The 72,089-nt window shown below is 45.4% G+C and overlaps 1 protein-coding gene across 1 annotated transcript; it reads left to right on the top strand.

Moving 5' to 3' along the window:
- Positions 1 to 30,299: 30,299 nt before the first annotated feature.
- Positions 30,300 to 59,959, top strand: IGFBP3 (insulin like growth factor binding protein 3). Its single transcript, XM_044294370.1, has 5 exons — positions 30,300 to 30,515; positions 30,603 to 31,006; positions 51,243 to 51,457; positions 55,116 to 55,235; positions 58,935 to 59,959. The coding sequence occupies exons 2-5, from the start codon at positions 30,652 to 30,654 to the stop codon at positions 59,058 to 59,060; spliced, it is 816 nt and encodes a 271-aa protein (XP_044150305.1). The 5' UTR covers positions 30,300 to 30,515; positions 30,603 to 30,651; the 3' UTR covers positions 59,061 to 59,959.
- The last annotated feature ends 12,130 nt before the right edge of the window (positions 59,960 to 72,089 follow it).

Raw genomic sequence — 72,089 nt, forward strand, 5'->3', positions numbered from 1 at the left:
GCTGAGGAGGAATATGGCTTCTCCTGGGTCTCTGGACTATACTCACAGTTATCCTCACAGGGTATGGTTTCTTCCTGGAATTCTGGAGTTGTCTGCTTGCTTCTTCCAGCTGAGGAGGCAAGGCTCAGGCTGGGGATGATGATCAATTGTCTCAGCCAAGACAAGATCCTGGCTTTGGATCCCTATATCTGGGAGTTCCTACACGCACACCCTACCCCTAGCAGGGGGTGGGTTACACTAACACTAACTTCCTTCCCTCCCCATGAGGCAGGATGTGGGCACAACCACTCTGCTCACAGAGGGGCGGGGCTGAACTGGAATGAACTATTCCAGTTCAGGAACACTAAACTGACTTAAGTCCCTGCTAACACATTGGAAATTACAGCAAAATACATGTAACAAGGCTTTCAATGCACATTTGTGAGAATATTATGTGAAATTACACAAGATGACAAGGTAAATGCTCTTAACAGGTTGTAGCGGGGTAAAAGAGTTTTGGAACACAACTCTGGGGTGTTACACATGCTGTGCTGCAGCTTTTGTGCTGGAAGCCTAGAGCCACACCGGTCCTGCACTCCTTTCAGCTTTGCGGTCACAGGCCAATCAGTGGCTAACCCTGCTCGATTTGAAAGTTGGTAAAGTGGTGTGCGACAACGGTGCCAATCTGCTAAGTGCGCTGAAACAGGACAAAATGACACACGTGCCGTGCATGGCACACGTCCTGAACTTAGTCATGCAGCGATTTGTTGGCCCCAGCGTCCAGGACGTCTTGCGGCAGGCCAGGAAAACCACCTGCCCATCTGATTTGTGACTGCCCAACGCACTGGAACTCCACCTTGTATATGCTTGATAGGCTGCTCCAGCAGAAAAGTGCAGTTAACTACTACCTGTACAAACTCTACTGCAGGACAGGTTTTGGGGAGCTTGTTTTTTTTTTCACCGTGCCAGTGGCTGCTCATGCGCGATGCATGCAGACTTCTGCGGCCAGTTAATGAGATCACCAGCAGCCAGGGCACCATTTTGCGGCCATTTAATGAGGTCAGTTGCAGCCAGGGCACCATCAGTGACATTGTACCTTACGCCTTCTTTCTGAAGCGCGCATTGCGTCGTGTCATTGATCAAGCTGTAGGAGCAGGAAGATGAGGAAGTCGCAATGTTGGATGAATTCCCAGGGGGGCTACTCCATCTGAGACAAGTCAACAGGAGTCTGAAGAGGAGTCAAAGGAGGATGGTGCCGAGGTGAAGGAGGAAGAAGAGCATGCTTTAAACTTTTCTGGGATCCCTGGTGTTGTCCGTGGCTGGGGGGAGCAGACCGAGGATGACATTATCCTGGATGATGAGCAGGAGCTAGGCCACTCTACCACTTCAAGTTTAGTGCAAATGGGGGCCTTCATGCTCCAGTGTTTGAAGAGGGATCCCCGTATAAAAAGCATAAAGAGCAAGGACCAGTACTGGGTGGCAATGTACTTAGACCCCCGATACAAACACAAAATGGCCAAAATGTTACCACCATCACAGAGGGCTGTCAGAATGCAGCACTTCCAGGCCTTGCTTCGAGAAATGCTGCATTCTGCTTTTGCGGGCGCTGGCAGAGGAATTTCCACTCACAGAGAAACAGTTGTGGGTAACAATCCAACAGCGCATGCAAGAAGAGGGCGGTTTGAAAATGTGTTGGTCACTTCGATATGAGATCATTCTTGCAGCCAACCCATAGAGAGACGCCCTCCGGATCCAGCCTCAGGGAACGCCTAGACCGTCAGGTTTCCGACTACATCGGGTTAACTGCCGATGTCGAAGCTATGAGACGCGAGGAGCCCCTGGAATACTGGGTGTGCAGGCTTGACCTGTGGCCAGAGCTGGCACAATTTGCAATGGAACTCTTGGCATGCTTCTCGTCGAGTGTCCTGTCCGAAAGGACATTCAGCGCAGCAGGGGGATCGTGACTGATAGGCGCACTCGCCTAGCTCACGACAGTTTGGACTACCTCACATTTCCAAAAATGAATGAGGCATGGATCTCGGAGGAATTTAACACTTGTGACGACCACGTTTAATTGAATTTCCTCATGGCAGCCCACACATATCCTACAACACCAAGAGCAAGGAATGGTCCCTGTGATAAATGAACTGGGCACTCTCAGGATATAGGGATCAAACAGATATTTATTGATGTATAAGACAATAAAAACTACAATAAAAGAGAGAATGTGCCCTCCTGTTGGAAATCTATGTATAAAACAGCACATGCTCACTGTAGCTGGCACTCTGAATCTAGATGGGTATTATAAACTACACATGGCATATTCCTGCAATAAAACGACAATAAAAAGGTACATCACAAATTATTCACACAATAAAAAAAATCAAACAATAAAAATGCATACATATCACAGATGCTGAATGTTCACTGGGAAAACTACAAATGCGAGTTGTTCCCCAACTCACTGACAAAGTTCTGAAGCTCCAAGGTAACAGTTAGAGGCACCGTGACGTGGTAGTCCCACAACAAACAGGTATAGCGGCGTCCCGCTCTATATTCAACCAGTAGCGTCCCACTGGGCTAATAGCATTTAAGTCTTGTTAAATCTCCTGTCAGCAAATATTTGATGAAAAAGATAGTCTTACCAGAAAGGTTCTCCTCACCACTTCGTTGCCCACCGTCGCTCTGCTGGATCGTGTTTTTAATTACCTCCAGACTTTTTTGAACGGTCAGGTTATTGAAATCCTACGTAGGTAAAAAAAAAAAAATTTTCACTGGTATTGACCGTTAGGTTTTAGGATAGTTTAGGCCCCTTGGTTAGGTAGTTTAGCGATCGGTTAGCGCCCAGCCCACCGCACCGCAGTCACTTATTCGCTGATTAGCGTATCGCTAATCAGCATTTGTACTTTTATAGTATCTGTAAGTGATCAAAACTGATCACAGTCAGATCTATAATAGTATTAGTGTCACCTTAGTTCGCCCTCCACCCAAAACACTGTGTTTGCCCGATCAGGCCTGATCTGTCGCCCACACGTGCGTTCACCCACGCCCGCCCCGCCGCAGTGACAATTTTTTATTTATTTTTTATCACTGCACATTCACTTCACAAGCGCTGCGGCAATAAAAAAATCTGTTTTGATATTTTTTATCAACCGCAGTGGCCTCCGGTACTTCGCTAGCCTCCCATTTGTAAGACAGGGTTGCTTTTTTCCTTGGGTAGTCTCAGGGAATACCCCTAAATTTAGTTACCCAAATGTCAAACAGGGGGTATTCTTCTGAAGAGGCCTACAGGCTTCTGAACCAGTCGGATGAGGAATGGGAACCCTCATCTGATGAATCTAGCGGGTCAGAATATGAACCTGTAGAAAGCAGTGGCAGTCTGACTCAAAGTTCGGACAAGGAGGTTGAGGTCCCTGATAGCACCAGGCGTAACCGGCCCCATGTCGCTAAACCACAGGTTGCGCAGGATCCGCTTCAAGGGCAGCAGAGTGGGGCTGGCGCTGTCGGATTACGTGGTGAGGCATACACCAGCAGTGCAGCCCATCCTGAACCTAGTACCAGCACTGAAGCTGGTACGGTGGCACGTGCATTAGTTACCCCGTCGCAGCCACCGCACATACAGGCCAGTAGAGCCCCTAGAATCCCTGAGGTGCTGGCAAACCCTGATTGGCAGTCCCCAACTTCAGCCGCACCTGTAGTTCCCCCTTTCACCGCCCAGTCTGGAGTTCGGGTTGAGACAGCTCAGATCGGTTCGGCCCTGGGATTATTTTGAGCTGTTCTCGACTGCAGAGCTCTTGGACTTAGTTGTGGCAGAAACAAATCGGTATGCCACACAGTTTATAACCGCCAACCCGGGAAGCTTTTATGCCCAGCCTTTCCAGTGGAAACCAGTCCAAGTTTCCGAAATTAAAATTTTTCTGGGCCTTCTCCTCAACATGGGTCTAACTAAAAAGCATGAATTGCGGTCATATTGGTCCACGAACCCAATTAATCACATGCCCATGTTCTCTGCTGCTATGTCCAGGACACGATTTGAGACCATCCTGCGTTTCCTGCACTTTAGCGACAACACCACCTCCCATCCCAGAGGCCACCCAGCTTTTGCCGGCTCCACAAAATTCGGCCCCTCATAGACCACTTCAACCAGAAGGATTTATGTACCCCAGAGCAAAACATCTGCGTAGACGAGTCCCTAATACATTTTACCGGGCGCCTTGGCTTCAAACAAGCGTGCTCAGTATGGGGTCAAATTGTATAAGCTCTGTGAAAGGGCCACAGGCTATACCCACAAATTTCATGTCTATGAGGGAAAAGATCAGACCCTGGAGCCGGTCGCTTGCCCTGACTACCTGGGGAGCAGTGGGAAGACAGTCTGGGACTTGGTGTCACCCTTATTCGGCAAGGGGTACCATCTTTATGTGGACAATTTCTACACAAGTGTGGCCCTCTTCAGGCATTTGTTTCTAGAACAGATTGGCTGCTGTGGCACCGCGCAAACTAGTCGCGCGGGCTTCCCCCAATGGCTCATTACCACCTGTCTTGCAAGGGGGGAGAGGGCTGCCTTGTGTAACGAATAACTGCTTGCGGTGAAATGGAGAGACAAGCGTGACGTTTACATGCTCTCCTCCATTCACGCAGACACGACAATCCAAATTGAACGAGCAACCCGTGTCATTGAAAAGCCCCTCTCAGTCCACGACTATAACCTTCACATGGGAGGGGTGGACTTCAATGACCAGATGTTGTCTCCGTATTTAGTTTCCTGCAGAAACTGATGCTGGTATAAGAAGGTGTCTGTATATTTAATTCAATTGGCTCTGTATAATAGTTTTGTTCTTTACAGTAAGGCTGGGAGAACACGATCCTTCCTCAAATTTCAGGAAGAGATCATCGAGAACCTCCTGTACCCAGGAGGTTCCGTGGCCCCATCCACCATTGTAGTTAGCCGTCGACACGAGCGACATTTCCCCAATGTCGTTGCCGGTACCTCAACCCAACCGTCACCCCGAAAAAGATGTTGTGTCTGTAGCAGGAGTGGAATAAGGCGTGACACCCGCTATTTCTGTCCTGACTGCCCTGACCACCCTCCCCTATGCTTAGGGGAGTGTTTCCGGAAGTACCACACACAGGTACACCTAGCATAGGGATCACATCTCACCAGGACAGGCACACAGGGCTATTAGGGCCCATTCACACAGAGCTGCTGTAAACCTCTCCTTTCTCCTGGGACAAAGTGCATAACGCACTTCGCCACATCTTTGGGCGATTTGCGCTTTGCACATTGTCCCATGGGGACCTGTATCTGTACTGGCCTTCAGTAAAATTGATATCCATTGACTGTCTAATATACCTTCAGCCACATAATCACTTAATCTTTTCAGTACGGTGAATGCATAATTTTTGGGGCCTGTAGTCCACTGGCCTGCTGTAAAATTTATATCCAATGACCGTGTAATCTACCTTCAGCCACATACTTACTTGTTCTTTTCTGTACACTGACCTGCTGTAAAATTGATATCCAATGACCGTGTAATCTACCTGCAGCCACATACTTACTTGTTCTTTTCTTATGCTGAATGCATAATTTTTGGGAATATAACAAAATAACGGATACCGCGCTAGTAATCTAAGGCGATCTATAGAGATAGATATTATTAAGAACCTAAAAACCAACTGAATAATCTGCTACAAAAGTGGATGTCACAAGTCCATATTAAGCATGCGAAAAATCAGATGCGAATGAATCGAATGCGAAAAAACAGATGTTATGAGTCTATGTTTCTCACATGAATTAGCAACCACTTCACTTTACTGCGCATAGACCAAAAAGTAGTTGTCTCGCATCTATATTCAGCATGCAGTTGACCCGCTATCCGCCTCTAACATATAGTTAGATCACGTTGATAGCACCAGCGACTCGTTCTTAGAAGTCAGAGTTATGTAATGCACAATAGTATGCCTCTCCGACAGATGGTTAGATCTTACTGTAAAGCTCCAGTCGTTCGTTCCATACAGGTCGGGATTACCGTGCGATGAACCAGCTATCCGCCACCAGCATATAGTCAGATCTCGCTAATAGCACCAGACACTCGTTCTCAAACAAGTCGGGATTATCCTGCAATGGACAATGCTTTCCGTCTCCAACAGGTGATTGAATCTTGCTGCAAGGAACCAGGTGTTCGTTCCAAACAAATCAGGATTACCTGATTGTAACTTCTCAGTGTCAGGCGGTGCTCAGGGTCAACTGCATGCTGAATATAGATGCGAGACAACTACTTTTTGGTCTATGCGCAGTAAAGTGAAGTGGTTGCTAATTCATGTGAGAAACATAGACTCATAACATCTGTTTTTTCGCATTCGATTCATTCGCATCTGATTTTTCGCATGCTTAATATGGACTTGTGACATCCACTTTTGTAGCAGATTATTCAGTTGGTTTTTAGGTTCTTAATAATATCTATCTCTATAGATCGCCTTAGATTACTAGCGCGGTATCCGTTATTTTGTTATATTTTCTATTTAGAAGTGTTTGAACCTACTTCATTAAGGTTACCGCAGCTCTAAAAGTCCATTAACCCACACCTACCAAATTTTGCATAATTTTTGGGGCCTGTAGTCCACTGGCCTGCTGTAAAATTGATATCCAATAACCCTGTAATCTACTTCTAGCTACATACTTACTTGTTCTTTTCTGCACGGTGAATGAATCATTGTTGGGGCCTCGGAGGAATTCAACACCAGTGACAAACACGTGTTACCGAATTTCAACTATTATCATTAGAGGTTTTTTCAAGAGGGGGAGCCATGTTTTTAATCCAATTTAATATTTTTAGTTCTTTTAAACATATGTATTTGACCTGTATTTGTACTGGCCTGCAGTAAAACTGAGGTCCATTGACCGTGTAATATACCTCTGGCCACATAATCACTTGATATTTTCTGTCCGGTAACGGTAAATGCCTAATGTTTGGAACTTGTAGTCCAGTGGCCTAAAGTAAATTTTGTCTCCGCATAATGTACCTTGAGCCACATAATCTGAATTTCTTTTTATGTCACATGAATGCCCGTACTCCCATTGCCCAAAATAAAAAATTTCTAGCTCCAACAGGGCACATTTCAGAGAAATTCCCTTTAAGATGCATAAAAATGTAGCCTGATTAAGATACATATTTTTTGTGCACTTCTACTAAGTATTTGGTGGCTGCAAATATGAGCTGAAGGTTTTTCAGGTTCGCCTGCAATTAACGTGAATGGGGCCCGCCACGAACTTGTGGTTCGCAAACATTTGATCGCGTTCGCGAACTGTCCCGGACGATGTTCGGCCATCACTAATTGTTCATAATATCACTTGCAATACTGAAGCAGTGATATATTTGATTACATGTCCGTGTGACTTAATTTATATCGGAATGACCACAAGAGCTTTGAAAGTTTGTATATTGGAACATGCTAATAAAATTCAAGCAGCATCAGGGGTCCCTGAAAGAGACTTAGATGGGCTACAATCGGTTCCACGACATTTCCGTAAGTACCATGCTTGTGACTCAAGAGGCCTAAAAGTAAGAGGAATAGATAGAGTTAGATTAGGGTCCAGAGGTGGAGATACCAAACAAGCTTTACTGCGTAGGGAAACTAAATGGATAGTGGTTTTGGACACCATGGTTCCTTGTGGTTTGAACAAATTTAATAGCTTTAAATCCTTACTGTAATTTGGTACGAATTTTTATTTCAGGGTAAATATTTTTATTAGTATTTTTTCCAATATTGTTTGTTATTTTTTGGAGGTATAGCGTTCTGACTTTTTTTGGATGTGGTGCTGGGAAGAGAAATCATGCGAAGGACAATACCCTTTTAAAAGAAAGGATAATACCCTTTAAAAACACCATGCAACAAAAAAAACCTTTTCATCTGCTACAGGGCAAAAAACATTTGTCCTATATTAAATCGTGCGGATTACAAATCTGAATTCAGAATTGTTGTAACACGTCACGGAATTTTGCTATGCATAAGTATACCTAAATGAATGAAGCACTTGGAAAGCATTGAATAATTTTGAACAGAACGAGTTTTACTGCAACAATTACCTGATCTACATAAACAGTGTATGAAAATGGAATAACAAAGCTTCAAAAAGTCTAGTTTTTCAGTTTTAAAGTCTTAATTGTACAAGGCCCAGTACTGTTAAAAGTGCTTCAGGCATCTGCTATTGCGTTTGTGAATGGTCATATTTTCCCATTGCAAAAACCAGCAGTAGTCCCCCATCATGTTTGGATTCCAGCAGCCTTGATACCTGTTCTCCATTGTATAAATATCTTTATGGAACCGCTCTCCATGTTCGTCACCTACGTGTCCCAAATTGGGTGGGAAAAAGTCAAGATGGGAATGTAAGAGGTGCACTTTCAATGACATTCGGCAGCCAAGTTGTTCATATGCTGTAAGCATGTTGTCTAGTGATGATCGAGCATGCTCGGCCGAACACCAGTCGAGTCTCCGCTACGCAGCCAATAAACTTGCTGCTAGGTACTGCCCTCACTGTAACGCCGTAGCCATGTTGGCTGCTGGCATTACAGTGATTGGCTGGCCGGAATGCGTTGGGTGCTATACGCATGTTCTGCTCATTCTTTGTCAGGGAGAACTGTGCTGAGGAAGGGATAGACAGTGTAGGGACTGATTTAAGAATATTTTTCCACAAAAACTTTTCAAAGACCCAAAATTCCTTTTAAGGACTATTGCGTGTGGCAGCAGCAATCTATATTTTTTGCTCAACCTGCGCTAAATTGCTAAAACTTTACAGACCCAAAAGTCTTTCTAGGGACTATTGTGTGTGGCAGCAATATCTATTTTTAGTGCATCCTGCGCTAAATAGCGTACAATAGTTAGGCCGCTGCAGACAGCGACATTAGCTGCGCCACATCTCTAGTGTTAAATTTGCACATCCCAAAAATATCTAAAATCCAGTGTACTTTTTCCGTAGACGGTGTCCACTGTGGACAGTGACATTAGCTGAGCCACATCTCCTTTGTTAAGTGTGCGCATCCAAAAAATATCTGACATACAGTGTACTTTTTCCATAGACGGTGTCGGCTGCGAACAGTGACATTAGTTGCACCACATCTCCTGTGCAAAGTGTGTGCATCCAAAAAATATCTGTGACATACAGTGTCCTTTTTCCATAGACGGTGTCCGCTGCAGACAGTAACATTAGCTGCGTCACATCTCCTATGTAAAGTGTGCACATCCCAAAAATATCTGTGACATCCAGTGAACTTTTTCTATAGATGGTGTCCGCTGCTGACAGTGACATTAGCTGCGCCACATCTGCAGTGTAACGCGTACGCTTCAAAAATGTATGACATACAGTGTACTTTTTTGCGTGGACACTGCGGACAGTGACATTAACGGTGGTACCTCTCCTGTATAACGTTTCCTCATCCCAAATACCTGTGATATTCCCTGTCATTTTTCATTAGTAGCTGGTGACAGCATTGACATTACCTGCGGGATATCTCCTGTGTGACGTTTCCGCATCCCAAATATCTTTTTAAATGTGTTTAAATTTGTTTTCGCATACACTTCCAAATTCTATGTTACTCAATCCAATCCTCACCCTGATCCTCCTTCCTCCCACCATTAAGAGTCTGGGCAAACAAGTGATCCCACACTCGGATATTCCGAGGAGCTCTTTTCAGCACCATTCCTTGATTTGGAAGAGGAGATGGTGGATGATGAAGTCACTGACTCAACCTGGGAAGGTGGAAAGCCAAGCGAGGACAGCAGTACAGAGGGGGAGGGATCTGATGCACCGAAACAGGCTGGAAGAGGCAGTGGGGTGGCAAAAAGGAAGAATGCATGCCACACCAAACAGGCCCGCAACTGTTCCATGGAGCACCCCCTTGCGGAAATCTCCCTTGCCAAGGGGTAGGTGTTCCGCAGTATGGTGCTTTTTGGAGGAAAGTGTGGCTGACAAAAGAATAGTAGTTTTCAACCTGTGCCGTACCAAAATGAGCCGGGGCGTGAACACTAGCAACCTCACCCCCACCAGCATGATCCGCCACATGGCATCCAAGCACCGTAATAAGTGGGACGAACACCTGGGTCCACAATCTGTGTCTGCGGGTCAAACCACTGCCTCCGTCCTGCATTAATGTCATGGAACCATGAACCAGACGTACAACAAGAGATGAGTGGAAATAAGAAGGCTTTATTGAAAATAAAGCTGTAAGGCAAAAGTCCAAATGGATGGCTAAACCGAAGCAGGGTCTTGCGAAACCAGAGATCAGGAACCAGAAGGGTAGTCAGATGAAGCCAGGATCAGGAACCAACAGGGTAGTCAGACGAAGCCAGGATCAGGAACCAACAGGGTAGTCAATCGAAGCCAGGATCAGGAAACAGCAGGGTAGTCAGACGAAGCCAGGATCAGGAACCAGAAGCAGCAGCAGTCTTAGAAGCATGTGAGCACAGGAGGACCAAGCAGGGAACTGAAGCCACAGACCTCCTATATATATGAGCTAGGCATCCAGCTCCTCCCAGTGGGAAGGAGGAGCCGCAGGGTGGGAGGCTACAAGAAACCCAGAAACCAAGATGGCCGCCAGCACATGTCAAACGAAGGAGAACAGCAAGGAGGTAAGACCATGACAGTACCTCCCCCTCAAGGGCCCCTCCTCCGCGGAGTAAGGAACGATTTCTGAGGGAAGCGTGCGTGGAAGGCTCGGAGCAAGGCAGGAGCATGGACATCTGCGGAGGGAACCCAGGAACGCTCCTCTGGACCATAACCACGCCAATGGACCAAAAACTGCACCCGGCCGCGGACCAGGCGTGAGTCCAGGATATTGCTCACCTCATACTCCTCACGATTGCCCACTTGGACCGGACGAGGCCGAGGAATCGAGGAAGTGAAACGATTACACACCAGTGGCTTCAAGAGGGAGACATGAAACACGTTGGAGATCCGCATGCCAGGAGGAAGCGCAAGGGCATAGGCTACCGGGTTTACCCTGCGAAGCACTCGGAAGGGACCAACAAAGCGAGGCGCCAGCTTGGGAGTGGGCACTCGAAGGTTGAGGTTGCGGGTGGACAACCATACGCGGTCTCCGACCTGGTAGGAAGGAGCGGGCGCTCGTCTGCGATCAGCCTGGAGTCTCTGGCGCTGCGCAGAGACCTCAAGGGACCTCTGGATCTGTACCCAAGAAGCACGTAGGACGGAAAGGTGATCCTCCACAGCCGGAATATCCTGGGGAGAGAATACCTCCGGTAACACGGCAGGTTGGAACCCATAATTGGCCATGAAGGGAGACGTCCCAGAGGAAGAGTTCACCGCCATGTTCCTGGCAAACTCAGCCCAAGGCAGGAGGTCAACCCAATTGTCTTGGTGATCGGAGACATAGCAACGAAGGAATTGCTCCAAGGCCTGATTGGATCGTTCTGCGGCCCCATTGGACTGAGGGTGGTAGGCCGATGAGAAAGAGAGATGAATCCCCAACTGGGAGCAAAAGGCGCGCCAGAACCTGGACACAAACTGACTCCCCCGATCCGACACAATCTCCTTGGGCAAACCGTGCAACCGGAAGACCTCCCTGGCAAAAATCGAGGCCAACTCTTGTGCAGAGGGTAACTTCTTGAGAGGTACACAGTGGCACATTTTGGAAAACCGATCCACTATCATGAGAATGACCGTATGGCCTCGGGATGCAGGGAGGTCCACAATGAAATCCATCCCCAGGTGTGACCATGGACGCTCCCCGGTGGCTATGGGTTGCAAAAGGCCCAACGGAAGGTGCCGAGGGGACTTACTCTGGGCACAAACGGAGCATGCCGCTACATATGCGGCGATGTCGGAACGTAGAGAAGGCCACCAGAACAGACGTGAAACAGCCCAGGACAGCTGATTCTTTCCAGGATGCCCCGCGGCCTTGGAGTTATGGTAGGTTCGCAACAACCGAGTGCGCAACTCCTCAGGCACAAAACACCTGCCGTTGGGTCTCCCAGAGGGAGCACCAGATTGAGCCGCCAAAATCTGCTCACCCAGGGGAGAGGTCAGGCTGGTGCGAATGGCGGCCAGGATCTGATTCGGAGGTATGACCGAAGTCGGAATCGACTCCTCCCCGGACAGCTCGGAGTACTGCCGTGATAAGGCATCCGCTCTGATGTTCTTGGAACCGGGTAGGTAGGAGACCACGTAATTAAAACTTGACAAGAACAGAGCCCATCTGGCCTGACGTGGTGTCAATCTCTTGGCCTCAGAGAGGTAGGTCAGATTCTTGTGGTCCGTCAGGATGAGAACCGGAACCACCGAGCCCTCGAGCAAGTGCCTCCATTCTTTAAGGGCCTGCACGATGGCCAATAACTCCCTGTCACCAATCTGATAGTTGCACTCCGCGGAAGACAGTTTCCGGGAGTAAAACCCACAAGGAAGCAGAGGTGGTGTTCTACGCTGAGACAGGAGGGCGCCTACTCCCGTCTCAGACGCGTCCACCTCGAGGACAAACGGCAACCCAGGGTTGGGATGCGACAGAATCGGAGCCGACACAAAGGCGGACTTTAGAGCCTCAAAAGCTCGGATGGCCTCGGGCGGCCAGACCTGGGGATTACTGCCCTTCCTGGTCAGATCCGTGAGAGGCTTGGCTAGCATGGAAAAGTCCCTGATGAACTTCCGATAATAATTGGCGAAGCCCAAAAAGCGCTGCAGGGCACAAAGACCACTGGGCTGGGGCCACTGTAAGACAGCCGAAACCTTCTCAGGATCCATGGAGAACCCCTCAGCGGAAATGATGTAACCTAAGAAGGTTACCTGGGATCGGTGAAATTCGCATTTCTCAAGCTTACCGAACAGCTTGTTCTCTCGTAACCGTTGCAACACTCGTCTGACATCCAGAATGTGGGCCTCCATGGATTCAGAATATACCAAGATGTCATCCAAATAGACCACCACACACTGCTGCAACAGGTCACGGAAAACATTGTTGATGAATTCCTGGAAGACTGCGGGCGCATTGCACAACCCAAAGGGCATAACCAAGGATTCATAATGACCGGTCCTGGTGTTAAACGCGGTCTTCCACTCATCGCCCGCCTTGATCCTTACCAGGTTATATGCCGCCCTCAGGTCGAGTTTGGTAAAGACCGTGGCCCCTTTGAGGCGATCGAACAGCTCGGAAATCAAGGGTATCGGGTAAGCGTTCTTGATCGTGATGCGATTGAGACCCCTGTAATCGATGCAAGGCCTCAACTCACCACCCTTCTTTTTCACAAAGAAAAATCCAGCCCCTGCCGGGGACGAGGATTTGCGAATGTGTCCGCGTGAAAGCGCCTCCCTCACGTACTCCTCCATGGCCTCATTCTCCGCTACCGACAGTGGATAGACTTTGCCACGAGGAGGAACGGCACCAGATTGTAACTCTATGGCACAATCGTATGGGCGGTGCGGAGGTAGGGCAACCGCACGCACCTTATCGAATACATCCCGGTACTCCTCGTATTCAGGAGGCAACAGAGAGTCCGAGGAAGTACACAGCAACTTGACAGGCCCATGGATGCAACTAGCCCCACACTGCGGTGACCACGAGAGGATCTCGGCCGATTTCCAATCGAAAGTCGGATTATGCTTCTGGAGCCAGGGGTACCCCAAGACCACCGAGTAGTGTGGAGACGAAATAACCTGGAGACAGACCGACTCTCTGTGAACAGCACCAATGGCCATCCCCACTGGAAGGGTCTCATGAGTCACGTGTGGCGGCAGAAGGGGTCTGCCGTCTATCGCCTCAAGAGCCAGTGGGGAACCTCGAGGCTGCAGAGGAATGGAATTGGCGGCAGCGAACACACTATCAATGAACAAACCACCAGCACCAGAGTCCACCAACGCCTGGGTCGTCACCGAGCCCCCGACCCAGGAGAGGACAACAGTAATCAGTGGTTTGTCAACACGGGAAACCGGGGACGAGGAGACTCCACCCAAGATCTGCCCCCGACAGGATCTCAGGTGCGAGCGTTTCCCGGACGGTTCGGGCATGCCAACCGAAAATGCCCACCGAGACCACAGTACATGCATCGGCCCTCGCGTCTCCGGAGTACCCTCTCCCCCTCGGACAGGCGAGCAAACCCCAGCTGCATGGGTTCACCCCCAGACAAGTCATCCCCAGGAGGCGTGGGAGGAGAGGGAGGCACGGGTGGGACAGCAAACGTAGGAGCCAATCTGTTAGAAGGCCTCCGCAGGCTCTCCTGAAAGGAAGGTCTCTCCCTGAGTCTGGTGTCAATCAAAATCAGGAAAGAAATAAGAGACTCGAGCTCCACAGGTAGGTCCTTAGCTGCAACCTCATCCTTCAAGGCATCCGAGAGACCATGAGAGAAAGCAGCGACCAGAGCCTCATTATTCCAGCCCACCTCTGCTGCCAGGGTACGAAACTCAATGGCATATTCAGCTACGGATCGTGAACCCTGTCTGATGGACATAAGGAGCTTCGCAGCAGAGGCAGCACGAGCCGGCACATCGAATACCTTCCGAAGAGAAGCAACAAAACCGGAAAACTCGGCAACCACCGGATTGTTGTTCTCCCATAAAGGGCTGGCCCAGGCCAAGGCCTTGTCCGAGAGCAGCGAGATCAAGAAGCCCACCTTTGATCTCTCAGTAGGAAAGGCATGTGGCAGCAACTCAAAGTAAATGCCCACCTGGTTAAGGAAACCTCGGCACTGAGTTGGCTCTCCCCCAAAGCGCTGTGGAAGGGGGGCAGAACCGGTCATACCCCGAAACACCGCAGGCGCAGCAACAGGTGTCGTGGTAGACTCTGGCACAACAACCGGAGCGGCAGTAGGAGCGGGCCCAGGAGCGACAACCGACCCATCGGCAACGGAAGCTAAATGAGCCGTGCGTTCAAGCAGGGTTTGCAACGCCACAGCGAACCGACCCAACAGGTGATCCTGCTGATCAAGTCTGGCAACCAGCGTAGGTAGCGAGGATGGCCCTGTACCGTCAGAATTCATGGCTTGGTCCTAATGTCATGGAACCATGAACCAGACGTACAACAAGAGATGAGTGGAAATAAGAAGGCTTTATTGAAAATAAAGCTGTAAGGCAAAAGTCCAAACGGATGGCTAAACCGAAGCAGGGTCTTGCGAAACCAGAGATCAGGAACCAGAAGGGTAGTCAGATGAAGCCAGGATCAGGAACCAACAGGGTAGTCAGACGAAGCCAGGATCAGGAATCAGCAGGGTAGTCAGACGAAGCCAGGATCAGGAACCAGAAGCAGCAGCAGTCTTAGAAGCATGTGAGCACAGGAGGACCAAGCAGGGAACTGAAGCCACAGACCTCCTATATATATGAGCTAGGCATCCAGCTCCTCCCAGTGGGAAGGAGGAGCCGCAGGGTGGGAGGCTACAAGAAACCCAGAAACCAAGATGGCCGCCAGCACATGTCAAACGAAGGAGAACAGCAAGGAGGTAAGACCATGACAATTAAACAGTCCCTAGCCGCCACTATTTTTCAAGGTGTGCCGTGCCTGCCTTACACCAACATGTGTCCAGTAACATCACACATGCCCTGACCGACGCAGTTACTGGGAAGGTCCACTTAACCATGGACACATGGACAAGTGCATTCGGTCAGGGACGCTACATTTCCCTGACAGCACACTAGGTGAATGTTGTGGAGACCGGGAGCGAGTCGTACCCTGGGATGGCACAGGTACTACCGATGCCAAGGATTGTGGGACCTAATTCTATCAGAGTTTCCGCCACCATCTATGTTAGTGGCTCCAACCCCCACTTCTCTTCCTCCACTTCCACCTCCGAACTATCTGTGTGCAGCACCAGTCAGTCATCAGTCAGTAGCTGGAAGCAGTGTAGCACTGTGGTGGGGAAGAGGCAACAGGCCGTGCTAAAGCTGATATGCTTAGGGGACAAACAGTACACCACCGCAGAGCAGTGGCAGGGGATAAGAGACCAGACTGAGCTGTGGCTCTTGCCACTCAACCAAGAACCAGGCATGGTTTTGTCTGACAATGGCCGTAACTTGGTGGCGGAATTGGAGCTCACACACATCCCATGCCTAGCCCACGTCTTAAACTTAGTGGTTCAGCGGTTTCCCAAAACCTACCCCAATTTGCCTGAGCTACTGGTGAAGGTGCACAGCGTGTGTGCACATTTCCAAAAGTCATCGACAGCTTAAGCCGGTCTGTCAACGCTGCAGCAGCGCTTGAAATTGCCACCTCACCGGATGTTGTGTGACATGAGCACGCGCTGGAACTATACATTCCACATGTTGGCCAAGCTTTGTGAGCAGCAGAGGGCAGTAGTGGAATACCAGCTGCAACATGGTCGTCGCCTTTCCGGTCAGCTTCCACTCTTTACAAGCAAGGAGTGGGCATGGATGTCTGACCTCTGTGAGGTTTTAAGAAACTTTGAGGAATCAACACAGATGGTGAGCGGCGATAACTCTATTATCAGCGTAACCATCCCACTTATGTGCCTACTCAAACGCTCACTGCTCACAATTAAGGACGGCGCTTTGCATGTGGAAGAGGTGGAAATGGGGGAAGACATTAAACAGGGCGATAGCCAGACCACCCTCAATTCGTCTTCTCAGCGCGAATTGGATGATGAAGAGGAGGAGCAGGAGAAGGTTGCCTCCACTATAGAGCGTAGTACCCATGGAAGTTTAATTCCACCTGTTCTGCATGGGTGGGCAGAAAAGGATGAGGAGATTGAGAGTGATCCTCCTGATGACAACAGCGAAGTCTTGCCTGTTGGTACTATGGCATACATGGCTGACTTCATGTTTGGCTGCCTTTCCAGTGACCCGCGCGTTATACGCATTTTAGACAACACGGATTACTGGTTGTTCTCCCTTCTCGACCCCCGTTACAAAGAGAACTTCTCATCTCTCATTCCCCTGGCACCTGGCCTCCCATCACTGAGCCCAGTGGAAGCAACACCGTCAGAACCCACAAAGCCACACTCCCAGCGCTCACCGTCCTGCCTCTTCTCCTTCAACTCTCTCCTCCCAGTTGTTCTCCATTCCACATTCCATCGTGACGGCGTTGCGTTCATCTGGCAAAAGGCAGGCTTCCTTGCCCCAAATGTTCGAGCTAATAAAGATGATCACGCCAGATAACCCTCTTGCCCAATGGCTGACCGCTGGCTTGTCAGAACCGCTAGCCCGCCAACTACTGCCATATAAACTGGTGGACTCAGAGGCCTTTAGAAAATGTGTGGCCATTGGAACACCACAATGGAAGGTCCCCGGAAGGAAATATTTCTCCCAAAAGGGCATCCCGAAGCTATATGGCCATGTTCAGCTGCAAGTGAATGTATCTCTGGCACACAGTGTCAGTGCCAAGATACATCTGACCACAAACACGTGGTCTAGTAAACACAGGCAGGGAAGGTACATAACTTTTACTGCCCACTTGGTAAACCTTCTGACGGCAGTCAAGCATGAAACCCATGGCACCCATGTAGATTTGGTATTACTGCCATGGATTGCATGCAGGCCTGCCTCTTCTTCTCCTCCTCCTACTCCATCCTATCTCTCCTCCTCGGCTGACTCCTCCTTTTCTGCTGCTACCGTCTCTTCCGCTGCGCCCCTCAGAACCTATTTGACGTGCCAGGTGAGCTGTTGCCATGCTGTGCTGTGTCTGTTGTGACTGGAAGCCAAGAGCCACACCGGTCCTGCACTCCTTCTAGCTTTGCGGTCACAGGCCAATCAGTGGCTAACCCCGCTCAATTTTACAGTTGGTAAAGTGGTGTGCGACAACGGTGCCAATCTGCCGAGCACGCTGATACAGGGCAAAATGACACACATGCCGTGCATGGCACACGTCCTGAACTTAGTCGTGCAGCGATTCGTTGCCAAGTACCCCGGGGTCCAGGACGTCTTGCGACAGGCCAGGAAAATCTCTGCCATCTTACACGGCCATGGCTCGCCTTGCTGACATTCAGCGGCGACACCACCTGCCCGTCAGACATCTTATTCGTGACTGCCCGACGCAATGGAACTCCACCTTGTTTATGCTTGATTTGCTGCTCCAGCAGAAACGTGCAGTTAAACGACTACCTGTACGAACTCTGCGGCAGGACAGGTTCTGGGAGCTTGTTTTTTTTTTCACCTCGCCAGTGGCTGCTCATGCGTGACACATGCAGACTTCTGCGGCCATTTGATGAGATCACCAAACTGGTCAGTCGCAGTCAGGGCACTATCGGTGACATTGTACCTTATGCCTTCTTTCTGGAGCATGCATTGTGTCGTGTCATTGATCAAGCCGTCAAAGAGCAGGAAGATGAAGTCGCAATGCTGGATGAATTCCCGGGGGGGGGGGGGGGGGGACACTCCATCTGAGTCAACAACAGGAGTCTGAAGAGGAGTCAGAGGAGGAGAGTGCCGGGGCGGAGGAGGATCAAGAATAGCATGCTTTAAACTTTTCTGGGATCCCTGGTGTTGTCCGAGGCTGGGGGGAGGAGAATGAGGACGACATTATCCTGGATGATGAGCAGGAGCCAGGCCACTCCACCGCTTCCAGTTTAGTGCAAATGGGGGCCTTCATGCTCCAGTGCTTGAAGAGGGACCACCGTATAAAAAGCATAAAGGGCAAGGACCAGTACTGGGTGGCAACGTACTTAGACCCCCGGTACAAACAAAAAATGGCCAAAATGTTACCACCATCACAGAGGGCTGTCAGAATGCAGCACTTCCAGGCCTTGCTTCGAGAAATGCTGCACAATGCTTTTGCGGGCACTGGCAGAGGAATATCCACTCACAGAGAAACTGTTGCGGGTAGCAATCCAACATAGCATGCAAGAAGAGGGTGGTTTGAAGATGTGTTGGTGACTTTGGATATGCGATCATTCTTGCAGCCAACCCATCGACGGCTGTCCTCCGGATCCAGCCTCAGGGAACGCCTAGACCTACAGGTATCCGACTACATTGGGTTAACGGCCGATGTGGACGCTCTGAGAAGCGATGAACCCCTGGACTACTGGGTGTGCAGGCTTGACCTGTGGCCAGAGCTGGCACAATTTGCCATGGAACTGTTTGCTTGCCCCTCGTCCAGTGTCCTGTCTGAAAGGACGTTCAGCGCAGCAGGGGGATCGTGACCGATAAGTGCACTCACCTAGCTCACGACAGTGTGGAATACCTCACATTTCTAAAAATTAATGAGGCATGGATCTCGGAGGAATTCAACACATGTGACGAGTCGACCACGTTTGATTGAATTTCCTCAAGACAGCCCACAAATATCCACCACCACTCAGAACAAAACATGGTCCCTGTCTTAGGTAAATACAGAGGCATAAAAGGCCTTTTATGTCCGTTGAATGCCTAATTTTTGGGGCCTGTACTGGCCGACAGTTAAATCTTATCCTGTGACCGCCTAATGTACCTCCAGTCACAGAATCCAAAGTTCTATGCTGTCAGGTGAATGTCTACTGGCTAATTTTTGGGGCCTGTACTGGCCAACAGTTACATTTTTATCCTTTGACCGCCTAATGTACCTCCAGCCACAGAATCCAAAGTTCTGTGCTGTCTGATGAATGCCTATTGCCTAATTTTTGGGGCCTGTACTGGTCAACAGTTACATTTTTATCCTGTGACTGCCTAATGTACCTCCAACCACAGAATCCAAAGTTCTGTGCTGTCAGGTGAATGTCTACTGGCTAATTTTTGGGGTCTGTACTGACCGACAGTTAAATTTTTTATCTCTAGCCACATAATCGCACCTTTGTCTCACTCCTCTGCCTCTCAACTGCATTCACCATAAGGACCTTTTAATGTCACAGGGTCATGTGACTGTGCCCCCCACCCCGTACTGTGCCCCTTTATGCCCTGCATTGTGCCCTCTTACCACACCCTGTGCAGTGCCCCTAGTTATTCCCTGTACTGTGTCCTCTTATACTCTTTTATCAGGTCACAGTATGGCGGTGTTATCCGGTCAATGTATGGCAGTGGTATCCAATATCTGGATGGCCATAACTGTATCCTTTTCCCTGCCCATGCCATCCTTTTTTAGACCTGGCATGAGCGGGAAAATATGCAGATTGCGGTTCTAAGGACCTTTGCGCCACAATCTGTCAAAAATATGCCTAACATAGACGTATTATATATATAATAAATTGTATTATCATTCGGGGGTAGGGCTTATATCTTTATATTATATACACTCACCTAAAGAATTATTAGGAACACCTGTTCTATTTCGCATTAATGTGATTATCTAGTCAACCAATCACATGGCAGTTGCTTCAATGCATGTAGGGTTGTGGTCCTGGTCAAGACAATCTCTAAGCAATTTTGAGCGTGGCATGGTTGTTGGTGCCAGACGAGCCGGTCTGAGTATTTCACAATCTGCTCAGTTACTGGGATTTTCACGCACAACCATTTCTAGGGTTTACAAAGAATGGTGTGAAAAGGGAAAAACATCCAGTATGCGGCAGTCCTGTGGGCGAAAATGCCTTGTTGATGCTAGAGGTCAGAGGAGAATGGGCTGACTGATTTAAGCTGATAGAAGAACAACGTTGACTGAAATAACCACTCGTTACAACCGAGGTATGCAGCAAAGCATTTGTGAAGCCACAACATGCACAATCTTGAGGCGGATGGGCTACAACAGCAGAGTCTGATGCATCCACTTCGACTGTAAATGGGAGCTCGGGGTTCGGGTGGATTAGGATTGGGGCAGAAGTGAAGAGGAGTTTCAACTTGGTGAAGGCCTCCTGGGCCTCGGGTGTCCAGGAGAAGGGGACTGCCTTCTTGGTGAGTTGGGTGATTGGTGCTATGACCTTGGAGAAGTTCCAGATAAACTTCCGATAGAAGTTGGCGAAGCCAATGAATCTTTGTATCTCCTTCTCGTTTTTCGGAACGGGCCAGTTCATCACAGCTTGGACCTTCCCCGGGTCCATACTTAGGCCCTCTGGGGAGATGATGTATCCGAGGAACTGAGTGGTGGTTCGCTCAAACTCGCATTTCTCTAGCTTGATATAGAGAGAGTTCTGTCTGAGCCTCTGCAGTACCCTGCGGACGTGTTTGCGGTGCTGCTCGAGGTCTTCAGAGAAGATCAAGATGTCGTCCAGGTAAACGACTACAAACAGATCCAGCATGTCCCTGAGGACGTCGTTAATGAAGTGCTGGAAGGTGGCGGGAGCATTGCAGAGTCCGAAAGGCATGACCAGGTACTCGAAATGACCATAACGTGTCCGGAAGGCGGTCTTCCATTCGTCCCCAGGGCGGATTCAGACGAGGTTGTAGGCCCCTCGAAGGTCGAGTTTGGTGAAGATCTTCGCTTCCCGGAGTCTCTCAAGGAGTTCGGAAATCAGTGGGAGCGGGTACCGTTTTTTTACGGTTATGTCATTAAGCTTTCTGTAGTCTATGCAGGGACGCAGGGAGGAGTCTTTTTTCTCTACGAAGAAAAAGGGGGCTCCCGCGGGAGAGGTGGGGGGCCGGATGAACCCCTTCCTCAGGTCCTTGTCCAGGTACTCTTTCAGAGCCTTGAGTTCAGGCTCTGAGAGGGAGTAGATACTGCCAAAGGGTATTTCGGCCCCGGGCAACAGTTCTATAGGGCAGTCGTAGGGTCGGTGTGGTGGCAGCTTGTCTGCGTTTTTCTTGTCGCAGACATCCTGGAACTCGCTGTATTGAGGGGGTAGCAGATCCTTGACAGATAGTTTTGAGATGGTGGTGTCTTCGGGTGGAAGGACGGGTTTGTGGTAGCGTGCAGAACTCGGACGGGAATCGTATGCAGCGGGTTTCCCAGTCCACCGAGGGGTTGTGGGTGGCCAACCATGGGATGCCCAAGATCACTGGGAACTTCGGGGAGGCGATCAGAGAGAAGTGGATCTTTTCACGGTGATCTGGTTCTATGAGGAGTTGTAGTTCGGTGGTCTCGTGAGTGGCCGGCCCCGAGGAGAGTGGGGATCCGTCGACGGTTTCCAGGTCAACGGGGGCTGCCTTGATTGTCAGTGGAATATTCTTTTCGCGGGCGAAGGTTAGGTCCATGAAGTTGCCTCCCGCCCCAGAGTCTAACATCGCTGAACAGGGGAGTTGTCGCCCCTCAATCTCGATAAGGATGGGGACGATGAAGTGGGATCCATGAGCCGCCGTGTTGTTATTTTCAGGGGCTGCTGGTGGGGTTGGAGTCTGTGGTTGCTCCTTTAGTTCCGTGACGGCAATAGTCTTTCGGATCTTATGAGGACATTTGATGGCAAAATGACCCGGCTCCCCACAGTAGAGGCAGAGGTTTTCGGCCAGCCGTCTCTCCTTCTCAGCTGTGGATAGAGACCTACGTAGAGCGTCGACCTGCATAGGTTCAGTTGCTGACCGGGGGTCGCGCTGGGCGGTGGAAGAGAAGGAATAAGTGGGTCTGTGGTCCAAGGACCAGAGTCTTTCTTTCTTCCTCTCGGAGAGTCTTTGATCTATCCGGATGCATAACTGAATGAAGTCATCCAGATCGTCCGGGGCCTCAACTCTGGCGAGTTCGTCCTTTATTAATTCGGACAGGCCTCGCCGGAATTGGCTCCTCTGTGCCGCTGGGTTCCAGGTGGTGTCCGTGACCCAACGGCGAAACTCAGCGGTGTATTCGGCGACGGAGCGTCTCCCTTGCTGCAGACTATGTAGTCGCGCCTCGGCTGTCGCACAGCGGTTGGGGTCGTCGAAGACTTGGCTCATTGCGGTGATGAAGTTGTTTAGGTTGTTCAGGAGCTGACTGTTAGTCTCCACGTATGGTGATGCCCATGCTAATGCTTCATCCGTCAGGAGATTGACCATGAATAGCACCTTCTTCTTCTCGGTGGTGAAGGGGGCCGGGTACATCTGAAAATAGATGCAGCATTGGTTTAGAAACCCCCGATACTGACGTCTATCACCGCCGAATCTTGATGGGAGTGGCATGCGGGTGTCTGCAGCCGTGCCATGGACGTCCAGGAGTTGCCTCTGTAGTTCAATAATCTCGCTCTGTTGGCTTTGGACTACGACTTGGAGCTGGGCAAATTTCTCCTGATATGTAGTACCAAATTCTTGAAATTATGAAAACCTGCTTACGCAGAGTGGCCATTGCGGACTCCATAGTGTGGCTGATTATTCTGTAACAGTCCTACAGGCTCACCTGTGTCAGAGGACCGCTCGCTGGAGGTAGGAGTGGAGCCCAGTGGCAAGGACCGCAGGCAGGTAGTAAGCGTGGTCAGACAATCCGGATGGCAACGGTGGTAGCAGTTCAGTAGGTAGGGATAAGGCAGAAGAGTAGTCGGTAGGCAGGTGGTGGGTCAGGGCAGGCGGCAGTAAGCGTGGTCAGACAATCCGGATGGCAACGGTTGTAGCAGTTCAGTAGGTAGGGATAAGGCAGAAAAGTAGTCGGTAGGCAATTCCTGGTCAGCAGTGGACTTCCAGCAGTAGCAAGAGCAACAGCTGAGGAGAAGCTTGATCAAGGCTCAGGAGCTCAATAATCAGCAAGCTAGAGTGCAAGGGGCTGGACTTATATAGGGAAGTACCAGGTGTGGGGAATCAAGAGTGATGAGCAAGGCTTGGCAAGACTGAGGTTAACTAATAGGTTTCAGGGAGGAATGTCCAGAGAGGATGGTAGCCTAGTAAGCAGGGCTACTGCCTGGGATGTGGCTGGTCACGGGTTCGAATCCCGACAAGTGTATTATAGAAACAATCATAAAATCACCTGTGAAAGTTCCTATTTGTTTTAATAGAGAATGGTATAACTTGCAAAATTCTACATCACTTCATTAAAAGAATATGCCTGCATCCACTTGAAAAAAAAAAAAAGCTGTAAAGTCATGGCCACTAGGGAATTGCACTTCCACTTAATTTCTAGTCCACTCCCTGTTGCCACGCAAGATTCATGCCTACTAAAAGACACATAAGATGGCTCACAGGAAATGGCTGAGATAGAGATAGCTGAGATCCTGATCTCGATAAAAGAGATTTAAGTGTCATTTCCCCCTCCTTATCTGTTCTGTAAGCCCCAGAGCCAAAAACTGTGGGAAATAAGGGAAAACACATCACAGCAGTACAGTGCTGGCAAATTTCACAGAAGGGAGATGCCCCTTGCTTCCGAGTGAAATGCATCTAGCTGTGCAGATGAAATTGTAAATAATATGCCTGAAAAGAGACTTTAGAGAAACCCCAAAAAGTCCTGTTCCTTCCTAGTTACGATTGCACAAAGAAGCACAGCCATTTTACAAAACTTTGTTTGAAAACTCAGGGACTCTTTAAATGAAGTTTTATGAAATAAGAACCCCACTTTTACAAACAACTCTTTACTTTGAAAAAAAAAGATGCAAAAATTAAATCCCCACCACATATTTGGTATCACTATGTCCATAATAACACTATACACTATACAATTATGATGTCATTTATCCCTCATGGTGAATGATGTTTAAAAAAAGCTAGAATTGCTATTTTTTACTTATTTGCCACAAAGAAATTGAACGATTGAAAAATGTCAAGTACCCCAAATGAAACCATTGAAAAGTATAAGTCATTCCTCAATAAGGCAATGCAAAATAAATAACTGTATAGCTCTTGGATTGTAACAAAGAATAAAAAAAAAAATAATACTTAGTCACTGAGACCTAAAACAGGTTGGTCACTAATGTGTTAAATTTTCTTACTAGTCGGACAATGCCTTTAGCAGTAGGGGACATAGTATACCATATAAGATATATCCCAAAGGGGTTCTGCACTTTGTTTAAACTGATGATCTATCCTCTGGATAGATCATCAGCATCTGATCGGTGGGGGTCCGACCCCCGGGACCCCCGCCAGTCAGCTGTTTGAGAAGGCAGCGGCGTTCCAGCAGCGCCGAGGCCTTCTCATTGTTTACCTCTGGCTCAGTGACGTCACGACTTGTATCAACTTGCCTGGGCGCGGTTAAGCTCTGTTCACTTGAATGGAGCTCAGCCCCGCCCAGGCAAGTTGATACTAGTCGTGACGTCACTGGACCATTGGTAAACAGTGAGAAAGCCGCTGCCTTCTCAAACAGCTGATCGGCGGGGGTCCCGGTTCTCGGAACCCTGCCGATCAGATGCTGATCATCTATCCAGAAAATAGATCATTAGTTTAAACAAAGTGCAGAACCCCTTTAATATTTATTTCAATATATTGCCATTACTTGAAAAGGAACAGAAAACCAGAAACTGACAAAGAACAAAAAGCAGGAATTCCACATATGAGTAGAAGCATTTAAAAGGCGAAATTTCTTTTGTGTGCACAATTTTATTTGTCTTATCCAGTATCGTATAATACACATACATTATGCAACAGTTGTCATATACAAAACCCCATAGTATAGTTAGGGTGCATTCACACGACCGTATGAACAGGTCTGCATCCGTTCAGCAATTTTGGGTGTGGATCTATTAATTTCAATGGGGCCGCAAAAGAGGCAGACAGCACACCGTGTGCTGTCTGCATCCGTAGGTCTGTTCGGCGGCCCCGCAAAAAAGATAGAGCATGTTCTATTCTTGTCTGCAATCGGACAAAAATAGGCATTTCTATCATAGGACAGGCCATGTGCGGTCCGCAATGTGCGGACCGCAAAACACATACAGTCATCTGAATGTAACCTTATACCGTAAAGATAGAAAGTCGCAAGTTTGTGTGGTAGGCAATGGCAAACTCTCATACTTCAGGAGTTAAGGGTGAGGTCCACAAATGGCAGATCCGCAAAACACGGATATCGGCCGTGTGCGTTCCGCATTTTGCAGACCATACATGGCCGGCACTGTGATTGTGGACAAGAATAGGGCATGCACTATCTTTTTAGCGGGGCCACAGAATGGAACAATGAATGCGGACAGCACATGGTGTGCTGTCCATATCTTTTGCAATTGCGGAACATATGCGGACCCATTCATATAGTCGTGTGAATGAGCCCTAAGTCCAAATGGTGCTTTATTTTTCATCCAGTACAACACAATACTTAGATGAAGCCACAGCACATTTCTATCTATAGTATATATTTACTCCTAATCATTGAAATTGCAACATCAGGGGGGGCAAGTAAGGTTTTGCAAAGCAAGGAAGTAGGAGGTGTCACTTAGATCTGCAAATGATCAAATTTTCTGTCAGGCCAGGTTCACGTTACAGTTTATTTTTCTGTTCATCTGATCCATCCACTCAATAGTAAAAAAAAAAAAAAAAGTATACATTTTTTTTTTTTTTACAATGGAACTCTATGGTGATCGGATGCCACTGTATTGCATCAGTCTGAGGCGTCCATTTGACATATATACGTTTTTTGTATAAGTTAAATGGATGGGAAAAACATGATGTGTACCCAGCCTAAGGTGTATAAGCGCATATATTTCTGTGCATGGCACCCATATCAATAAATAAATCTGGTGTTGAAATGTCAATGTTGAGGAGTATATATATATAAATGTGTGTGTATAAGGTATATACAGTATATGTGTGTATGTTTATGTCTGTGTGTGTAAATAATTGTGCCTATAAATAGTGTACCTGCAGAACTTTAATATAATTGCACGTCTTTTGTTATATACAAATGTATAATACTGTAGGTGGTTTTTGCTAGACACTTAAAATATTGAGCTCCAGATTATACCTGAATGATCCCCTTCTTTGCAGAATTTTACTGTAATGAGCTAAACAAAATACACTCAGTCTGAAAAAGTTAATCAATACCTTCTTTGTAGATGAAATATAGAGGAAAGGCGACCCCTATTGGCAACAAGCATTCCGCAAGGCAGTGAAATCCATGCTATAATGTGGAAGTAAAGTGGTCACAATTTCACACTGAAATTTAAATGCAATAATATCTTGTGTTATCAGAAAAATGACGTGCAACAAAGTAGTTTTCTTATATGATGCCGCAGTGTTGTGTTGTTTTCCATAGTTCAGCAAGGGACAGTTATGGTATATTCCAAATCAAGCTGTTAGAAAGAAATTGCCCCAATCATGGTTATAGATAGATCAGAGAGATTATGATAGATAGATAGATAGATAGATAGATAGATAGATAGATAGATAGATAGATAAATAGGACCCCCGCCAATCTGAAATTGATGCCCTTACTAGAGATAGGTCATGAATTGTTATTTTATGGAGAACCTCTTTAAGGGCACATTCAGCACTAAGGACTTGTGTACACCTATAAAAATGGCAGTTTTATGTCCCTTTTGTTTGAGTTGGTCTTTAGAGCATCAGTTATGCTCGGTTACAGTCCACTAAGTATGTATGTGCTATTTTGGGCTTATGAACAAGTCCCGTTTTCAGGACTCTTGGGGCTGGTTTCACATTTAGCCCTCTGCATGGGTTTCCATTGAAGGGATATATCTGAATAGCTACAAATGCTATACAGCAGTGATGGCTAACCTTGGCACTCCAGCTGTGGTGAAACTACGACTCCCAGCATGCTCCATGTATTTCTATAGAGTTCTGAGAGCAACCAAGCAAGGGGGGCATCTTGGGAGTTGTAGTTTTACCACAGCTGGAGTGCCAAGGTTAGCCATCACATATACAGTATGCTGTGATGGGTCAAACGAAGCTCAAAGAATTCATCTTTGGACTCCATTTGACCATTTCCGTTTGTTTCTGGCTTTTCCTCCAGACAGAACACTAGAACACTATGGTAAACCGCTGTTGTGTCCACAAATAAGCAGAACACAGACAGAAAGCAGGTCAGAGTCCAAAGATGAATCCTTTGATCTTCGGTCCACCCATTAAAGTGAAGGTACCCATTGCGGTATATAAGTGTATATAGTTTTCAGGTGTATAGCCCTGACGACAAGCCCTGCAGAAGATTAAAACATGATGTGAACCCAGCCTTATTCTGTCAAAAATAATGGATACGCGATGAAATGGATCAGTGGAATACGGATATGACGGGAATATGTTCTGTTTACATCCGTCATTCATTTGGGATATTCCCATCTTAGACAATGGGGGCATATCGCTAGGATAGGTGCGGATCCCACCGCTGGGACCCTCACCTATATCAAGAATGGAGCGGGGAGCGCTGTGGCTGGAGAACCCACATTTCCCAGGGTCCGTCCCCCACCAAGCGCTAATCCCTGCCTCTCTCATAGAAGTGAATGGGAGCGTGCCGTGCATGCGTGGCCCATGCTACCATTTATTTCTATGGGGCAGACAGAAATAGCTGAGCCAGCGCTCGGCTATTTTCGGCAGCCCCACAGAAATGAATGGAGTGGCTGTGCATGCGCAGTGCGCTCTCCTTCACTTTCAGGGCTTCATTCTCGATATAGGTACGAGGTCCCAGCGGTGGGACCCGCACCTATAAGACAATGGAGGCATATCCTAGCGATATGCCCCTATTGTCTGAGATGAAACTATTTTCCCCCAATTTTATTGCTCTGACAGATCAGAAGAACAGAAGGCTCAACACAGATGTGAACAAGCCCTTACATTCATCCTGTTACTGTTGTAAATAGGTTAATTTTCATACATCAGTCGACTCTAGACCAAACACTTGGTGTCACTACCACATATATATAATGGATAGGGTGACTTTCAGTAATAAAATTAGGAAGGAAAGTACTTGCATTTCTAATGGTGGGAGGATGAATCACCTGTTTCTAATGGTGGGAGGATGAATCACCATACGCCTGACCAGGTCCGTGTAGAAGAAGGGAATAGAGTTCATTGACAATACCTGCACAGTGCTGGGTGGAGAGCCCAGAACTTTTACCCATTGGGACATCTTTTATTAAAGTGTGCTCTCTATCTCAGAAGACTTTGCAGTGTATAATCTGTAGCAGTCCTGCCCACAGTAGCAGGTTTTAGTGACTGACGCTATAGGAGATATTATATTTTTGTGTGTAAAGGGGCGGACGGTAACCTAAAGTGGCCCCATTTTGTAGGCAGGTCCAAATTAACAGAAGGCAGGGTCAACATTACCCTAGTGCAAAACACCATCCTAGCAGAACCAAATGTGTAGCACAATATAATGCCCCAAAAGCTGGCCCTCTGTGGTGGCCATCAATAGCTACCATCTTCTGTCCTCCTCCTCCAGTTGTCTATGGTGCTGGGGGCTTAGAAGGTGAGGTGCTGGCCATAGCAGTTGAATTCAGGAGGACATGTGTGGTCACTGGCTGGGTACATGAGTACCTCATTCTCACAGTGTTAATTACCGCTGAGGACTTGGGTGGCCCCCTGGGGAATTGTCCCACTGGGAAATTTCCCTGTATGGTCTATGGCCAATCCACCCCTGTGTGTGTAGAATGTAGGATTATTTTCTGTCCGCAAAAAAAAAACCCGGATCCATTAAAAATGGATAGCGCTTGGATGGCTTCCATGTGCATTGTTTTTCCACACTTCTACACGTGAACAGGCTGTCTCAGTTTGTCTCCACTGACAGCCCAGAGAAGCTCACACATTCAGCATGGACGAGAATCCTGGATTTTATCCAACAAAATGTGGATATATAACAAAGCAAGATATTTCTAATACGGGGGTGATCAATACAATAACGAGTTATCTGCTGTCACAGCCTTCAAAAAATACATTTTAGTATAAATGCCATATTTATGGAGTCCCAGAACCTTTTCATGAGACACCTACAAGCAGAGGTGTAAAGCTCCTGGGCCCTTATACAAACTACATAACTAATATAAACAATACTGGTTCCTTCATATGTGGGGGCCAAGGTGCAACCACTATCTGTGCACCCGTTGTAGCTGCGCCCCTGCATTTATTGTGGTGGGCAATGCCAAGTACATTCTGTTGCTTACTGACTACATTCTAACTGGAAATACTGACGGTGCCCGTCACGACTTTTGTGGTCTGGCGAGCTGGTGGACATGAGGCGCAAATCACAACCGGATTTGACACATTACGACCTATTCATCCTATAAGCGCTTTCTCATCCTGTGGCCACATATTTACATTCTAACTGGGCAGGTGGACACCTAGGTGGGGCACCAGAATTGCTTGGTGCTAGTGAATGAGCCCCATTAGTTGTAGTGTTCTTGCTGCTATGGCTTTCTAAATACCTGGGGGCCATTTTCTGGATTGGTTCCTACACAGCAGCCGCTGTCACCCTGTGGGACTCCCCCTGCCATACACAGCCACTTCAGTTCTAGCTCTTCCTGAGAAATCCCATAACCTAACGCCTGCACTTTCCAACTAAATATGTGCTCAAACAAAAGGAGCCAGTGCCCCCCTCTCCTCCGACGCATTAATGGGTGTTCTCTGAGGTGCACTTGAACACAAATCAGATTCAGAGACTCCCCTTCTCCTCCCCCTCTTCACTACACCGAAGGCTGAATTGCGCATTGCTGGCTCTCCTCGCTGGCCGGACGTTATGTACTATTCATATGCCGGGGCGTGTCTGGGGCTCACTCTCTATATAGCCACAACTTGAATGAGAGAACAGATGGGAACCAGAACCTGGTGAGGGGCAAGTAGCAGGCCTAGAGCGGTATACAGCAGGGGTAAAGTGTAGGTTCTGTACCCTGAGTGGGGCGGATACCAGTGGAACTTCTCGGACTCCAGAGGTGTACGGGACTCATCACGTGACTCCCGAGACTCTGAGAAGAGGCAACATGTGCATGTGACGGAGCGCTGCAGCCAGGTGAGTACCTGCCGCCCGCGCTGACTGACTTGTGGGGCAGCCTGTAGACATGTGCTGCTTCTAACCCTCTCGTCTCTGTCCCCGCAGCTCCTGTGTCTGAGGCTTTCCCTACACAAGTTGCCTTCACCTCTGCACTATGTTCTCCAGCCTATACGTGCTGTATGTGGCGGCGCTGGCGCTGCGGCTGAGCCGGCTGGCGGCGGCGGTGGGACCGGTAGTCCAATGCGAACCGTGTGATTCGAAAGCCCTGGAGCAGTGCAAGCCCCTGAGTCCTGACTGTGCCGAGCCCGTCCAAGAGCCGCTGTGCGGCTGCTGCTGGACCTGTGCCCTGGGCGAGGGCAGCCAGTGCGGGGTGTACAGCCAGAAGTGCGGCTCGGGGCTCCACTGTAGACCCGGACCTGAAGAGCCCAAACCGCTGCACGCGCTGCTCATGGGGCGGGGAGTGTGCGTCAATGTCACGGCCGGGAGGGACCGGAGCCGCGCGCTGCAAGGTGAGTGTGTGCTCCAGGTGAGGAGCCGGGCTGCTACGTCACTCACATGGGATTCGCAGTATGACACCCTTCTAACTAGATTCATGGGACTTCTTGAGGCATGCAGTTCTTATTTGTAATTTTTTAATTTATTATGGTCGTTTCATAAGTCATTTTTTAAATATTTTTAAGTATATTTTTAAAATATTCTTTTCAGAGTTTTTAGTTAAGGTTTTATTTTTCAACCCCTAAGTGACTTATTAATTTTTTTTTTTTTTTTTTTTCCCCCCATCCTTCCCAGAGATCCATATGGCTTGTTTTTTGCAGGGCAAGTTGTAGTTCTTAATGGCATTATTTTTGGGTAGATATAATTTACCCTGCTGATATGGGCGCCGGACCATTTCATTCTCTGATTCTCTCCTTTGCCCTGCGTTGAATCGCGCAGGGCAAAGGCTTTTTCTGGAGATCCGGTGACATATCGGCCTCTCCATGGGTAAAGCTAGGCACAGGCTTCCACCTAGCAGTGAGCCCGCTGACTTCACTGGCACAAATGGGCAGGCTTTAGCGCTGCTCTAGCCTGTAAACCGGGAACATTGCTAGGAGGAAGCCTCTGCCTAGCAGTGTAAAAATGTAGGACAAGGGAGCGCATCGTGCAGTGTCCCAGGGGGTCAGTAGTGTATGCTGGGCTTTGTAGTGCAGATCGACTCACTAACCTGGGATCCACTGTCGTCTTCAATTGGGGCAAATACTGGAACAGGCAGGTATTTAACAGTTCGTGACGCCAGTGTCAATTAAACGGTGACACGCCGTGTATGGTATTGTAGAAGAATGAAGCAAGCATAGGATAGCCAACAAAAACTGGAACATTTACTGAATATCAGTGAATACAGCTGGTTCTTGGGAGTACAGAATGGCCGGTCTTAGCAAGGCATTATACAGAGTGTTGATTACAGGAGATGCAGTACAGGCGGCTTGCTCACTATTCCTGACTGGTCCTGCTACTTGTGACTTTCTCTCCAAGGTCTAATGCCCTTTATCTGGCGTACCCTTGAAGCTGTCCTTATCTAGTACCTCCTCTGTTATCTTGAGTACCTCTTGCTTTATCTGATCGGCTTCTGTGGTATTCTGTGTCTTCAGGCTGATTAGCTATGCCCTTCTGACTTCTATGCATGGACTCAGGAGGGAATCCTCTCTGCACTGAGTCTGGAAACTTCTCACTTCCTGAGCTAGGCCCTAGCCTATTTATACTGAACTGGGGGCTCCCTCTGCTGGCTGTGATAAGGATTGCCGGTAACCGGCCTGACTGGCTTAAAGGGAACTACACACTCAAATCTAGCAGTGTCGGGTAGCCTACCCGTATGCTGCACACCCCCAGACTTTAACGTGAGTAAGGCCTCGTACTCACACACATGCCTGAACCAACATAAGCTGATGCATAATTTAAACATTACATTATAAATATAATAAACAACTATTTCACATAAAAATATAACATTTGCAATAAATGACGCAAGAAAAAGGGGCGTCTTCTTTCTTCTTAGGCACGGCCGCTGACCTGGCACAGCGGACTTAAGGTGAACCAGGTTAGTCTATTTTTCTTGACTGAGGTATAATAAGGAACTACACAGGGTTTCCCCGTGGGTGTAGAACAGGCAAGGGCTCACGTGGAGGAGTCCATTCTTGCGCACAAACATCAAGCAGGCTATTTCCGATAGTAACTGTTCGGGAGGAGACACCACCAGCATAGTCAAAGTCTCTTAAATGGACTGGCGGACGTCCCCTGGTCATCCGGGTGGACCTTCTCAACACAGGGGTTTCCTCTTCCCTTAGCACCGAGGTAGAAGAGGGAGTAGCAACAGGAGGATCTCCATCCGTGAGACCTTGGTCAGGAACAACGGGAACAACAGGAACAACAGGATCCACTGGAGGGGGAACTGGATCCGGGGCATCTTGAACCGGCTCTTCTGGAAGTAAAGGTACAGTGGGTGCCGGAGCGGGCACCAACAAGTTCAACCATGGTGTCAGAAGCCAATGCATGGGATCGGCGTCATACCTTAGATTTCGGACAGCCTGCATAGGATCCTCGGGCTGTATCGATGACTCTGACACAGGGGGTTCAGATATAGAACTCTCGGCACTGGGTCCTGGTGTCAGGCAGAGCTTTAACCGGTTTCGGTGTACAATTTGGGATCCCCTGCCCTCCCGGGTGATCTCATAAGTGTGAGTTCCAACATTTGGGATTGCAGTGACAACATAAGGACTTTGCTCCCATTTACTGTCCAGTTTACTGGTACGGCGGTTATTTTTTAACCATACCACAGCCCCTATTGTCAAGGGTTCTGCATGGGCTGCTTGGTCATAGTCTCTCTGCTGCCGGTCTCTAGCATAGTCCATACGTTCCTGAACAATAGCTTGGGCCGTATTCAATCGCCTTTGGTGTTCAGCAACCCAGTCGGTATTAGGGAATGGGTTGATGCAATCAGGTACGAGTACATCCAAGGAGTGGTCAGCAGGCAATAATCCTTGGCGCCCAAACATCAGATAAAAGGGGGTATACCCGGTGGAACAGTGTATGGTATGATTGTATGTGAACATGAGCTGTGGCAACAGATTAGGCCAATCTCCCCTGGTTTCAGGAGGCACGGTCCTCAGCATCTCTATCAAGGTCTGATTCATTTTTTCACATAATCCATTACCTTGCGGATGGTAGGCCGTCGTCCGGATCTTCTTACAGTTGTGCAGGCGGCACAGTTCATGGAACAGATGGGACTCAAAAGCAGGACCTTGATCGGTGAGGATCTTCTCTGGACAACCGTAGGGCAGGAGGAAGTGTTTCCAGAACAGTTCGGCTGTAGTCTTGGCCGTCTGGTCTCTCACAGGCACCGCTACAACAAACTTAGTGAAATGGTCAATAATAGTCATAGCGTACACATACCCTGAGCGACTAGGCTCCAGTTTCACATGGTCGATGGCGACAAGTTCAAGAGGACGAGTACTTACAATGGGTCTCAGTGGTGCCCTCTGATCATGGTGTTCACCTCGTTTCAAGGCACAGGCTACACACTCCCGACACCACTTCTCCATGTCTTCTCTCATGCCCACCCAGTAAAACCGCTGGCGGATATTTGCCTCAGTCTTTTGGACCCCAAAGTGACCGGATTGATTGTGGTACATCTCCAACACCATACCTGCATCTCGTCGGGGTATGAGAATTTGATGCACTCTTTCGTTGGACACTGGGTCTAGGCTTCTCCGTAGCAGCAGGCCCTTTTGTATGAAGAGTTGATGGCGCTGTCTCCACAGTTTGATGAGCTCAGGATCTGTACTCTTACGCCGAATCCTCTCAGGGGTTCTGCCACTGGTAATGAAGTCCAGCAATTCACCCAGCACTCTACTTTCAGACTAGTTTCACCCACCTTTCTTCTTTGAGTTCCGGCCTACTGGAGGGTGAAGGAACTGCAGCGCTGTTACTGGTAGCCCGAGCCTGATCCTGTTGAGCAAATTTATGGTAGAAGGCCGGCATTTCTACATCTTCCCAGGCATCTCGCACATCATCAGGAGCTGTCTCTGTGGGAAGTCTGGATAAAGCATCAGCATTGTCATTAGTACGTCCAGCACGATATTTTACAGAGAAATCATAGTTGGCGAGGCGAGAGGCCCATCTTTGCTCCAAAGCCCCCAATTTAGCTGTATTTAGATGTGCCAGAGGGTTATTATCAGTGAATGCAATGAATGGGGTAGCGGCTAGATAATCTTTGAATTTTTCCGTCACTGCCCACACTAATGCCAGGAACTCTAGTTTGAAGGAACTATAATTCTGGTCATTTTTCTCAGCTCCTTTCAGGGAGCGGCTTGCATAAGCTATCACTCTTTCTTTTCCCTCTTGAATCTGGGCTAACACAGCCCCCAGGCCTCGTTTGCTAGCATCAGTATACAGATGGAAGGGCTTGCTGTAATCTGGATAACCTAACACGGGAGGCTCGGTCAGTTTCTTTTTTAACAACTGGAACGCGATCTCTCTCTCTCTTCATTCCACTCAATGAGCACTGGAGTTCTAGGACTTTTCTTGGGCTGCCCCCTCAAGAGTTCCTGGATAGGACCGGCTATTTGAGCAAAATGGGGGATGAAACGTCTATAGTAGCCGGCAAAACCAAGGAAACCCCTCACCTCTTTGACGGTAGTGGGGACCGGCCAGTTACGGACAGCCGCTAACTTATCAGGGTCAGGTTGTACGCCCTCTCCGCTTACCACATGCCCCAGGTATTTTACCGCAGGTTTGAGCAAGTGGCATTTAGATGGCTTTACCTTCAGGCCATATTTGACAAGGATTTCAAAGACCTCTGCTAGGTGTTTCAGGTGGTCTTCATATGTTTTTGAGTACACAATGACGTCATCTAGATACAGCAGCACTGTTTCGAAGTTTTTGTGACCCAAACACCGCTCCATTAGTCTCTGGAAAGTTCCTGGGGCATTACATAACCCGAACGGCATACAATTAAATTCAAACAGGCCCATGGGAGTGGTGAAAGCAGTCTTTTCCCTATCTGCCGGGGCCATGGGTACTTGCCAGTAGCCACTGGTCAAGTCCAATGTGGAGAAATAGGCAGCGGAGCCCAGAGCAGTTAGTGACTCTTCAATGCGGGGCAGTGGGTACGCGTCTTTGTGGGTTATTTGGTTAATCTTCCTATAGTCCACGCAGAAACGGATACCACCATCCTTCTTCTTTACAAGGACCAGGGGTGCCGCCCACGGGCTACGACTGTCCCGGATTACATTAGAGTCTTTCATCTCTTGGATCATTTCTTTTACAGTCTGATATGAAGTAGGCGGTAAGGGTCGGTATCTCTCCTTGATAGGAGGATGAGAGCCAGTAGGTATGGTGTGTTGTATGGCACTAACCTCTCCATAATCAGCAGCATGTTTACTGAAGGCCTGGTGGTGCTCTTTGACAAGCCGTAGTATCCCTTCTTGTTGATGTTGGGGGGTAGTCTCGTCCCCGACATGTAGCTCTTCCCACCAGGGTACTTGTGACTGAGGCACCGGCGGACATCCGCTGACTGCAGCTGGCGGCTTTTCTGTCACTGGAAGACGGATGATGTCTTGGAAGAACACCTGAGAAAGCTGGGCAACAGGGTAATGCTTAGTAAGCGCAACAGGATGGTCACTCAGGTTAATCAGACGGACAGGTACTTTACCTTGGGAGACATTCACCAGGCACTTGGCAGCTCTCACATAAGGGTAGTTCTCCATCTGGATAGGTTCCACCAGGGCTGGATAATCTTGGCCTTGGACTCCCAGGACAGCACGACACCATAAGAGAGTTTGGGAATTAGGAGGCAGTCACAGGCTTATTATCACGAATCTTGGCAGTACAAATTTCTCCTTTCCCGTTAGCAAACCTCTGCTGGGCACTTAACACAGTGATAGTCTTTTGAATCACCCTCTTGGATGCAGAGGAAGCGGTGGGCAGAGTCTGGTGTAATACGGCAAGTATTTCAGCATAACAGTTTTTGAAGACATTGGTGCCTAGAATGACAGGATGTCCTCCTCTGTCGCCGGCCTGTACTACTATCACCCCCTGTTGAGGCAAGGTTACTTCTCCCACCTGCAGGGTGGGTTCCCAGTATCCATGGATCTTTACCGGTTTGCCATTGCTGGCGATAATCTCTACCCAGGATTCAGGCGGCTGGGTCAATTGATTGGTGTCCCAGAATCTTTCAAAGGCGGGCAGCTGAATAGTAGTGACCTGAGACCCAGTATCTAATAGGGCTTCAAAGGGGACCCCGTTAATCTCCACATTGATTTTAGGATGGGATCCTACATACCGTGGCATCCAATTTGGATCTTTTGGACCTAGTGTTCTACCTCCCGAGGGGTGGTCCTCAGCCTCAGGGGTTGCCCGTTTAACTGCCAGCAAGTGGATTCTGTGTGTCCCATCTTTTTGCAGTATGTACACACGGGCCGCTGGCGACCCCTATTGCGCCTCCCAGGATCCCTGGGGTGAGTCTCTTGGTATGGAGGTGGGAACGGCTTAGAGGGTGACAGGAACTCTTCTTCTGACATCATAGGTTTTTCCCATTCCTCCATTTTTCTGCACACTCTCTCTAGGCTTTTAGTGAGGTGATTTACTTGCTCTGTCAGCAGGGCGATAGTATCGGTAGCTGTAGCTTGAACAGCTTGACCGGCCTCGGCTCGATTAATGATAAACGGTTTTGACCTGCAGGCTGATAACTCAGGTGGGGTGCTCAACTCTGTAGATACTGCTGACCCCAGAATTTTTATAGCCAGTTCTTTAAAGTCCAGAAAGGTACTGTTAGGGTGTTGGGCGGACAGCATCTTTAATTGGGTCCTTATTTGCTCACTAGACACTCCGGTAATAAATTGTTCCCTCAGGGTCTGATCCTGGTTATCAGCTTCCTTGGGATCTATCTGGATTACAGCCCCCAAAGCCTCCTGAAGTGATAGGGCATAGTCACGGAGGGACTCACCGGACTTCTGTTTCTTGCCAAAGAAGTGCATCTTTATCTCTGAGGCAGTCCTCGTTTCAAAAGTGGCCCTGAGGCGGGTGAATATCTGCCCCAGAGTACTCCTTTCAGCAGCAGGCCAGGATAATACCTCTCTGCGGGCAGCCCCCTCCAGTTGCGCTAGCAAGATTTCCATTTGCTGATCGGCATTTATGGGGTATAGTTTGAATAATGCCAGCAACTTTTCTTTAAAGTCTTAGGGTATGGACCTCTCCGTTATAGCGGGGAAACCATGGGGCCCCAAAGTAGTAAGGCATGGTAAAGGGCATCATGCTGGGGGCTATAGGATGATTAGGAGCCGCAAGCTCTCCCGGGTCCGGCCGCTCGGCAACTCCCGGATCTGACATGTTAACTTATTACAAGGTGGCCGCTGGTGACTAAAGGGGCCGGAACAATCCCCTTCCCTCCGGATACAAGTTCTTACCGGTTTCGCCGGGTGTGCGCAGGCCAAATCTCGTGAGACTCCGGACGTCCTGTGTACGCGGTGACGTTGCTGACGCAGGAAAAGCAGGGCCGCGGCGGTGTGATGATGAAGAGGGGCGGGATTCTCTGTGTCTTTGAAGGGATCCGCCCACGGAGGTCCTCAGCAGCGCGGGAAACTTTACTCCAGGCGGCCGGTGGCCATCTTGATCACGATTCCCTGACAGCAAGCAGGGTGTTGCAAAGTCCAATAAATCACAGTCCACAAATACGATTTTCTCTCTGGGGGTAGCGCAACACAGTACAGCGTCTCTGATTCCTCCCAGGCACAATTTCAATCCACCGGCTTGGAAATAAAGGGTACAGTCCTCGCAATACGGTGGTGGAATAGTTAAAGCACACAGTTCACACTTCTCTGCACTGTCGAAGTATGCGGATCCTGTTCGTGACGCCAAAAAGAGCGATGCAGTGTCCCAGGGGGTCAGTAGTGTATGCTGGGCTTTGTAGTGCAGATCGACTCACTAACCTGGGATCCACTGTCGTCTTCAATTGGGGCAAATACTGGAACAGGCAGGTATTTAACAGTTCGTGACGCCAGTGTCAATTAAACGGTGACACGCCATGTATGGTATTGTAGAAGAATGAAGCAAGCATAGGATAGCCAACAAAAACTGGAACATTTACTGAATATCAGTGAATACAGCTGGTTCTTGGGAGTACAGAATGGCCGGTCTTAGCAAGGCATTATACAGAGTGTTGATTACAGGAGATGCAGTACAGGCGGCTTGCTCACTATTCCTGACTGGTCCTGCTACATGTGACTTTCTCTCCAAGGTCTAATGCCCTTTATCTGGCGTACCCTTGAAGCTGTCCTTATCTAGTACCTCCTCTGTTATCTTGAGTACCTCTTGCTTTATCTGATCGGCTTCTGTGGTATTCTGTGTCTTCAGGCTGATTAGCTATGCCCTTCTGACTTCTATGCATGGACTCAGGAGGGAATCCTCTCTGCACTGAGTCTGGAAACTTCTCACTTCCTGAGCTAGGCCCTAGCCTATTTATACTGAACTGGGGGCTCCCTCTGCTGGCTGTGATAAGGATTGCCGGTAACCGGCCTGACTGGCTTAAAGGGAACTACACACTCAAATCTAGCAGTGTCGGGTAGCCTACCCGTATGCTGCAATCGGAGCATGAAATGTTTCGATGCTCATATCAAAGGGCCTGTCTGGGTGAAAACGGGGATATGTCCGGCTTCAGATCAGAACCCGGAACACCCCCTTTAACTCAGCTTTTATTGGGCGATAGGGAAAAAAACAGCAATACCACTGCTGAGTTTATAACTTTTGCAGATTTACTCTCTAGGTCAGTATGATTAGTGATGCCAATTATGTATAGATTTTTCTCTTATGGACATGTGGAGGCTTGATTTTATGTGGGATGACTTGTAATTTTAGTTGCCGTCATTATGGGGTACATAAGTCCTTATTTTTTATTGCTTCTATAATACGCTGTACTGCTTATGCAATACAGAGTATTATGCTGTCTGTACTATACTGACAATCACCAGTAGGCTGCACCAGAGAGGCATGGCCTGATACGTATATGCTGCAGACAGGCCTGGGGCCTTCATCTTATTCACGGGGTGCCAATGGAAGACAGAGGGAGCCCTTCCCACTAAACCACTTGGATGCCACAGTCACTTTTGACTGTGGCATCGACGGAGTTGTGATAGCCGTGCCCCCACACTCTGCTGCACGGGAGACCCATGCAGCGATTAGACTAAGGGCTCATTTAGACGACCATATATTTGTGTCCACATCTGTTCCGTAATTTTGTGGAATAGATGTGGACCCATTCATTTCAATGGTGCCGCAAAAGACGCGGACAGAACAGTGTGCGGTCCGCCTCCATACTTCCTTTCTGCGGCCCCGCAAAAACAATAGAGCATGTTCTTCTCTGCAATTGCATACTAGAATAGAATAGGCATTTCTATCATAGGGCTGAATGCACACAGCCCATATCTGTGTTTTGTGGATCCGCAATTTGCAAAACAGATACGGTTGTCTGAATGAGCCCTAAGTGGACATAATGTGGCGGCAGCCTAGCTTAAGGCCTCTTAGTGACTACTTTTAAAAAGTCATATTGGTGTTCACTATGGGGTTAAACAGAACCTTTAATGGGTCCAGACATTATAAACGAAGTATCAGGATACGTAGGGCATAATGCAGGGATTTAACTGCACTTACTATTTTTCCTGGGCGCCGCTCAGTTTGCTCGCTGTGGCCCACATTGTATTCTCCCGCCTGGTATGCTAATACTGAGCATCAGAACAATGAAGAGGAAAACTGAGTCTTTCTCCATGGAAGTCTCCTTCTCCCTGGCTGTAGCGCTGTTCAAGCGCAGCAGAGAGCGTCACAGCCAGGGAGGAGAATGTGTGTTTTTTTTCTCCATGGCTGTGACGCTCTCTGCTGCGCTTGAACAGCGCTACAGCCAGGGAGAAGGAGACTTCCACGGAGAAAGACTCAGTTCTCCTCCTCATTGTTCCGATGCTAAAATTAGCATACCAGGCGGGAGAATACAACGTGGGCCACAGCGGGCGAACTGAACGGCGCCCCAAAAAAATAGTAAGTGCAGTTAGATCCCTGCATATCCTGATACTTAGTTTATAAAGTCTGGACCCATGAAAGGTTCTGTTTAAATGCTGTGGCCAGATGTTAGCTGTACACCAATAAGGAAATATGAAACACTATGGTTTTTTTTTACCTCTGGAATGCAGCATGCACTGGTTTTTTTTTTTTTTTTTTTTTTTTTGGGAGTTTTTAAAGGAATTTTTCCATAGGATTCCTTGTAGGGCAAAAAATCCATAACGTGTCTGTGTAATAAAATAAGCCACAGAAAAGGTTTTACAGAAAATGCCACACAACATTTATGAAGTAAGCCTTGGGCTGTGTTCAGTCACACCACAAAATACACTGCCTATTTTGCCTGTTATATGCAGCAATGGGAATTGCATACCGTGCCACGTATTTTTACGCCACGGTTTTCAAAGACTCAATACAGAAGTGATATGTCCCTTCCTTGAAGCATTTTAGAAGCTGATTTTTCCTAAATACATAGCGAATACTGCTGTTTGCCATTTGGCTCATGACTTCCAGATACAGCTGAAAATGCTGCTGGGGGGAAAAAAAAGAATACACCAAAAAAGAGCCTGGCAATTAGTCTGTGTGAATATAGAGCTCTTATGGGTCCTGCTTACCGTAACCCACTTATGAAAAGGTGTTCACGTTCTGTATACTATTAGTATAGGTCAGTTACTATTTTACGTGTGTGTGTGTGTGCGCGCGTGTGGTGTTTTTTTTTTTTTTTTTGACCAGAGCGCCAATTGTATCCTGAGGTGAACCTGTCAGTCCTCTGCCTGGAGCGCTCTCTTGACATACACTGCCTCCTTAGAAACGGTGCAATATATGTAGGTATACTCAAGGCCACTCTCACACAGTCAGTATTTGGTCTGTGTTTTATATCAGTATTTGTAAGCCAGGCTTGGGAGAGCAACCTACTGAGAAAGTATAATGAAAAGATTTATGCCTCAACAGGGTTTTGGACCCACTCCTGGTTTGCTTACTAAGGCCTCTTTCAGACATCCATGATTATGTCTGTGACAAGATGGTCAGTGTTTCATCTGTGAAGAGTCTGTTCCGGATGTCCCCCCCCCCCCCCTCTCTGTTTGTCTACTGTAGTTCATGTGCACTGCTAGGCTGAAAGAGCATCTCCTACAAATGGTCAATGAAAACCACTGACAAAACACAGATATTGTCTGTATTCTGTCAGTGGTTTTCATGGATCCCCCAGACTTCAGTCGGTGTCCTTGTTTCGCACCACAGACTATAGTGCATGTCCATGCTGTTTTTTCCACTGACCCACTAATACATGTGATTGAAAACGCGACCATGTGAAAGAGGCCTAAGGGCTCATGCACATGGGCGTTTCATATTGCAGCCTGCAAACAGAGGGTCTGCAATATGCAGGCACTGGCCATGTGCACCCCACATCACGGATGCAAACCCATTCACGTGAATGGGTCCATGGTGCGGAACGGAAGCACTCTCCATTCCTCCGCTCCGCCAAAAATTAGAACATGTTCAGCTTATTTTTTTTTTTTTGCCTTGTGGACTGATCACGAACCCATTCAAGTTGACTGGTCTAGATCCATCAGCGGAATCCGCACGGATGTTGCCAGTGCATTGGGGACTTCAAATTGCGGTCCCTAATGCATGGTACGGCCAACCAACGGCCATGTGCATGAGCCTTTATACTGAATTTGAAAGCGTTCTTATTCTCATTAAGGCTACTTTCACAAGGTCAATAGTTGGTCAGTGTTTTGTATCAGTATTTGGAAGACAAACGCCTTTACATGCGGACCCAGGTTTTAGACACTGGTCTTAATAAGGCCCTGCGCTGTCGGTGGATCCACAAAGTTATGTAGAGGCGCCGGCCTCTACATAACTTTGGAGAATCCACTGCCGCTTCTAAATCCAGATTTAGACCATTTTCTGCCGGCTCATGCTTTTTCCCCAACCACACAACGCTCCCTTTGTTAAACCTGGTGTGAGTTGGGGGGGAAAGTTGCAGGTTGTGGTGCAAAGAACCTTGGTGCTGCAATCTGTGCCAGAAATATGCTTAATATAGACATATTTCTATTAGTAAATAACCCCCCTGGTGGGGGGGGGGTGTTGGACCAGCCAATGGCACGGAGGGATGGGGGACAAGCCTCGCGGGTGACACTAGGGAGGCTCGTCCCCGCCTGCCATTGGCTGCTACCCCCTCCGACACAGGATGTTTTCATCGGTGTGCAGGGAGAAGTCCATTGAAGGTAGGCCACTGCTCAGAATGTAATCTTTGACCGTTCAGGCTGGCTGAAAACAATGAATATGCGGAGGATACACTGAGCAGTCATTTGTAATGTATAGCAAAGTCTGCACTTCTTAATTTTAACTAATGCTGGCAACTCTTACTATTTTAGAGATAGATATAGACATGCATACATACATACATACATACATACATACATAAATGTCCCATTTTTGGAATAATATATGCCAATCTTCTAAGCAAGTCACAGTATTTTGTCAACTGGGTAACATTAATTTTGAAGCCTTTTGTGAATGTATGGCAGGCAAAGGGGTTGTCCAGGTTCAAAGCTGAACCCGGACATAACCTTATTTTAACCCAGGCAGCCCCACTGAGTCTAGCATCGGAGCATCTCTTGCTCCGATGCGCTCCCTTGCCCTGCGCTAGATTGTCTTCAATAACACACTGCCGGGCGGAAACTTTTTTTTTTTTTTTTTTTTTTTTTTTTTTTTTTTTTTTTTTTTTTTTTTACTGGCTAGGGCAGCGCTAAATCCTGCCCATCAGTGACATCACTGGGCTTCCTGGCAGCCCCATGGAGAGCCCCGGTATGTCACCAGACCTCCAAAAAATGCCTTTGCCCTGCGCAATTTAGCACAGGGCAAAGGAGACCATTGGAGCATGAACTGCTCCGATGCTCAACTCAGGGGGGCTGCCGGAGTGAAAATGGAGGTATGTTCAGGTTCAGCACTGAACCCGGACAACCCCTTTAACTCCTTACCAACTGCACCTTGTAAATTTAAATGGCAGTTTGGAGAAGGACCCTCTGCAAAACTGCCACATATTTTAGTCTTCCTTCCACATCAATCGCAAGGTTTAAGGGACAGACATGGCTGTATTGGTCCATTTGCTGACACAGAGCACTCAGACCGTTGGCTGTTAACCCTTTCCAAACCCTTTTGGAAAGGTCCCTGTGCCAGCATTCTGTTAATGTATTGTACATGCTGTGTTCAATGACACTGTGCACTCCTGCACGCAGTCCAGTTGGTATGATCGTGCTGCCAGTCCAATCACAGAAAGCCTGAACACAGTGCTCATATGAGATATTTGTGAATACTAGGGAACCCCGTGGTGACATTAAAGAGCTTCCCTGTGCAGAGGGGTTTGGAGACATGCAGATAAGAGCTACATCTTCTATTAATGTCTGACCAACACTGATTTATGGTGTGCTACTTTTCCCATACCCCCAGCCCGGACGCAGGCATGGTAGAGGAGTAGGTGTACTACTTACTCCACTGTGCACATTTCAGGTCATTACCCCTGTACCTGCACTCAGATTCCCATCTTGAGGTCCATACCATCAGACTCTTCTGCCCATTTTCCCTGCAAGTTGCTGTTGTCGCTCAATCCACCAGTTATTGGATCACTTTGCTGCCTGACTTCCTATAAATTTTTTAATTTTTTATTTTTTTTTATTGTGCAAATTGCCAACCCTTATGGGTGATTTTAAATTCCTTCCCATTGACAATCCAATCTCATCAGCCTCACTTCCTTTCTATAATCTCCTCTCCCACCACTTGCTTCCTCTGTCACGCACAAATATGGAATTACTGTTTTAATCTAGTCTTTTTCCGCAAATGCCCAGTTTCTGACTTTCAACTTGCCCTTTTCACTTTCTGACCACAATCTTCTCTACTTTACCATAAACATCTCTCTTCTCTCTCATGACATTTCTACCTTTCACACATACAGAAACCAATATGTAATTAACCCCTGTGACACAGTGAGGTGTTGTGTCTGGCAAGGCAGGTATTTTCCTCCCAGCATATGCGGCTGGACTGGTTTACAGCCAGGTGAGGTCAAATACCTGACCGGAATTTAAGTGCTGGTCTGGGTTTTGCCAGCACCTGGCTGTCCTTAACTAGGCAGCTGGGCTCAGCAGAGATGTCTGTTTTGCGATCTGAGGCTTGGTGCTGTGCTGGAGCCCCCTAAAGCCTGCTGTGGACTACTGGAGGCAGAACTGCCAGCAAGGTGACTTGTGTTATTTGAATTAACACAAAGACTGCAAAGTTACGTGCTGTTCTGTGCAATTGCCTTAAGTGTGATTTAAATGCTGATGTTTTGAGTTAAGAACTTGTATTTTGCCTCTGTACTGTGCCCACTTACCCTATCTACCAGAGCTAATCACACACACACACACACACACACACACACACACACACACACACACACACACACACACACACACACACACACACACACACACACTTATTGTCATCCTACAGTTATCACTGGCCCCAGTCTCTTCCGTCTCTTAACCTGACCTGTCTCTAATCTTCCTTCATCGCTAAACTCCTGGAACATCTGGTCTACTTTAGGGTCTATTAACACGACTGCAATTCCATTCCGCAATTCCGTTCCGCATTCATTTCTATAGGGCCGCAAATGTGCTGCCCGGTTCCGCACTTCCGGGTCCCTTATTCCGTTCCCGAAAAAAAAGAACATGTCCTATTCTTGTCTGCAATTGCAGACAAGAATAGGCTTATTCTATTAGTGCCGGCGATGTGCGGTCCGCAAAATGTGGAACGCACATTGCCGGTGTCTGTGTTTTGCGGATCCACAAAACACACACACTGACGTGTGAATGGACCCTTAGCCTAAGTTACCTCTCTGCTAACTCTCTTCTTGACCTCTCACAACCTGGCTTTTGCACTTTACATTCTACAGAAACTTCTCTTACCAAAATGTCTAATGATCTCCAGACAGCAAAAAGTAACTGAAACTACTCTATAATAATTATCCTGGATCTTTCTGCAGCATTTCACACTGTAGACCACAAACTTCATGGTATGCTCCACTCTAATGGCCTTAATGACACAGCCCTCTCCTGGTTTACTTCCCATCTGGTTTACTGCCTGCCGGAATCCTCTGCTGCAAGTGTGAAAGTACCCTTAGTGCATCATTTGCTGGTTCTTCAAAACTTCTCCTCACCCTCTTGCTGTTGGAGTTCCTCAGGGTGCAGTCCTAGGTCCCTATCCTCCTTTTCTCTCTACACAGCTCCTATTTGGATGACCATCAGCAGACTGTTTTCAGTACCATCTCTGTGCTGATGACTAGATACCTCATCCTGTGACGTTACTCCAACAGTACTATAAAATATCTTGTTAGCAGCTGTCGTTTCTACACCTGAAAAATGAATCTCTCAAACTGAACTTTGTCTAATAACCTACCTGAACCTGATATTTCAATTTAAGTCTGCTACTATCCTAACCCTGGGCAGCATGCCTGCTGTCTTGGAGATATATTTGACTAGGGCCCCTTTCACACAAGCGAGAATTCAGCACGGGTGCAGTGCGTGATGCGAACGCATTGCGCCCGCTCAGAATCCGGACACTTTCATTTCAATGGGTCTGTGTACATGAGCAGTGGTTTTGACGCAACGCTGGGCCCATGGAAGTGAGTGGGGCTCTGTGAAAATTGCATCCGCAAGCAAGTGCGGATGTAATGAGTTTTTCACTGGTTGCTAAGAGATGTTTGTAAACATTCTGTTTTTCAACACTTGCATTGCACCCGCGCAATAAAAACAGAACGTAATCGCAAACTGACTTTGCGAAATGGCGCAGTTTTCACTGAACGCATCCGGACATGCTCGGCTGCAAGGGGTCTAAGATCTTTTTTTTTTTGCATCCCATATTCAGTCACTGGCATGCAGTGATTAATAACCTCTTCAGAATCTGCCCCTTTATCACGGTGGAAACACCTAAAACTCTTGTCCCTGTGCATGGGAGAATTAGAGGATTCATTTTCAGGGTAAATGCAGTATAACTTTTATTTATTTTTTCCTTTAACCGCCTCCGGACCTGCTACCTGGTCCTCTGGTGGTCCCTTTTGCTTGGATCGACCACCAGAGGACACAGGCAGCTCAGTAAAGTAGCACTATACTACACCCCCCCCCCCCCGGCACTTATTAACCCCTTATCACTTATTAACCCCTGTCATTAATCACCCCCTTGTATGTAAGGCTCCATTTAGACTTTAGGGCCCCTAAAATGCCAGGGCAGTATAAATACCCCACATGTGACCCCCCCCCCCCCCCCCCATTTCGGAAAGAAGACACCCCAAGGTATTCACTGAGGGGCATATTGAGTCCATGAAAGATTTAACTTTTTGTCCCAAGTTAGCGGAAAGGGAGACTTTCTGCGAAAGAACAAAAAAGAAATCTATTTCCGCTAACTTGTGCCCCCCAAAAAAATCTTCTATGAACTCGCCATGCCCCTCATTGAATACCTTGGTGTCTTCTTTCCAAAATGGGGTCACGTGTGGGGTATTTATACTGCCTGTCATTTTAGAGGGGCCCTAAAGCGTGAGAAGAAGTCTGGAATCCAAATGTCTAAAAATGCCCTCCTAAAAGGAATTTGGGCCCCTTTGCGCATGTAGGCTGCAAAAAAGTGTCACACATGTGGTATCGCCGTACTCAGGAGAAGTTGGGCAATGTGTTTTGGGGTGTCATCTTACATATACCCATGCTGGGTGAGATAAATATCTTGGTCAAATGCCAACTTTGTATTAAAAAAAAAATGGGAAAAGTTGTCTTTTGCCGAGATATTTATCTCACCCAGCATGGTTATATGTAAAGACTCCCCAACTTCTCCTGAGTACGGCAATACCACATGTGTGACACTTTTTTGCAGCCAAGGTGGGCAAAGGGGCCCACATTCCAAAGAGCACCTTTAGGATTTCACAGGGCATTTTTTACACATTTTGATTTCAAACTACTTCTCACGCATTAGGGCTCCTAAAAACCAGGGCAGTGTAACTACTCCACAAGTGACCCCATTTTGGAAAGAAGACACCCCAAGGTATTTCATGATGGGCATAGTGAATTCATGGAAGTTTTTTATTTTTTGTCACAAGTTAGTGGAATATGACACTTTTGTAAGGGGAAAAAATAAATAACGTGTCTACTTTCCGAAATGGGGTCATTTGTGGGGTCTTTCTACTGCCTGGGCATTGTAGAACCTCAGGAAACATGACAGGTGTTCAGGAAATTCACATTTTTTTTTGTACCATAGTTTGTAAAAGCTATAACTTTTACCCAAACCATTTTTTTTAAATCAAAGACATGTAGAACAATAAATTTAGAGAGAAATTTATATAGATGTCGTTTTTAAAAAAATAATTACAACTGAAAGTGAAAAATGTCGTTTTTTTTTTTGCTATAATTTCGATTTAATAACAAAAAAAGTAAAAATGTCAGCAGCAATGAAATGCCACCAAATGAAAGCTCCATTAGTGAGAAGAAAAGGAGGTAAAATTCATTTGGGTGGTAAGTTGCATGACCGAGCAATAAACCGTGAAAGTAGTGTAGTGCAGAATTGTAAAAGTGGTCTGGTCATTAAGGGGGTTTAAAGGGAACCTGTCACCGGGATTTTGTGTATAGAGCTGAGGACATGGGTTGCTAGATGGCCACTAGCACATCCGCAATACCCAGTCCCCATAGCTCTGTGTGCTTTTATTGTGTAAAAAAAACAAAACAATTTGATACATATGCAAATTAACCTGAGATGAGTCCTGTCCCTGACTCATCTCACATACAGGACTCATCTCAGGTTAATTTGCATATGTATTAAATATATATATTTTTTTTTTTTTTCACAATAAAAGCACACAGAGCTATGGGGACTGAGTATTGCGGATGTGCTATAGCGGCCATCTAGCAACCCATGTCCTCAGCTCTATACACAAATCCCGGTGACAGGTTCTGTATCTTCCTGATTACGGACTTATTCAAATGAACGGGTCCGCATCCGTGATGCGGAATGCACACTGCCGGTGTCCAGTGTATTGCGGACCCGCCATATGCAGGTTGCAATATGGCCACGGGGGACACACTGTCGTGTGCAAGAGACCTTTAACTTATATTTTCCAGAATAAACCTACTTGTTTGCACATGCGTTATTCTACACTTGTGCACTTAAATAGAGGCTTAATATATACACACCTGATTTGGTTTACAGGGTTTAGTGTCGCTAGTCTCCGACTTAACGTTTTGTGAATGTTTATATTTGTGTGTAGCAGAAAGGCGGCTGAGGTCAGCAAATAGTGGCTAACCCAAATTCAGAAAACTTGCCAATTCTGTTTAATAAGCCCAATAAATGAGAAGAAGGCAAAGTAAGAAAAGCATAAAGGATACATTGCTAGTCACTCCAGACCATGTATATGGTTTACGTGCGCCATTCTAGGAAATCTAGCCAGCATGAATGGAGAATTGCCTGAAGTTTAAATAGTTTCCTTTTACAATATTGTGGAACGCCTTTTTATGTGACAATGTGCTCTGCTGAGATTATGCCACTGCAATTTACTTTGAGCCTCCCGTATAACATGCTGTTATTAAGCCTTCAGTACACTTGAGTCATGCGTTTTACTAAAGGTATTTTAAGGTAAAGTCATCCCCAGTTTTATAGCATATTAACCTGGAACTCTTGTATATGTCATGGGTAATGCCAGATTCGGGGTACAGCTATTATCTGCATAATAACCAGAGGGCCCAGGCATTAGTGAAGGGGTCTGAGTACAGTTCCGTGCAGATAACTGAACTAGCTATTGTGTCTATACCATTTTAGCATTGATTTTACCTTATTTTATAAAGGCTTCACTCCACAATTTTAGGGGAGCTACGTTTTACTGAAATGGGCATTTATACTGTATTTATTAGAGGTGTTTGCCATGTTTTCTATAGGTTGCTAAGAAAATTAGTAACAGAAGGACATGTTTTGCCAGCAGGGTTATCCCAGGATAGATTCCCCCCCCCCCCCTCCTAAAAAAAAATAAAATAAAATGGCTGTAAGTATATGGCAATCATGAAACATAATAGACATGCACGTCTATTTTATAGCAGTTCTCTTTAGGGAGAATGTCTAGAAAGAAATGCAAAGAATTAGCAGACTACATTTATGTGTAGAAGACCTAATGGTATGGCCACATGTTCAGGAGTGGGTCATGACAATAGAGAAAGCATTACGGACATCTCCTTTTTATTATTAATATATATATATATATATATATATATATATATATATATAATTTTTTTTTTTTATCCACTTATGGTTTTGACTTCAATAACTGCATAAAAGTTTGGCCATACCCTTACAGGTAAAAAAATAAATAAAAATATAGACTAACCCTAATGCTCTGAACCTGTGAAATACAATGTAGACAGGTGCACCGTTTCAGAGCACTGGTGTGGTCAGCTCCTAGGCTGGATATCTCCTTTAAGGCTGGGCTTCATGGGGCAGCTGCAAACCTGTGCCTGCTGTGGCTAAAGGTCACACAATTTTGCAGGTTAACAAAGATCTTGCCTTCAAATTGATACGTCCATTGGCTACAGTTGGTGGGTGGAAATGTGGCCCACCCAGTCAATCTAACATTTGTTAGAAGATCCCTTGACAAACCAATGGGTTGACTGTAATACATCACAAGTCTTTCAGAGACTGATTTTTCTCTTTGTAATTACCGTCAACCCTGACCAAGATGAAATGATCTTGAACACAGTACCCCCCTCTATTAACTCAGAATTCCCTAATGGGAGTTTGAAAATACATTTTTATTTTATTTTTTTAAACTGGACAACCTCGAAGTGTTTTGAAGTTGTTTGTTCAGAACAAATGGGAAGATGAAGTTGATATTCTGCTGGCATGTGTACCTTGCTTCATGTGTAATCCATATAGTATGAGATGGAGAGAAGACCACGGCACTCAATGTCTTCACAATATCCAGAGTTTTATTCACCAACCGTGTGACTTTTTTATCTTGAGACTCTTAGGCCCCTCTCACACGAGCGAGTTTCATGAGCCTTTTTTTTTTTTTTTTCATGCATCAGTTCAGCATTGCATGGAAAAAAAAACAAAAAAAAACGCAGCATGCTCTATATTCTGCATTTCACGCAACCCTGGCCCCATAGAAGTGAATGCGGATGCGATGCGTTTTTCGCTGATGGTTGCTAAGAGATGTTTGTAAACCTTCATTTAATTTATTTTTTTATCACGCGCGTGTAAAAGGCATCAATGCGCATTGCACCCACGCAAAAAAAAACTGAACGCAATCGCAGACAAAACTGGGTGACCTAATCCGTTTTGTTCGTGTGCAAGAGTCCTTAGAAGTCAAAACATCGCACGGTTGGTGAATAAAACTCTGCATATTGTGACGACATTGAGTGCTGCGGTCTTTTCTCCATCTTATGATCTCTTGGAACTTGACGGGCTAGGGTTCAACACTGTGGGCACAGCCACGGATTGGATCTAGTAAAAGTAAGTGGTCTCTCCCTCAAACTATTTTTAATCCATATAGTAGTGAAAATCTTGGGCCCAATACCCAAATGTTTTACTGTAAGTATTTTTCTTTGTTTTAATTTTTCTTGTGTTGACAAACAGTAATATTACAACTAAATGAATGTTACTTTTTTTTATTGATAGGGAATTTCAGCAAATCTGATGAAGACATGCTGCCTGACAGTGACACTCCACCACCGTCTAACGCACAGAGAATGTCTTATAGTAATTCTCAGCCCAAAATAGAAATCATTAGGAAGGAACAAGCCAAAAATACTCAGCGATACAAAGTGGACTATGATCCACAAAGCACAGACACCTTAAACTACTTTACAGAATCCAAGCAGGATATGGAATATGTAAGTATATGATTTGTTGTGCATCCAAGCAATAGCACCAAAGCGCATGAACATGTAAAATTAATTTCACATCCAAAGGTACAAAACATATATATATTTTATTTCGGCCACACATTAAAGGAAATCTGTCACCAGGATAATCACTATTGAAGTAAATCCATAGCCTAATAGCACTTAGTACCTTATTTCTAGATGTGTCTTTGTTTCAGCAATAGATGTTTTCTATCTTTCGATAATCCAGTTTATTTGGTATGCAAATGAGCCAGTAAGGTACCCAGAGGGGCATCATTCTTGCAGGAAGGAGCCCAGGCACGCCCCCCGCCACTCCGGTCAGCACATGATCCATCACCATGGTAAAAGATCATGTGATGGATCATGTATAGAGATGAGCGAACTTCTGTTTTAAGTTCGGCGTCTAAAGTTCGGGGGCGGGTTAGCGGAGAATCCCGATCTGGAACCGGATATGGATTCCGACTTCCGTTGTGGTCCGTGGTAGCGGAATCAATAATCGGCCATTATTGATTCCGCTACCACGGACCACAACGGAAGTCGGAATCCATATCCGGTTCCAGATCGGGATTCTCCGCTAACCCGCCCCCGAACTTTAGACGCCGAACTTAAAACAGAAGTTCGCTCATCTCTAATCATGTACTGACCAGAGTGACGTCACCACAGGTCATGTTCAGCAAAGGAGACGGACGTGAAGCCGGGCTGCGTGATCAACTGGACTAAGGTGAGTTATTTTTATTTTTTTTAACCCCTCCAGCGCTATTGTACTGTGTTCTGTATTCAGAATGCTATTTTCCCTTATAACCATGTTATAAGGGAAAATAATAATGATCGGGTCTCCTAGCAACCGTGCGTGATGATCACACTTGCTTGCGATTTTCACGCAACCCTATTCACTGCTATGGGGCCTGCGTTACGTGAAAAATGCAGAATATAGAGTATGCTGCGATTTTCACGCAATGCACAAGTGATGCATGAAAATCACCGCTCATGTGAACAGCCCCATAGAAATGAATAGGTCGGTATTCAGTGCAGGTGCAATGCATTCAACACGCGCATCGCATCTGCGCGGAATACTCGCCCGTGTGAAAGGGGCCTAATAGATCATTGAATATGCCTGTTGGGGGACAAGAGATGCTGAGGTTGGGTATGTAATTTCTTTCTCTTTCAGTATTGGCCATTAGTTTTATAGCTACTAAATGTTATGTGTGTTTCAAGATGTTTATGAGAAAGTCGATCCATCTGGTGATGCGCGAGGCTTCAGAACCTTTTACTCCCCATAATCAGTATCTAACCTTTACAGGACCATTTGATGTCCTATAATTCTTCATTGTTTATAAAATTAACATTTTTAAGGTTTTCTCCCTTTTGGATGCATGATTAGGTTTGTGGTCCTGTTTTTTAATCTCTTTATTGTACGTGTTGTGTGAATTGGGCCATTTAATCTGTGCCTCTTCAGATTAGTGCATGCCTAATCATACTTTTGATTGGCCTATTGTCTTTTTCCAAGAAACTAAAACTATTTGGAGGAATTATTAGTCTGTTTAAATTCATAGAGGAAATTTTACATAATTATAATTTTTGGTACAGTAAACATACTGGGTGAAATGCAGCATAATGCTATGATCAATGAATTGTAAGTTACAAACACCTTTTATTTATGGAGCTGTCAACTTTGTGACTTGTTTTGTGATGCCATTTTAAGTTAAAGGGGTTCTGCACTTTGTTTTAACTGATCTATCCTCTGGATAGATAATCAGCTTCTGATTGGCGGGGGTACGACACCCGGGACCCCGGCCAATCAGCTGTCTGAGAAGGCAGCGGCACTCCAGCAGCGACACAGCCTTCTCACTGTTTACCGCTGGCCGAGTGACGCCACGACTAGTATCAACTAGTGTGGGCGGGGCTAAGCTCTGCTCATTTGAATGAAGCTTAGCTCCGCCCATGCTAATTGATACTAGCCTTGATGTCACTGGGCCCAGCGGTAAACAGTGAGAAAGCTGCGACGCTGCCTTCTCAAACAGCTGATCGGCCGGGGTCCCGGGTGTCGTACGCCCGCCAATCAGAAGCTGATCTATCCAGAGGATAGATCATCAGTTAAAACAAAGTGCAGAACCCCTTTAAGTGCTGGATTCCTACAAAAATAAAAAAATAACAACTTTTATTTTATTTAAATTTTTTGTATTATCTAAATGCGGTGTAATAGCATCAACTGCATATTTCTAGGTGCAGTGGCTCCTAGGATTTCTGTACTGACTGACACACAGTAAAGCTCATTCACACATCCATGTCGTGCTCAAATCCCTGAGCAGGTGGTCAGTGATGGATCTGATGGAACTGTGTTGGGTCCATGTGTCCCTTTCTTGCTGTCTGTTGCATCTGTGTTTCACTGACACTGAACAGCTTAAAAATAATTTTCATAACATCTCTTAATGATCCGTGAAACAAGGATGGCATCTGTGGATTTCACGGACCCATAGACTATAATTAACATGATGGCTCCGTGAACATGGACAAAAAAGAGCATGCATCTATAAGGGATCGACTTTTTTTTTTTTTTTTTTTTTTTTTGGGCCGATACCAATAATTTGAACTTTCAGGCCGATAATAGAAAAAAAATTCCTACACAAATCTGCTGAAAACGAATGTTTATTGTTAATGTGTATTTTTTTTTTTGTAAGTCTTTTTCATTTACACTTTATTTTGGTTTTTTATTTTTTTAACTTTATTTTTTGTTTTTCTAACTTTTAGCCCCCTTAGGAACTAGAACCCTTGTCCTATTCACCCTGATAGATCTCTATCAGGGTGAATAGGAGCTCTCACTGTCCCTGCTGCTCTGTGCTTTGTGCACACAGCAGCATGGAGCTTATCATGGCAGCCAGGGCTTCAATAGCGTCCTGGCTGCCATGGTAACCGATCGGAGCCCCAGGCTTACACTGCTGGGGCTCCAATCGGGAGAAGCAGGGGAGAGGGGATCCGCTACACCACCAATGATTAATACAGGGTGGGGGGCGCACTGCGCCACCAATGAAGTTAAATCTCTCATTTATTTATATACAGGAGGCGGGAGCTGGCTGCAGAATGACATAGCCGGCTCCCGACCTCTATGAGCGGTAGCTGCGATCCACAGCACCTGAGGGGTTAACCGAGGATCGCAGCTACAGCTCATAGAGGTCGGGAGCCGGCTATGTCATTCTGCAGCTCCCTCCTCCTGTTCAATTTGAATGAATGAGAGATTTCTCTTCATTGGTGGCGCAGTGGCCACAGCCCCTCCCCTTCTCTTGTCCCCTGTCCTCCCATTGGCTGCAGCAGCAGCACAGGGGGAGGGAGACACTGCTCCTTCTCCCCTGTGCTGCTGCTGAGGGAACACTGAGAGCGCTGTCAGCAGCGCGATCTGTGTTCCCAGTTCGTTATCGGTATATCGGCAAAATAAATGCTGATACCGATAAGTCAAAATCCTCAATCGGCCGATAATATTGGTAAAACCGATAATCGGTCGATCCCTAGTCTGAATACACACATTAAAATGAATGGGGACGTTTGCTGTCAGTGGAGAACTCCTACAGCACACGTCTGGGAAACACTGACTTGTGAATGAGGCTTAACATTTATTTTATGAGTGAATAAGTCTACAATGTTGTCTTCACAGGGTCCATGTCGAAGAGAAATGGAAAGCATATTAAATCACTTAAAGATCTTGAACATCTTGAGCCCTAGAGGATTTCATATTCCGAACTGCGATAAGAAAGGATTTTACAAGAAAAAACAAGTAAGTTGCACTTACTACAAAGAATCCACATTGGCTTATTTGTATTTTTTGTTTCCATCTAAGGCTACTTTCACACTAGCGTTCGGGTTTCCGCTCGTGAGCTCCGTTTGAAGGAGCTCACGAGCGGACCCGAACGCAGCCGTCCAGCCCTGATGCAGTCTGAATGGAGGCGGATCCGCTCAGACTGCATCAGTCTGGCGGCGTTCAGCCTCTGCTCCGCTCGCCTCCGCACGGACAGGCGGACAGCTGAACGCTGCTCGGGTGTCCGCCTGGCCGTGCGGAGGCGTGCGGATCCGTCCAGACTTTCAATGTAAGTCAATGGGGACGGATCCGTTTGAAGATGCCACAATGTGGCTCAATCTTCAAGCGGATCCGTCCCCCATTGACTTTACATTGAAAGTCTGGACGGATCCGTACTAGGCTATTTTCACACTTAGCTGTTCTATGCTAAAAATAATGCAGACGGATCCGTTCTGAACGGAGCCTCCGTCTGCATTATTATGAGCGGATCCGTTCAGAACGGATCCGCCCGACCGCTAGTGTGAAAGTAGCCTAAATCTAATCAACTTAAATGACCATTGACTGTAATCTTAAAATGTCAGGTCAGGACACTGTTGCAAAGGCACATAAAAACAATCAAAGCTTCATCATAGTTCCTCAGTCACTGTTGGCACTAAATGGAATACCAGTCTTGCTTAGCTTTAAAAACAAGTATGCCTTCTGGATGAGTAACCAGGAGGCTAAAAGTTATGTTCACCAGATGACAGAGATAGATCGGTTCCTTAAATTCTAACTGGCCGTATGAGAGTTCCTAGAAGAACTTGCTGTATCTTGTTACCAATAGAAACCTGAGCAAGCCATTAATTTTTGTGTATGGCTTAAATATGCCAGTCACATGTATGCAAACACAATTTGTGCACACATTTTAATAGTTTAAAACTAAAAATTGCTATATGCTGTAGCCTTTAAATTGTCCCAATCGCCAGGAACTACAGTAAAACTAAACAGTCTGAAGCAAAAATGTAAAAAAAAAATTACAAAATCCTTTTGCATGGCCTGGGGTCCTGTATAGAAATGAACCAACTCCCCTGCATCAAAACTAATACTTTCTCTCTGATGGAGCCTCCTTTATTAAAACTTCCCACTTTATTCATAGCAATCCAAATCTCCAGCCAGCAGCTTTTCCACAGCAGCAATGGGGTTAAAGGAGTTTTTGACTTTTATACTTAATACCTATCCCCAGGATTAGTGGGGTCTGACCCCTGGGACCCCCCTCCAATCAGCTATTTGAGGAGGCAGTGGTGCCACGGTGAGCACTGCAGCCTCCTCACAGCTCCGTACATTGTATGGCTGCTGTACTTGGTATCGCAGCTCAGCCCTATTTACTTTAATGGGACTTCGTTGCGCCTAGGCCACATGACCGATGACTCTTTTTATACCGCGCATCAGTCGCCTTGTGGTCTACATAACATATAAACTTCTACTATAGGTGTCATTATGATTATAGACATGCAGCAGCATGCATTATCTGCTGTGAAATGCCACAGATTACGCAGTGGATAAATCCAGGGTGAAAGTGAGTGAAATTTTGTCAAGGATTTTAAGTTGATTCAACAGAATAAGAGTCCATTCACCCGTCCGCAGTGTTTTGCAGTTCCGCAAAACACTGGGCTGGCACCCCAATGGAAATGCCTATTCTTGTCCTCAGCTGCAGAGCCACGGCCCGGAAATGCGTTTAGCACACTGTGCTCTGCGTAAATATTAAAGGGTTTCCCAGTTCTTGGGAATTGTTGGCCTATCTTTAGAATAGATTGGGTCCTGACTTGGCATTTGCTTTTAATGGGGCAGTGGTCCTGCAGTGAGGTCCTGCTTACCAGGCACAGGTCCTTGCTTTTAGTTACCTGGTGTGCCTGTTAGTTTACTCCAGCCCTGTCCTATTCAAGTTAATGGAACAGAGTTGCAATGCTAAGCGCATTCACAAAGAATCTGACCCCTGCCAATCTAATAACGGGGTCTGTCATTGACCTGGTGGAATTTGGGATTGAGGTTGTTTTTTTATTTTACCAGTTATTTCATACAGAAACCTTCTGCTCAACTTTTTTGGCATTAAACAGACATTGCATTTTAAATCCTCAAGACATGCTGACCTTTTTAGCTGCATGCTTGGCAACTAGCTTGGGTATATAGGTTTACTTAACCAGCATGGACAATGTGCTATTTTCCTCTTGGCAATAAACCGAATAATGAAATCATTGCTAATTTTAAACATATCTGATATTCGTACCATAATCAGCAGCATTTTGTTCATACACGCTGTACTACATACAGTAGTATAGCTTTCCTGAAACACTTATTTATTGGCATTTGTTACAATAAGTGAGGCTGCAGATTTGCTGAGGCTGACAGAGCTGCTAAAGGAGTTATGTTATGAACTCAAGTTATCCCCGTCACACTTTGTCACAATACTCTTCCACATTAAGACTGTAAGATCTAAATAAAGCTGGTATTTTTAGGATGCTGTCACACTTGCTGGTGCCACACACCCAAGCTGTGGCCATTGACAGTCTGTAGCTCTTGGCAGCATCAGCCACCTCTCGGCCATGTGATAGTTTGGTATAAGTGACAGCACTAGAACTAGAGCGAATTTAACTTCGGATCATAGATCTGAAGTTGATTAGTTCAGAACTTCATTTGAATGCTGCATGGAGACCTGTCTCTGTATAGCATTCAAATGTATGGCCTTAACGGAGATGAAAATCCACCTACCCGAAATCCCACGAGACTTCGTTGTATGTAATCCGATAATTAAACTGAAAATACATTTTAAAACTGGGATCTGAAGTTTTAAAATTATTTTCAGTTTAATAATCCAAGTCAGATTATATAAAACAAAGTCTCGCAGGACTTCGCGTAGGCAGACTTTTACCTCCGCTAAGGCCATATGTTTGAATGCTGTACGGAGACAGGTCTCCGTGCAGCGTTCTAATGAAGTTCTGAACTAATATGATCCGAAGTTCGATTCGCTCATCTCTAGACAGCACCCTTAAAATGGTTGTCCACCTTCTATTGCCTATCCTCAGGATAGTCCATCACTGGCTGATTTGGCAGGGGTCTGACCACCAGCCGTTCCACAATGGCACTGGAAGCAGACAGATGTGTGAACTTTGATGGAATGAGGTAGTCACTTCAGCGCAGTTCCCATTGATTTCAATGAGGGCAGCACTACAGTGACAACTCCAGTCCACTACAAAATAGACAGAGCAGTCCTTGTCCAGTACTGGAGATATTTCTGAACAGCTAATCTGCAGCGGTGAAGGGTGTCTGTCACCAATGATCTAGTGATCGCCTATCATGAGCATAAAGTTGGACAACCCCTATAATGTCCTATAGCTGTATTTAGTAAACCATCCTTACTTCACTCTTGGTGCAAGGTGTTTGAGTATTTTGCTCACTAAAAAGCTCTGTAGAAACTGTTCCAAAACTAACACAGGCACTTGGTAAAGCTGAGGTTTGTAGTTCGAAAATGCCCTTAGAATCCCCCTGTATGTGAAAAATACCACCACCCCAGGCAGAATGGGGAAAGAAATGACAATGTAGAAGTAGTTTTACATTGATTATAGGCTACTGTGACTACTTGGTTTTATAAATTTCATATGATAGAATTTTAACTGATTGTTGGTCATTTTTATAATTCGACAGTGCCGTCCATCAAAAGGCAGAAAAAGAGGAAATTGCTGGTGTGTGGATAAATATGGCCAGCCTCTTCCAGGATATGATGTGAACAATAAAGGAGATGCCAACTGCTATAACTTGGAAAGCAAATGAGTTCATTAACTGACAACTGTTGGTTACGAAAATGATTAAAGTTATTGGAAGGAATAGAAGAAAAGGGCAAAAAATACTTGACCTGAAGCTACAAATTAATATTTACATGAAGGTTGACTATTGTATTATATTGTGGACATCACAGCTGAAACCTGCCACTGATAACTTGTAGCTTCAGCGCTGAATTTCCATGTTATTCTGCACTATTGACCCTAAAAAGTGACCTAGTGGGGGTAAAAAAAAAGCACTTCACAATGGATTCAGGGAAAAGATGCGCAAGACACCAGTGACCAATTCAGTTGCAACATACTGGTTCTTACAACAGATGAAGCGATCTTTTTACGTCTGCTGGATTAATTATTTTTTTTTTTTTTTTTTTTTTTCCCTTTCAGCAGATCTTTTGGTCTCTTGGGAAATTTATCTGCACGGGTACCTTTATGAGGACTTGCTATTTTCTGTATAAGTATAATATTGTTAGTCTGTATTTAATATATTTTTATATAAACTTTATTTAAACATAAATTATACTTTATTGACCCTTAAAGCCTTTTATTTTATGGTCATGGTGGGGCTTACTATAAACAATTGTTAGCTGAAAAAATATACAAATGGCGCTCAGTGTGTGGTATTATGATGTTTCTATGGGATACCTCCAAAATGTGGCATATGATGGAGTATATACGTATGGGATCTGTGTCAAAGACTCCTGTGTGCCTCAGATTATGATCAAAATAAGTACACTGAGAAACTCGCCAGCTCCTCAACTGATACATTCCTCTGGTGCATGAATATTCAGAGCCGGCTGCCTGGTACAGGTACGGTACATCCACTTGCAGAAATCTGATCCAGCCTGTGGTGTAAAAAATGAATTCAGATGATACAAAAACAATATCTTCTGTTATGTTTCAAGCTAATGTGCATCTTTTAATCATAGCATAAAGAGATTAAAGCCCCCCCCCCCCCCCATTTACACAGTTGTAACAAGGTGTGTGCACATAACAGTGAAATCATGGAAATCAATATAAATCCACAAAAGTTGTACATTACAAATTAAAAGTATTACTAATGGCAACAACAATGTTGCATGTTGGCTGTATTCAACCTATGCAAAGCGCTTGGATTAAAGCTTCTGCCCCTGCCCTGGTGTCAGGGACAGCATACAGTTAAGTAATGCCGGCAAGGGACCAATCGGAGTGGCCCCTTGCCGGCAATCTATTCGATTGGTTAGTCTGTGCAGATTAACCAATCGGATCGCGGCAGTGGAAAAAAATGCCGGTTTCAGGCTCTGATCTGCAGATCAGAGCCTGAAATCAGATAGTGTCCTCGTGCGCCCCCCCCCCCCCCCCCTCGTCCCCACCGGCTCCCATCCACATTCCTGCAGCCAGTGCCCTGATGCGGTCCGCCTCCTGCCCCAATTTACGCTGTCCTTCAATGTGGCTGTACCCCCTCACCCCCCTTTTTCAAGGCTGCCCCCATGCTGTGCGGTCCCCCTGCTGTGTGTGATGGGGGAGGCTCCATTCCTGAGCCGCCATCAGCAAAGTGTCAGCTCTATGCTGACACTCTGCTGTAACCCCATAGATGCAGTGGCATCCATGGGGTTAATAGAGGGAGGGGGCTCCCTCTCTCCACTATTGGGGCTGCGATGGCAGCGCCCGATGGTTGCCATGGCAACCGGGCGCTTTGCAAAAGCGTCCACTGTTGCCACCTACAGGGCATCTGATTGTATTATACTTTGCAATGCAAGAGCATTGCAAAGTATAGGACAGCCATCAGCCCCACTGGATCTTCAAGCTCCAAGAGGGACTTGATAAAAAAAAAAAAGTGAAAATAATAAAAGTAAAATTTAAAAAATTGCCTTTTCATATAAAGAATGAAAAAAAAAATACACATATTGGGTATCACCGCGTCTAACAACCGTCTCTATAAATATATCACATGATAGACCCCGTCTGATAAACACCATAAAAAAACTGTAAAAAAAAAGCCATTTTTGTCACCTTACATCACAAAGTGCAACACCAAGCGATCAAAAAGGTGTATATCAAACAAAATGGTACCAATAAAACCGTCACCTCATCCCGCAAAAAAATGAGACCCTACATAAGAATCGCTCAAAAAATAAAAAAAAATAGTTCTTAGAACATTGAGACACTAAAACATAATTTTATTTCAAATATGCTATTATTGTGTATGCTATTAAAGTGAAATAAATAAAAGTGTATATATTAGGTATTGCCAGATCCGTAATAACCTGCTCGATTAAAAATATTGCATGACCTAACCGCTCAGGTGAACACCGTAAAAAAAAGTGCCAAAAAAGCAATTTTTGTCACTTGACATCCCAAAAAGTGCAACAGCAGGCAATCAAAAAGGCTTATGACCCCCAAAATAGTACCAATCAAATTGTCACCTCATCCCGCAAAAAATGATACTCTATTTAAGACAATCGCCCAGCTATTGCTCTCAGACTATGGAGACCCTAAAACATAATTTTTTGGGTTTCAGAAATGCTATTGTGTAAAACTTAAATAAGAAAAAGTATACATATTAGGTATTGCCACGTCCGTAACAATCTGCTCTATAAAACTGTCACATGACCTAACCCCTCAGATACACGCTGTAAAAATAAATAAATACTGTTCCAAAACACCTTGCCCCATAAAGTGTAATAATAATCAAAAAATCCTATGTACCCAAAAATGGTACAAATAAAAACCTGAACTTTCTGCAAAAAACGAGCCCCTGCACAAGACTATCGGCAGAAAAATAAACATATGGCGTTCAGAAAATGGACACACAAAAATAATTTATTTTTCAAAATTGCTTTATGTAAAACTGAAACAAAGTAGACATATTTGATATCATTGCATCCGTAACAACCTGCTCTATAAAAAATAGCACATGACCTACCCTGTCAGATAAATGTTGTAAAAAAAAAAAAAAAACTGTGCCAAAACTGCCATTTACCTTGCCCCACAAAAAACTTAATATAGAGCAATTAGAAATCATATGTACCCCAAAATAGTACCAATAAAACTGGCACCTCATCCCTAGTTTCCAAAATGGGGTCACTTTTTGGGAGTTTCTACTGTAAGGGTGCATCAGGGGGGCTTTAAATGGGACATGGCATCTAAAACCAGTTTAGCAAAATCTGCCTTCCAAAAACCATACGGCGTTCCTTTCCTTCTGCACCCTTTACATCAGTTTACGACCATGTGGGGTGTTTCTGTAAACCGCAGAATCAGGGTAATAAATGTTGAGTCTTGTTTGGCTGTTAACCCTCAATGTGTTAAAGAAAAAAAATGTAATAAAATGGAAAATCTGCCCAAAAAAGTGAAATTTAGAAATGTGATGTCCATTTTCCTTTAATTCTTGTGAAACACCTAAAGGGTTAACAAAGTTTGTAAAATTAGTTTCGAGTAACTTGAGGGGTGTAGTTTCTGCAATGGGGTCATTTATGGGGGGTTTCCACTATGTAAGCCCTACAAAGTGACTTCAGACCTGAACTGGTCCTTAACCACCTCCCGACCGCTGTACGCACGGATGCGTCCGGAAGGTGGTTGATCTATTCCTCCTGGACGCATCCGTGCGTCATCTCGCGATAGCCGAGATTTCCTGTGAACGCGTGCACACAGGAACTGAAGGTAAGCGAGTGGCTCTCCAGCCTGCTAGCGGCGATCGCTCGCTGGCAGGCTGCAGATGTGTTTTTTTTTTTTTTTTTTTTTTTTTTTTTTTTTTAAAACCCCCCCTAACAGGTATATTAAACGCTGTTTTGATAACAGCATCTAATATACCTGCTACCTGGTCCTCTGGTGGTCCCTTTTGTTTGGATCGACCACCAGAGGACACATGCAGCTCTGTAAAGTACCACAAAACACTACACTACACCCCCCCCCCCCTGTCACTTATTAACCCTTTATGAACCACTGATCACCCCATATAGACTCCCTGATCACCCCCCTGTCATTGATCACCCCCCTGTAAGGCTCCATTCAGAGGTCCGTATGATTTTTACGGATACATGGCTCGGATCCGCAAAACACATGCGGGTGAGAGAAATATCTTGGTCAAATGCCAACTTTGTATAAAAAAAATTGGAAAAGTTGTCTTTTGCCAAGATATTTCTCTCACCCAGCATGGGTATATGTAAAATGACACCCCAAAACACATTCCCCAACTTCTCCTGAGTACGGCGATACCAGATGTGTGACACTTTATTGCAGCCTAGGTGGGCAAAGGGGCACACATTCCAAAGAGCACCTTTCGGATTTCGCAGGCCATTTTTTACACATTTTGATTGCAAAGTACTTCTCACACATATGGGCTCCTAAATTGCCAGGGCAGTATAACTACGCCACAAGTGACCCCATTTTGGAAAGAAGACACCCCCAAGGTATTCCGTGAGGGGCATGGCTAGTTCCTAGAATTTTTTATTTTTTGTCGCAAGTTAGTGGAATATGAGACTTTGTAAGAAAAAAAATAAATCATCATTTTCCGCTAACTTGTGACAAAAAATAAAAAGTTCTATGAACTCACTATGCCCATCAGCGAATAACTTAGGGCAGTGATGGCTAACCTTGGCACTCCAGCTGTGGTGAAACTATGACTCCCAGCATGCTCCATTTATTTCTATAGAGTTCTGAGAGCAGCCAAGCAAGGGGGGCATCTTGGGAGTTGTAGTTTTACCACAGCTGGAGTGCCAAGGTTAGCCATCACTGCCTTAGGGTGTCTACTTTCCGAAATGGGGTAATTTGTGTGGTTTTTCTACTGTCTGGGCATTGTAGAACCTCAGGAAACATGACGGGTGCTCAGAAAGTCAGAGCTGCTTCAAAAAGCTGAAATTCACATTTTTGCACCATAGTTTGTAAACGCTATAACTTTTACCCAAACCTTTTTTTTTTTCCCAAACCTTTTTTTTTTTTTTTTTATCAGACATGTAGAACAATAAATTTAGCGAAAAATTTATATATGGATGTTGTGTTTTTTTGCAAAATTTTACAGCTGAAAGTGAAAAATGTCATATTTTTTTGCAAAAAAATCGTTAAATTTCGATTAATAACAAAAAAAGTTAAAATGTCAGCAGCAATAAAATACCACCAAATGAAAGCTCTATTAGTGAGAAGAAAAGGAGGTAAAATTCATTTGGGTGGTAAGTTGCATGACCGAGCAATAAACTGTGAAAGTAGTGTAGTGCAGAAGTGTAAAAAGTGGCCTGGTGATTAAGGGGGTTTTAGCTAGCGGTGTTGAAGTGGTTAAAAAGTGGGTTTTGGAAATTTTCTTAAAAATTTAAAGAATTGCTTCTAAACTTCTAAGCCTTCTAACGTCCTAAAAAAATAAAATAACATTTCCAAAATGATGCCAACATAAAGTAGACATATGGGAAATGTTAAGTAATAAATATTTTATTAGGTATGACTTTCTGTTTTTAAAGCAGAGAAATAGAAATTTTGAAAATTGTGAATTTTTCTAAGTTTTTGGACAAATTTGGGATTTTTTCATAAATAAAGGGGAAATATATTGACTCAAATTTATGACCATCATGAAGTACAATATGTCATGAGAAAGCAATCTCAGAATGGCTTGGATAAATAAGTGTTCCAAAGCAATTACCACATAAAGTGACGCATGTCAGATTTTGACCTCGACACTGAGGCATCAATGACCCTTGGTCATGAAAGGGTTAATAAAGCTGGGGATAGAAGGAACCAAAGGCTGGAGGAGTGAATCGACTCATTCAGGAAATATCTCAGAACATTAAAAATAAATATAAAAAAAAAAATACTTATATGTTGACAGCACAGGCTGCAGATCGCAACACTATTGTCAGCAGCGGACACGTTAAAAAAAAAAAAAAAAAAGCCCACACAGCGGAGCGATGTGACGGCATCCTGGGAGCGCCAGATGTGATACATTTGCAGTCTGCTTTTTGCCTCCCTTGCACTGCGAGTTGTGCCTGCTTCTCCTACTTCTACCCCATAGCTGCTACTCTGTCTCTCGCACTGAACTACCCTCCTCTTCCTCTCTTGTGGGCACCCACATGACATCCATCGACACGTCATCGTTGTCACCTTCACCAGCACTGACATTAGAGATCTTGGAGTAGGCAGCAACAGCACGGACCTCCGTCCTTGGGCTGATCTGGTTACTGTCGTCAGACCGCTGGGTGGTGGCTGTTGCTACCTCCTCTTTCTCATACGATGCCAAGGATGGCTGCGCATCAGTAAGGTCTGGGAATCGATGGGAAAATAACTTCTCTGACTCAAGTGGAGAGGCTATGGTGGTGGTGTCGTCTTTGGGGGTGCACACAGCAGAGAAAGAGAGGAGGGTGCAGAAGCGGAAGGCTGAGTGAGCCACTCAACCATCTCTGGTGCGTCCTTTGATGTAATCGCACGCACATTCTCTAACTTCCCACTTAGGCTCTGGCCTGGTGCACCTGCCCGACCCTACCACCCCTGCGGAATGGCCTGCCTCTTCCTGTCATTTTCAAAATGACCATGTGACAAAGTCCCTATAGAAGAGCAGTATTTGTGGAAGCAGGTATATAGAACCCCTTAATAATTATTTGCTAGAAGCAGGTATATAAAACCCCTTATCCAGTTTTGTTTGGGGCAACTGGTATATCACACCAGTTGCAATTAGTTGCAGAACCGCACACAACTGTTGCACAATACAAATGCACTATAATATACTTTCTATGTTAGAAAGTATATTCTAAGTATATCACACCCCTCAGTATGTCACACCTATAAGTAGCACACCTATACCAGTCCTTAAAAGGACCTTTGTGGCCCTATTAGCTAGTGTTTGGTGTCCCTAGCGGTCTGTCCCTGCTCCACACAGCAACTTCTCCCTACCCTGGCAAAAGACTGAATGTAAAATGGCAGCCAGATTGGGTTTATTTATAGGGTAGGGGGTGTGTCCATGTGCTGAAACGACTCGATTGGCTGTCCTGTCCCACCTGATGGATGTGTCATGGGTCAAAGTTCTGCACAATACAAAAGAATATGGCGCCGGTGGACATCGCCATATGTTCGCCTGTTCAGCGAACCGCGAAATAGGAAAGTTTGCCGCGAAACGACCACCGAGCTAACCGTGAGGCCATCTCTAATTCTAACATCTGTTGCTGGTAAACAGTTTTCTAAGAGATGCTTTTCTGGAGTAGGTCAATGAAAATAAGTGTATAATGTAGTATCAGCACAGCTTCATGAGAAAACGGGCCTGTCAAACTAATCTAATCAGTTTCTATGAGGAGGTAAGTTCTAAACTGGACAAAGGAGTTTCAAAAGATGTCATATACAGTCAGGTCTATAAATATTGGGACACAGACACAATTCTAACATTTTTGGCTCTATACACCACCACACTGGATTTGAAATAAAACGAACAAGATGTGCTTTAACTGTAGACTGTCAGCTTTAATTTGCGGGTATTTACATTCAAATCAGGTGAGCGGTGTCGGAATTACAACAGTTTGCATATGTGCCTCCCACTTGTTAAGGGACCAAAAGTAATGGGATATAATAATCATAAATCAAACTTTTCACTTTTTTATACTTGGTTGAAAATCCTTTGCAGTCAATTACAGCCTGAAGTCTGGAACGCATAGACATCACCAGACGCTGGGTTTCATCCCTGGTGATGCTCTGCCAGGTCTCTACTGCAACTGTCTTCCATTCCTGCTTGTTCTTGGGGCATTTTCCCTTCAGTTTTGTCCTCGGCAAGTGAAATGCATGCTTAGGTGGTATGCTTAGGATCATGAGCAGTTCCTTTCCTTCTCCATACTCTTCTCTTCCCATCACTCTGGTAGAAGTTAATCTTGGTCCATAGAATGTTGTTCGAGAACTGTGAGGGCTTTTTTAGATGTCGCTTGGCAAACTCTAGTCTGGCCTTCCTGTTTTTAAGGCTCACCAATGGTTTACATCTTGTGGTGAACTCTCCGTATTCACTCTGGTAAAGTCTTCTCTTGATTGTTGACTTTGACACACACCTACCTTCTGGAGAGTTTTCTCGAGCTGGCCAACTGTTGTGAAGGCTGTCTTCACCAGGGAAATAATTCTTTAGTCATCCACCACAGTTTTCCATGGTCTTCCAGGTCTTTTGGTGTTGCTGAGCTCACCGATGCATTCCTTCTTTTTAAGAATGTTCCAAACAGTTGTTTTGGCCACGCCTAATGTTTTTGCTATCTCTCTGATCGTTTTTTTTTTTTTTTTTTTTTTTTTTTTTTCTTTTTTCTTTTTTTTTTCCTCCCCCAGCCTAATGATGGCTTGCTTCACTGATAGTGACAGCTCTTTGGATCTCATCTTGAGAGTTGACAGTAACAGATTCCAAATGCAAATAGCACACTTAAAATGGACTCTGAACCTTTTATCTGCTCATTGTAATTGGGATAATGAGGGAATAACACACACCTGGCCATGGAACAGCTGAGAAGCCAATTGTCCCATTACTTTTGGTCCCTTAACAAGTGGGAGGCATATATGCAAACAGTTGTAATTCCTACATCGTTCACCTGATTTGGATGTAAATACTCTCAAATTAAAGCTGACAGTCTGCAGCTAAAGCACATTTTCTTTGTTTCATTTCAAATCCATTGTTTTGGTGTATAGAGCCAAAAATTTTAGAATTGTGTCTGTGTCTGAATATTTATGGACCTGACTGTATCTTGTCTTCTCCAAAGTTTTGATTCAAAACCACATAAAAGGTCAGTATGATTATGGCGGTATATATTCAAGCTCAGGCTGATGCTTAGGTGTTATTGGAAGAGTTGCATGACTTTATTAATAAGCAAATGGACATACATCTGGAAGCAGTTGTAATTGCAGCTGGAAACATTAAATATGTGGATTTAAGAACTGTGATGTCGGGACTGTATAAAAATGTCCATTTTCCAACTAGCGATAACATTTTAGACCAGTGTGCAAGCGGACTTATAAGGGTGTGCCACTACCTTACCTTGGTCTGTTAGATCATATTTCAGTAGAACTGATTCTGTCTTACAGACCTTGGGGTGCTAGGATATATCCAGTAGTGAAGAATGTTAAGGTATGGAATGATGAGGCTGTGTCTATGGTACAGGATTGTTTTAAGAGTACGGATTGAGATGTGTTAGAGCAGGGGGAGAATTAGAGGGATATTGTTCTTCAGTACTGAACTATGTGGCTTTCCGTACAGATATAGTAGTTAAAACAAAAGCTATTAAGGTATTGCCAAAACAAAGCCACGGTTTGATAGCAGAATATGGGCCTTGCTTAGAGCAAAGAATGTTGCATATAAATCAGGAGATATATTGACCTACAGTGATGCCCAGAAGGAGTTGAAGAGGGGTATCAGAGCTGTGAAGCTGAAATATCATTGTCTGGCTCATTTTACGCTTTTCACTCATAAATGTGTAGCATGGCATTCATCTAATTCTATAGTGAAGTTTGCTGATGATACCACAGTAGTGGGCTTGCTATCAGGAAATGATGAGAGCTACTATAGGGAAGAGGTTCAGAATCTAGTTAGGTGGTGTGCAGAGAGTAACTTGGTTCTCAATGTAGCTAAAATGTAAAGTTTCTGAGACTTTTTATTTCTAATGATCTGAGATGGAATACAAACACCTCTTATCTGGTAAAGAAGGCCCAGCAAAGACTTTTCTTTTTGAGGAAATTGAGGAAGGCAAGCCTTCCATCTTAGCTCTTGATTATTTTTTACAAAAGTGTGATAGACATTATTCTCTACTACTGTACTACAGTATGGTATGGTAATGCCATGGGAGAGAATGGGAATGATATGACTAGGATTGTCAAGACCGCACAGAGAATTTTAAGGGTTGAGCTTCTGAGGTTAGATATGGTATATGACGAAAGATTGCGTAAGAGAACTTGCAGTATAATCATGGATTCAACCCACCCAGGCCATGATATATTGGATTTATTACCATCTGGTAGGAGATACAGGACCCTTAAAGCACAGACAAATAAGCTGGGGGACAGCTTTTTCTGAAGGGCTGTTCTATCTGCCAATATGAATGTTTATTCACATTTGTTTGCACAAATGCACATAAACTTTATGATTCATGTAATTAATAATAACTGAATTAATTGGATTGACCGATTAACAAGTTTGTATATATTGAAGTTTGATTGGGGGATAGAGCAGATGGGTTGGAAGTATGGGGTTTAATTTTATACAATATAGATTATTATTTTGAGACCTATTTGGATAGGTTATGATTAGTGGAATTGCACATATGCACTTTTGCAATTACGGGATAAAAGTATGGCTCTGTATATGATATATGAATATTATACATGGTTGTAAAATTCTGTGAGCTACGAAACACATTTTTTGTAAAAAATTACAATGACAAAATAAGTCTTATCTTACATAAAATGGAATGCTTGGACTGGAGGAAAGTGTATGTGGGTAAGTAACTCGCTCAGTGATAGAAAACATCAGGTAGTTATTAATGGTACACACTCAGATTGGGTCACTGTGACAGGCGCAGCACTATGAAGTATCTTTTGCGCTGTGGCATTAGAAGAATTTTGATATCTCTGACTTTTTAGTCTAACCAGAATGTCTATTACTCTGTAATTCCTCTGGTACCATTCTATGGAAACAGTAGGTTTAAAGATCACACCAAATGCTTGAAATAACTTATTTATTAACTTCAACATTTCTTCAAACATAACACTGCCGCAGCAGATAGTCCATGTACATAACACATATTGTAAAGATATCACAAGATGGCGGTATGCATAAGCTGGTGGTTCAACTGTTTAATCTTGTCATTCAACATAAAATGGTGGATATATTTCTCTCTTGAGTATCTGTACGCTCACTTTAAGTTATTTAAGCACTTTATGATCTCTCTGAGAGGTATATCTGAGGTCTAACTAATAGTTCACTTGCTGAATTTGGTCACAATTTGCAGTAACGATTTGCAGATTGGTTGAGTGTGATCTGGTATGGATGTATGCAATTTGGATTGCCATATGGAATTTGAATGGTTGCAATTGTATGGTATTTGCATTTGGTGGAACTGTAAGTAAACACACATATAACTGGTTCAGTATACATTTCTAATCACTATATTAACAGTAGTAACATTATATAGCAGTTTTAAATACCTATTTTGGCCTAACTGCTTCCATAAAACTCGGCTCTTAGTGGAGTGAATGTCTGTTCAGCTTCTCTCCTCTGGTGTAATGATTCTAGCAGCTCTTGCTAGGGAATTTCCCACACAGGCTGTGTGTGAGGCTGGCTGTTATTGGCCAAGACTACTGCTGTGTGTGAGGCTGGCTGTGATTGGTCTAGACTCCTGCCCAGCAACAACTGTTTAACTATATGTTTTCTGTAGTTTCTCCTGTGTCATTGAGCTTACCTCACATCTATATAATGAATCTTAAAGGCATATTATCTTTTATGCTTCTGTGAACACAATATATATATAACAGTTATATGACATCCAAACATAAAGTCACTGTAAATAATGTTGCTTTTGTTTTTAACACACAAACATAGGAACTGTATTAAGGTTATTGGCAGGTCTAGCTGTATAAACATATAAGCTGTATTAGCTACTTAGGACAGGTCTTAGCTGGCCAGCTACACTACCACCAAAATTACCTATAATTCTATGTTCTTAGTGGTAGGACTTGAACATGAATTTGAAGAATTTTCCATCAGGTTCTCAACTTCCAAGTGTCTTATCACTCTCAAGTAGAACAACTAACTTCTGTATAGGACGTTCCAACTTGAGTGGAGTAGTGAGACGTTTTCCTCTTCTTACTTTGGCCAATTTACATTGACTTCTTTGGTAAATCTTCTTTTACTAACACTATGTCACTAACTTGGATATTTCTTCTGGGTGTTTGCCATTTACTTCTTAACATCAGATTGGCTAAGTACTCTTTCCTCCATCTATTCCAAAACTGTTCAGATTTTTTGAACTCTTCACCATCTAATTTTAGCATATAAATCCTCTTTGGTGAACTTGCCAGGCGGTGACTGTATGTAATCAGACTTAATGTGAAGTAGATGGTTGGGAGTTAAAGGGTCCAAACTTGTTGGATCGTTGAGGTTATCAACTGTAAGTGGACGACTGTTATCAATAGACATTACTTCATAGAACAGGGTCCTAAGTGAAGCATCGTCCACTCTTCCGGCATTTTTTTTTCAACACTGAACTTGACACATTTCTTACAGTTCTGATTTGTCTTTCCCAAACTCCTCCTGTATGGCTTGCATGTGGAGCATTCATGTGAAAATCACACTTTCTCTAACAAATACTCAGTTACTTTTCTTTATCAATCTCTTTTAGCGCTTTCTTCAATTCATTCTTTGCTCTGACAAAATTAGATCCTTGGTCAGATCTAAGCTCTCTGACAGTACCTCTAATGTCTATGAAACATATTAAGGCATTGATGAATGTGTCAGTTGACATATCTGCTAACATTTCCAGGTGAATTGCCCTGGAGCTTAGACATGTAAATATTAGTCCATATCTCTTGTACTCCTTGCGGTTTTGTTTGGTGTTAAATGGAAAACAATCCATTCCGCTATAAAGAAATGGTGGTGATTGGTTTACACGATCTGCCGGTAAATCTGCCATTCTTTGTTCTTCTGTAGGTATATGTGTATTTCTGAAGACTACACATTTACTTATATACTTTGCTATAACCACCTTCTCTCAAACAGCTTTGGGTAAAACGTCTTCCTTGATGCAAGGATTTGTTGTGGTAGTGATCAATAATCAATCTTGTGAAGGTAAAATGTTTGGGTAGAATTGCTGGATGCTTCACTCTGCTAGGTAACCATGCATTTTCCAGTCTCCCTCCCACCTTCAGTATACCATCCTGCAGAACAAGATTAAGCTTGCTCAATGGGTAGTTGTTTGGAAGCCTTTTAGGTTCATGACTAAGTCTCTTCAACTCTTCACTGTAGAATCTCTGTTGAATGAGTCTTATGACTTCAGCTTTCATTCTTTCTTCTACATTCAACAATTCCTTATTTCCGATTCCCTTTGCCAAATGTTAAATTCGA

Source organism: Bufo gargarizans, chromosome 5, assembly GCF_014858855.1.
Source record: "Bufo gargarizans isolate SCDJY-AF-19 chromosome 5, ASM1485885v1, whole genome shotgun sequence".
Classification (NCBI taxonomy): Eukaryota; Metazoa; Chordata; class Amphibia; order Anura; family Bufonidae; genus Bufo; species Bufo gargarizans.

Bases quoted from the DNA above. Each gene is read 5' to 3' on its own strand.
- IGFBP3 (XM_044294370.1), top strand. From the start codon at position 30,652: ATGTTCTCCAGCCTATACGTGCTGTATGTGGCGGCGCTGGCGCTGCGG. The intron at 31,007-51,242 runs GTGAGTGTGTGC...TTTTATTGATAG, and splicing joins CCGGAGCCGCGCGCTGCAAG to GGAATTTCAGCAAATCTGAT. The intron at 55,236-58,934 runs GTAAGTTGCACT...ATAATTCGACAG, and splicing joins GATTTTACAAGAAAAAACAA to TGCCGTCCATCAAAAGGCAG.